Source organism: Pogona vitticeps, chromosome 1 (assembly GCF_051106095.1).
Source record: "Pogona vitticeps strain Pit_001003342236 chromosome 1, PviZW2.1, whole genome shotgun sequence".
In the NCBI taxonomy this organism is placed as follows: domain Eukaryota; kingdom Metazoa; phylum Chordata; class Lepidosauria; order Squamata; family Agamidae; genus Pogona; species Pogona vitticeps.
In genome coordinates, this window is record NC_135783.1 from 7,713,955 (window position 1) to 7,786,043 (window position 72,089).

Below are 72,089 nucleotides of genomic sequence, written 5' to 3' on the forward strand. Positions count from 1 at the left end.
ACATTGTTGGTGAATTGGGGGGTGGGGGGCGGGGGGAGGAAGTGTCTGGCAGCCTACTGCTGAGTCAACATGTTTTTACATCCCTGTCTTGTTCCTTGTTCAATCTGTATATTTCCATAACTGGATAGTGCTGTAGTAGATAATAATGTACTGATGAAGGTATGTGAAATTATTCAGGGCCACCCAAAGACAATTTGTGAAGTAGTGTGAAGCAGAAAATCCTGCAAGCACCTCTCCCCAATCCTGTCAGTAAAAATACAACAAGTAACCCTAAGTTACTAATAATTTCCTTACATTTCATGACATGAGGTAGTTGTCACACTCTGCATAACTACAGGCTTGACCCTGAGGCAGTGGTTGCTGAGGTCTCCAGGCTTAAAAGGAAGGTCCCTTCAAATTCCAGATGCAGGGAAGGGGGATCAGGAGACAGGCGTCTAGTTGTCTCTTTGCTCCCAGAGGCATCTGATGGGGCCACTGAGAGATCCAGGATGCTGGACTGAGATGGGCCCTTGGCCTAATCCAGCAGGGCTCCTCTTAGGTTCTTATGCGGTTTTACTATTTTCCCATGTGTGCAGATATGGGGAGAAAAATGTGTCTAATTTTCTATATTTTAGACACAGACTGGGTTTTAGCAAATTAAAGTTTTGTGTAGCACAACAGCAGTTTAAGGAAACTTATGAGAAGCATAATTCTCTTGAATAATTTAAATATAATATCTATGTACAGCAGGGGTGAGCAACGTCTGTTGCCCCTGGCCTCAATTTTTGCCGCAAAGTCTGTAAGTTGCAAAGTCCACCTCCTTCTTCTTCCCAAAGTGGCTAGAATTCTAATTCTGGTTTTCAAAAAGAGTTATTTTGTGTGTGTGTGTGTGCGCGCGTGCATGCTCAGTAATGCCAAAGGGCCCTGTAGATATTTTGTAAGGTAAATCCCTACACCTGGAAGAGCAGTTGTTCACATTCTTTTCACCAGGAATCTTCTGAAGTTTTAAATTTCTGGTCAAATTCCTTTGTGTGTTGCAGTAGAAGTACAGAGATCCACAGAGCAGATGTGACAGGGTTCGTCACTAGGGTATGACAGTTCCTTGATTTTTGATATGGGGGAAATGGAGAGGTCGAGTTCTTTGGAATAGAAATTTGATTATCAGTTTTAATGGATTTGTCAGCAACAACTTCTGCAGGTGTGCAAAGGTGGCCTCCAGTTAACAACAAACTGAGCTATCAGTCATTTCAGGAGCAGGAAAGGGGAGGGAAGCAATTTTTACTGGTGAGCTATAGGGCGAAATTGGAGGTAAAGGAAAGATGTGAGGTGTGTGTGTGTTTGTGTGTGCGTTTTTGGCACAAGCCCGTGGTGAGGGTAACAGCAGTGGTATGCCGAAAGAGATACAGTACAGTTATCCAGATGTCTTAATCATGTGAGAGGTAGTTGTGATAATAGGGAGTAGGGAGACCACTATGGAAGAAACCCTCATCAGATCCCACTGTCCTGGGCATTTATTTATTTATTTATTTATTTATTTATTTATTTATTTATTTATTTATTTATTTATTTATTTATTTATTTATTTATATATTTATTTATTTATTTATTTATTTATCATTAGGACATAGAACCGGTTGTTAATTTATTTGAATCCCACCACTGATGCTGGCCACAGAGACGGGTGAAATGTTAGGAAGAACAACCTTCAGAACACGAAAAACCCACAACAACCATTAGATCCCTGCCGTGAAAGCCTTTGGGAATATAACTATTGGATTATAGCATTTGGATTAAAGTAACTGGAAAAGAAAAATAAGGAACATGGTTGTTGAAATCTACTACTGACCCCCCTCCACCCCCGATCAAGGAGAAGATGCAGATGAAGAGACAAGATGTAGTAGTAATGGGGGATTTCAATTACCCTGATATTTCTTGGGAGGCAAATACTCACAAATATGGCCCTTCCAAGAATGTTATAATTTTCTCCTTCAAATGGTTGTGGGGTGGGGGACTAGAGAATTAGTTATTCTTGATATGATAGTAACCAATAGAGATGACTTGGATGAAATGACGGCAAGGGGAACTCTAGGGGATCATGTTCCACGTCATACATGTATATTTTGACACACAATCTCCATAATGTACACATTTTCATGTATTTCCTTAAAATTAATGAACATATTCTTGTACACCCTTTCCCCATCAATTAAAGCACTTTGTACACTTTTTTTAATGACACATAGCAAAAGACACCTGCAGTTTTGCTAATAGTCTTGCAGACTACAAATTGGACAAATTTGCACATTTTTAATTTAATGCAAATTTTGTATGAACCCCTGGTCAACAAGTCATTTAATTCCCACTGATTTCAATGTGTTGACTAGAAGGAGGATGAAGTCGGAGTACAGTGTGCGTTTGAATTCAGAAGGACCTGGTCCTGATTCTTGGCATCTCGCGTTGAAAAACCTTGGAGAGATTCGGCCAATATCAGAATGAAAAATACAGTACTGGGTAAGATAGACCAGTTGTCTGTAAGCTGTTGTTGACATTCTCCTGTCTTTGCATCAATACAGTCATTTTCTGTAACACCATTTGAATAAGGAAGCTCCATGCCAGAGAAGAATAGTTCCACTTTTTCTCTATGAAGAGCAGACAACAATCAATCCATTTATATTAGTCTCCAAGGTAAGGTTTAAAATTTACCTAGCTCGCAAGTTCAAGAAGAGGAAATACATTTGGATTTCTAGGAGGTTTGCCAAGACTAACATGAGGACCTGCGGGAATCAAAATAAAGCAGCCACAAGGAAAAATAACAACACCCAAGGCACCGTGCGATTTCAGAGGGGCCTAGAGAATTTTTTGGGTGGGCGGAGTGGGCAACATTACAAAATCAAGAATTCTTCAGCCGGTACAACTATGCGCTATGTCAGCAGGAACATTCTGACAGCTTTACTTCAAATGTTCATAGTTCTGGATGCTTGTAGGGGCTGAGACTCCCCTCTGCAATTTGATTAGAAAGGAAAGGCAGGATTTATAAAGTCTCTTCAGCTCCATCTGAAAGATACGCATGTCAGTAAATGCAGTTTTTAAAAATTAATTGAAAAATTATTCACCTTTTGAATGAGTCTGATTCCAAGTTTCTGTATAGTCATATATCCGATGGCACCAGCACAGATGGAATCATATCCTAAGGGAGGTGTATGTTTTATGGTGACACTATAAACCCGGGGTTCCCAACTTTGGGTCCCCAGATGTTCTTGGACTACACCTCCCAGAAGCTTACCTCACTAGCTGTGTTGGAATAGGTTTCTCCGAGTTGTAGTTCAAGAACATCTGGGGGGCCAAGTTCGGGAACCACTGCAATAAATTAATGATCTCCAAAGCATCATATCATAAAAATACCCCAAATAAGGTGATAAACAGAAGATAAGTAACTACGTTTTCAAGACTACAATGTAAAAAAGGGCCCTCCCTCGATTCCAGGAGTAAAAGAGTGTTAAGTGAAAACACGTTGACATTTTGAGGCCTACCATTTTTCCTTTGCTCACTTGTGGAATGTGTTTTCTAAGAACATCTGTGAAGTCTGAGATGGAATCTGCCTCTTCGGCTGAAAGATCATTTCCCAACCTCAACATGGACCTTGTGTGTACAGTCCTTTACCTGAGAGTTTATTTCCCCAAAAGGTTGGAATTTCATGGGCTCCTGGCTCAGGTAGCAGCTACATCCAAAGTTTGTCGACCTCAGAGGTGTCAAGAGAAGCTGCGCTTGCCAGGGAACACAAGAGGGAAAACACTGCTACCCTTCTGTCCTTTGTGAATGTTCTTTCCAAAACTAACTTCCCAGAGTAGACTTTGGTCTAGATGGGCAGGATAGAATTCCAATAAATAAATAAATAAATATTACACTGTTCTGACCAGAAGGATAGCCCTTCCCTTTGATCTTTACGCACTCTGGTCGCTGCAGTTTTGCAATTTGTTCTTTGTTCTCTCAAGGCAGACTTCCCTATTTCTGCCCTCAGAGTTTATAAGCATACGTTGAGCTATTGTGTGCTTTCAGTGACCTCTGATTGCTTAGTTTACTTGAATGATTGGTTGGTTGGTTGGTTGGTTGGTTGGTTGGTTGGTTGGTTGGTTGGTTGGTTGGTTGGTTGGTTGGTTGGTTGGTTGGTTGGTTGGTTGGTTGGTTGGTTGGTTGGTTGGTTGGTTGGTTGGTTGGTTGGTTGGTTGGTTGGTTGGTTGGTTGGTTGGTTGGCTGGTTGGTTTCGTTTGGTTTCGCTTGGTTTCGTTTGGTTTCATTTGGTTTCGTTTGGATTGATTTGATTTCTATACTGTCCATCTGGCAACCAGTTGGGCTGTTGACTAAGTATAGGAAGTCATGACCCCCCACTGTATCCAGCGGTCTTCAACATTTTTATTTATGAGTTGGATGACAAATGCTTGTCAAATTTGCACTGGTAAGCCTCATTGTGCCTTCCATGTCGAGTTCTACATTTGAAGAAGAATGCCAAAAAGCCAGAACAAATTGAGAGGAGGGCAACAAGGATGATCGGGGAGCTGGAAACCAAGACCCATGAGAAAAGACTGAAAGAACTGGGCCTGCTCAGCTTTGAGAAAAGAAGATGGAGGGGAGATATCATAGTGCTTTTCAGAGACTTGAAAGGTTGTCATACAGAGGAGGGGCAAGATCTATCCTTGATTATCCCAGAGTGCGGGACATGTAATAATGGGCTCGAGTTACAGAAAGCTAGATCTCAGCTATCAGGAAAAACTTCTTAACTGATAGAGCAGTACAACAATGGAGTCAGTTATCTTGAGGGGTGGTGAGTGCTCCAACAATGGAAGCATTCAAGAGACAATTGGACAACCATCTGTTAGACATCTTTGACTTTGATTGTTGCATTGAGCAGTGGGTAGACCTGGAAGGCCTTCTGGCCCCTTCCCCACTCCATTATTCTATGATTCTATGGATCCTTCATTCAACAGTACCTGGGCAGTTGCTGTTCTGTAGGTACAAAGGACTCCCATAAAGTATACTCAACAGAAGATAGGAAGCTGTCTCATGCTGAGTCAGATCTTTGATCCAACTCCTTGACCATTATTTAGAGCAAAGGCCCCCAGATTTTTCAGGGAGGTGATGACCAAGCCCTTCCTGGAATGGGCTTGATGATCTCCCATCATGGTAGCCAGGTTCAGCTCTGTCAGAGTAGATTTCTAGAATTGAAACAAGGAATGAACAAACAAATCTCAGCCTTCGGGCTAAGATCAAGTGGAGGTTTCTAAAATCACAGAAAGGACCTCAAGGCTCCCTGAGTGAAAACTCCCTGTGGAAGCGAAATCCACAGCTAAAGCTTCTATGACAGGTGATTGCCTAAACTTTGTTTAGAGACCTTCAGTGAAGGAGAGACACCCTCTGAGACTGTTTACTCCACTGTTGAGCAGCCCTCAGGGTCAGGAAATTCCCCTCATTGTTTAGGGAAGACTTCCTTGTTACATACAGCACTGATGTTACCTGTCTGTCATGGGTTGGAGGGAAAGTTCCATCCTATGGGGAGTGGAAGGCGGGACATCAGGAGGAGGGGCTGTACTGTATATATATGTGGAGCTTGTGTGAAGAAGCTGAAGGAGAAGCTGGGAAGAAGAAGCTGGTGTGGGAGTCTGTGTGTCAGACAGGGTACTACTGTGTGTCAGTCAGTACCAACCTGATAGGTTCAGGTGTCTGTATGGGTAGCCAGAACTGATAGGTTCAGGGTCTGTGCTTTATTGAAAGGTGTTCTGTGTGAACCAAACTGGTGTATGTATGATTGAGACTAAGCCACGTTACTGTATCTTATTCACTTGATCATTTTATTTTCCCTGTGTGTTATTTAAATAAACCTTATTCCTTTATTTGTTAAAAATCCATTCCTGGTCTGTGTGACTCCTTACAGGGAATGGTTGGTGGCAGCTTAGTGAAACTGTGGCATATCCCAGTAGGTCTGGGGTTGTCACGTTGATTGGTGTCCAGCGTGTGGGATACGACTGGTCCAGTTGTCCAGTGGTCCAGCAAAGCCTTGGCAAGTGTGCCCAGAGCAAGGGGGGTCTAGTCAGGGACAATCTGAGAGCGCGTAGGTAATCTTCTAGGCTTACCTCACGGGGAGGTACGCTAGTGGAAGAACGTGCCAACTCAGATTGGGGACTAGATTAGGGAGCTCTGAGGCAACCTGTTTTGGCGGGAAAAAGCTGAGGCAAAGCTGAGTGAAGTAGCAGTGATCTAGCCTGTCTGCTGAGAGGCCTAGCAGAGGGGGGTGGACTCTGGCTGGCAACAGTTGCAAGTTAGTGCTGAAAGAACAGCAGCAATCTATAGAAGGCTGGTTCTGAGGCAAAAGAAAAAAAAAGTGGTCGCTTTATTTTGAGGCTTGACTTTTGAAAGCAGCCTGTTCTGGGGGGGGATTATGCCCTTGACTCGAAGCCAAATGGCAGAAATGGGTGAAGTGAGGGAACCCCAGGTAGACCAAGGTTCTGAGAATGAATTTGGCTCAGTGCAGGATGAGAGCACGGGAGAACAGAACCCAGAACTCAAAAAAATGCTCATAGCCCAACAGCATGAACTGAGGATGAGGCAATTTGAAATGGAGGAAAGATTAGAGAGAGAAAAAATGGAGGAAAGGGAAAGAGAGAAACAAAGGCAATTTGAGTTAGAGAGAGAGAGAATGGAAAGAGCAGAAAGATTGGAGAGAGAGAAAATGGCGTTTGAGTTAAGAAAATTGGAACTGATGAATCAGAACAATAATAACAATAGAGATTCTGAGGTGGGCCAATTGTCTAAAACTGACCTGAAGAAATTCCCTGTGTACCACAAGGGAGATTGCCCTGAGGTGTTCTTTTCCCTCGTGGAAAGAGCGTTTGTGGACTTCTCAGTAAGGGAAACTGAGAAGATGACCATCATGCGATCTTTAATCAGTGGCAGCCTGGCAGAAGTCTATGCAGAGATGCCAGAGGAGCTGCTAAAAGATTTCGCTGAGTTTAAAAAACTGGTGTTTGCCAGACATGGGATAAATGCGGAACAGCTGAGGCAAAGATTCAGGTCACTCACCAAGAAACCAGAGCAGACTTTTACCCAAGTGGGGGCCCAACTGGTGAGGCTGCTAGAGAAATGGCTGTCGCAGGAGGTGACAGAGACCTACCAGCAGCTCAAAGACCTGATAGCGCTGGAACAGTTTTACTCAGTCCTGCATGGGGAACTGAAGTTCCAGGTGAGGGAAAGGAAACCTAGATCTGTGGCCGAAGCGGCCGAGATCGCAGATTTTATTTCCCAAATAAGAAAGCCCTTAGGTGAGGGGAAATCTGTAGGTAAACCTAAAGAAACCTACAGCAAGTACTCTCAGGGACCAGGGAGAAACCAGCAAGTGGGAGGGGCCCATGGTGAAGGGAAGCCCTCAGACACGAAACCAAGACCTCAGATTTTGGAGGGAAAACCAAAACCAGATGAGAAAGACTCCAAGTACAGCAGAAAATGTTATTTCTGTCAAGGAAAGGGCCATCTAATCTCAGAGTGTGAGAAATTAAAGCAGCTAAAAGGAAATGTGCCTCATGATTTGAGTGGAACCAAGCCAAAAGCTGTGTTCTGTGTCCAGACAGAGCAAAGCTCCTTGTCACTGAGGGAGCCTGTTGCCATGGCTACTCAATCTGGAACAGTGACATCTGCTGATCAGGCTGAGGAAAATGGTCCTCTTGTGGAGGTCAAGCGCTGCTTGCTAGTGAGAACAGATTCACAGTTGTTTGAAACAGCAGGGGTGGACGTAGGAATACTTGACCATCAGTATAGGGGGCTAAGGGATACTTGTTCCCAGGTGACCCTGTGCCATCCAGATATTATTCCTAGGGAGTATATAATCCCGAATGAGAGCCTAAAGGTGGCAGGGATTGAGGGACAGGTGATCTCGCTACCAGTAGCTGAGGTACCTGTGAACTTTCAAGGCTGGAGGGGAGTTTGGCGGCTAGCGATTTCATCGACTCTGCCAGCAGCCGTGCTCATGGGAAATGACCTGGCTGAACATGTGAAACGGGTGCTAGTGATTACACGCTCACAAGCCACCACGGGGACAGTTCAGGGGGGTACTGTCGAGCCCGAGACGGAAGCAGGTGGGGGGAGTTCCGAGGCTGTGGTGGAAACCTTGACCGCAGACAGCAGATTTGGCCAAGAGCAAAAGGCAGACGCCACTCTCCAAAAGTGTTTTGAACAGGTGACCGACACCCAGCTAACACCTGAAACCCCAGTGAGATTTCGAGAGAAAAAGGGAATTTTATATAGAGAGACCCTGAGGAATATCTCAAAAGGGGGAGATGGGATCAGAAGTCAGCTAGTGGTACCTGAAAAGTATCGCCCCATGATCTTACAAAGGGGGCACTCTGACATGTTTGCTGCGCACTTAGGGGTGAACAAAACACAGCAGAGAATCACACAGAATTTTTACTGGCCTGAAATAGGGAAGCAGATCAAGGAGTTCTGTAAACAATGTGATGTGTGTCAGAGGCAGGGAAATAACCGTGACAGGACCAAAGCAAAGTTGTGCCCTTTGCCTGTGATTGACACTCCGTTCAAATGTATAGGGATGGATATTGTGGGACCTTTGCCCAAGGCCACAAAGAGGGGGAACAGGTTCATTCTCACCATTGTGGACCATGCCACGAGGTACCCTGAAGCCATACCCTTGACTAACATTGAAACTAACACAGTGGCAGATGCCTTGGTGGGGTATATGTCCAGGATGGGATTTGCCTCAGAAATAATCACAGATTTGGGCGCATCGTTTACATCGAAGCTCATGAAACGGTTATGGCAAATCTGTGGAATTAAACACAAGGAAACCACTGCCTATCACCCCAAAAGTAATGGGTTAACGGAGAAGTTCAATGGGACTCTGATGCGCATGATTAGGGCTTACTTGGCAGAGAATCCAAACAATTGGGACCAGAAGCTGCAATCCCTTTTGTTTGCTTATCGGTCAGTGCCACAAGCCAGTACCGGGTTCAGTCCGTTTGAACTTTTGTTTGGGAGAAGGGTGAAAGGGCCACTTGATTTAATCAAACAAAATTGGGAGCAGATCACCCAGGATGACCCACAAGACGTTGTGACATATATAGACTCTTTAAGGAATGACCTAAAGAGAAACCTAGAGCTAGCAGCAGAGACCCTGCAAGCTCAAAAGGTCAGAAAGAAAGCTTGGGATGACCAGAACGCCAGGGAGGGGCACTTTAACCCAGGGGAGGAAGTGCTTTGGCCTAGGCTCTGCAAAGAGAACAAACTGCAGCTGGGTAGCCCAGAAATAAAATACTTGGGTCACATAGTAGGGGGAGGAGTGATCAAACCCCTAGAGGCCAAGATAGAAGCAGTTCGTGATTGGCCCAGACCCAACACCAAGAAAAAAGTCAAATCATTTCTTGGGTTGGTGGGCTACTACAGAAAGTTCATCCCGAGGTTTAGCGAGATAGCGACTCCGCTGACCGATCTGACGCGGAAGAAGACTGATGACCGCATCCCGTGGACCAGCGACTGTGAGGAGGCGTTCCAGAGGTTGAAGGAGGCCCTCATCAACTATCCAGTGCTGCGTGCTCCAGACTTAGACCGGGAGTTCATCATATACACCGATGCGTCTAACAGCGGGGTAGGAGCAGTTCTTTGCCAGGAGGATGAAAATGGTGACCAGCATCCAGTGTCCTACCTGAGTAGGAAACTCCAGAAAGGTGAGAGACATTTGGCAACCGTGGAAAAGGAGTGCCTGGCCATAGTCTACGCGATCCAGAAGGCCAAGCCTTACATCTGGGGAAGACATTTTGTTCTGTGCACTGACCATTCACCACTGCAATGGTTAAAGACAATGAAAACCCACAATAGTAAACTTATGAGGTGGGCTTTAAACTTGCAAGACTATGACTTTGAAGTGAAGGTGGTCAGAGGGTCAGTGAACTGTGTTGCTGACGCCTTGTCAAGAAGACCCGAAGAATGAAGATGGCGAAAGAAACATGGACTATGTTTATATTTTGGTGACCAAAGGTTAAATGTATCTGCTTATTAAACATGCTTGGTTTGTATGAATAAAGGTAACTTGATGTATTGTAAATGGTAAATGTTTAAATGCCTAATTGATATGTTTATCCTAGAGTAAGTATGGTATTGTATTGTATAACTGTTTTTGTATGTTTTGGATCCAGGTTGTTTTTTGGAGAAAAGCACTTTAGCTTTTCCCCTACAAAACAACTTATAAAGAGGGGAGGTGTTACATACAGCACTGATGTTACCTGTCTGTCATGGGTTGGAGGGAAAGTTCCATCCTATGGGGAGTGGAAGGCGGGACATCAGGAGGAGGGGCTGTACTGTATATATATGTGGAGCTTGTGTGAAGAAGCTGAAGGAGAAGCTGGGAAGAAGAAGCTGGTGTGGGAGTCTGTGTGTCAGACAGGGTACTACTGTGTGTCAGTCAGTACCAACCTGATAGGTTCAGGTGTCTGTATGGGTAGCCAGAACTGATAGGTTCAGGGTCTGTGCTTTATTGAAAGGTGTTCTGTGTGAACCAAACTGGTGTATGTATGATTGAGACTAAGCCACGTTACTGTATCTTATTCACTTGATCATTTTATTTTCCCTGTGTGTTATTTAAATAAACCTTATTCCTTTATTTGTTAAAAATCCATTCCTGGTCTGTGTGACTCCTTACAGGGAATGGTTGGTGGCAGCTTAGTGAAATTGTGGCATATCCCAGTAGGTCTGGGGTTGTCACATTCCTTTCTTGTAATTTGAATCCCTCAGCTGCTCCTCACAGGCCTTGATTTCCAAACCTTTTACGCTCCTGTTGACTCCCCTCTGGACATCTTCCCCCTTGTCCACATCCTTTTCAAACAATGGTTCCTAGAAATGGATGGAGTATTTGAGCCACGCTCTGCCCAAGTTAAAAAGAATGGTACTTTTAGTTCCCGGATCTGGACGTTGCATCTCTGTTGATGCAACCTAATCCTTGACAAGGGCATTTCTACTTGATAAATAAGGAAATTAAAGGGGGAATTCCCATAAGGAGTACAGGACACATGCTTCTAACATTGGGCACGTGGCAAAGAGGAGAGGACTGTCAAGAAGGGAGACTTTGGAAGTAGCATGTCTCGCAGTCCCTGTGTCCTGAAGATGCAAGGCCGTTTCTCCTCTTGGAGGAAGTGTACTGCACCAAAGTGGAACATGGGTCCTTGTGTCCTTTTCCCATCACCTCAACTGCCCATGGTAATTCCAAAGGGGAAAGTAACAGAGGATAAAGAGGCAACCCGGAGGCAACCCAGATGTTCCAGGAATGGAAGTAATATCCTTGGAGGAAAATATGAATTGTTGGGTAGGGTGGGTGGAATGAAAAAAAAAGAACATAAGTATAATGATAATCAAAAATTCATAGAGTTATAGTGTTCGAAAGAACCGTGTGGCGAATCGATAGGAGTAAGAATAAAACGCATTTACTTGCTTAAAATTACTAGATTCATACATAGCAACCAGCCAAACAAGTCAACAGCAAAAAACAAAACAACTGTCACCAACCAAAGAAAGAGTGTGATAAGAACACTCAGCAGACAGCAGACAGCTATCAACTATCAAATGGTTACATAATATTGTAGGAAGCAGCTTGTGAAAGGCCTGGCCAAAAAGGCATGCCTTTATTTGTTTTCTAAACTCCAGGAGGGTGGAGGGTGGAGGTACCTCTGCTAGTAGTGAATTCCACGATGAGGTGGCCACCACGGAGAAGGCCCAGTTCTTAGTTGTTGACTTCTGGGCCTCCCTCAGGCTGGCCGCCTGCAACGTCCTGGACCGGAAAGTGTGGGTGGGATGGGTGGTAGCTCTGAGGGAGAGGTACTCTGCCAGGAAGTGAGGTCCTAAACCATTCAGGGCTTTATATGTCAGCCTTGATTTCTTAAATTTGCAGCTATTGACAGGTCGGGGTTTGGGTTTGTATCCAACGCTATGCAACCCATCCCATCCCGCTTCTGAATTCAAAGAGAGCGCCACCTCTCTGAGGAGTGTTCTTTTCCCTCTCTTCCTTTGGGACCTCCCTCCCTGGTTCCCCCAGACTGTGCGTTCCCCTCTCGTCAGTAAAGAGCCTCTTTCTTAGCTGTGTGCACTCACAGAAGTTTCCAAAGCCTAAATTGGCATCACGTGCTAACATTACCAATGAAATCAGCTGCGTATTTACAGTAGTGGGAGAGGGTCCTTTATTTTTAACCAGTATGCCTACAATTGCTAGTACAGCCACACTTCTTCGGCACCAGGAACCATGTGGGGTGGAGAGAAATGTATTGTGGTGTGTGAAGGAGCCCATAGTTCATGAGGTAGAAAGAGGATCTGAGTCCAGAGGCCTTATGTCCACCAGGATGTTGAGGGAGGGGGTCTCGAAGTGGAATCTTCTCCTCCCAACCATCGACACCAATCATGCTCACCAATCCTATCAAAATCTGGTTGACGAGGTGTGGAGCCTCTAGTCCTCCAGCGGTCTTGGACTCCAGTTCCCATAATCGTTGACCCCAGGCTCAGCTGGATGGGACTGAGGGGAACTGAAGGCCAAAATATTTTTGTGGGGACTGAATTGACAACAAAGGTAAAGGTAAAGGTTCCCCTTGACAATTTTTGTCCAGTCGTGTTCGACTCTAGGGGGCGGTGCTCATCCCCGTTTCCAAGCCATAGAGCCAGCATTTTGTCCGAAGACAATCTTCCGTGGTCACATGGCCAGCGCGACTTAGACACGGAACGCTGTTACCTTCCCACCGAGGTGGTCCCTATTTATCTACTTGCATTTGCATGCTTTCGAACCGCTAGGTTGGCGGGAGCTGGGACAAGCAATGGGAGCTCACTCTGTCGCGTGGATTAGATCTTGCGAATTGACAACAAATAGCCCAAAAATAAGGACAAAGACCCCACTCATCTGGATGACATATTTAAGGTTAAAGAGATGCTTTAGCTCTGAGAGGAACTGGGAAGAACAAAAACATCTTTAAGGAACCCGTTTAATTCCAACATCCACATCCTTGATCTGTGGGCAGTTCCTTGGGGGTTGTGTGCAATCTTGTTGGCTGTAGAAAAAAAAATCAATATATTGGGCAAAGGATATCTAGTTTAAACAGATAGACTGTCCGAGATTACAGAACAGATAATGACCTTCCAGAAACTCAAAGGGGAAAATCTTTGTAGAGTGAAGTGGAAAAAAGTGGTTGTTAAACACCTCACAAGATCCTGCAGGGCATTTTACCAGGATGGCTGGGAAGAGGGACCCACAAGCCGGAATAGCTTGACACAAAGGTAGAGGTGAAAGGGGAGTCTCTCAAGAGGGCATTTTTACTGAAGGAAGAAAGTAACAGGGCTCAATCAGGGCTGAGGTTCCCCACTTCATATCCCCAGATGTTCACGGACGAGAAGTCCCAGAAGCCTTCACCCCTAGCTGCGCTTCCCAGGATTTCTGGGAGTTGCAGTTGAAGAACACCTGGGAATCCAAGGCTGGACCACTGATTAAGGGCATGCTTTCGTGGACTTAGAAAAATGCTCATGTGTTTCATGCAGTCTTCCCTAACCGGTTGCCCTCCAGATGTTTTTAACAACTCCCGTCGTTTTGTGCCCTGACATCCTGGAGGTCTGTTCGGCTACAGTCTCCCGCAGTGTCATTGGTTAGCTGGGCAGAGCTCTTCAACCAGGTGCCTCCTTGGATGTACAATTCCAATCATGCCCATCTAGACCACGTGTCCCAGGTTGGGACTATCCCAAGGGGCGGAACTACAGTTCCCAAAACCCCAGGCGAAAATGATCTCCCCTTCAGCTAGAAGGCCACTCCCTCAGGCTTTCCAATTCGGCTTGGGGTTCAAGGCACCTGGAGGTTACCTGGAGTAACAGGCACCGAAGGGCAGTGGTACTGCTTTCTGTCTGTTTGTGTTGGACCGTTATCTTGTGCCTCTTCCGTATCTTCCTTCCCAGGTGGGAGAAACCTACCTTGGCTTTCACATCATGTGCTCAATGGGGGAAACCCGCAAACCCAACTGTTCCAATCCCATCTCATTCCACACATATTCTTTCAATATATTCAATTATACCAGGGGAGACCCTTGCACTAGTTGGCCAAATGCAAGACCAAGCTGTGTTAATTGTAGTGGATACACTGGAGGTCAGACACTGACACACATAGTCTAAATTACAAATACAAATGTAAAATTAGGAATTGTTTTTACCATTTCATCAGATTTGTAGCACATCTTATGCAAGTGAGGAAGTCCATGATCAAATGGATTGTGGCACCAGCCAAGTCGGATGTCCAGGCACAACTAAGTTTAGAAGGGCAAAGTCAGGGTCTCCAGTGTCCCTATTTCTCAATTTGGAGCTTTCAATCAGACTTTGGATGAAAGAAGATGCATCAAGAGGGATATTAAAGGGTTTTCATCTGGAATTACCCTCTGTTAAAAAAAGAGGAGGAAAACTAGTGGCCACCTTAACTACTGGCCTGAAGGGCAGAGCTGGAAGGGGCCCCACGGATCATGGAGTCCAGTCCCTGTCACGGAGGCCCAGTGGGGGAATCGAACTCCCAACCTCTGGCTCCACAGCCAGATGCATGAACCCACCGAGCTATTAAAAGGATACTTAGGGTTTGGAAGCTGATCACCATCCGGCGTCTTTATCCAAGCAGCCCTAGCAGTTTAATGATTAATGCGAAAAAAGGGTGAAGGACAGCAAATAGAAGCAATCTGTGACAAATTTGTTACATCCAGGAATCCATTATTATGCAATCTTGATATTATTATACTTATAGGGGTCTGATCCCTCCCAGCAGCAACAGTGGATCCCAAACTGAACCAAAGATGAAGTTCCTTTATCTTCTGTGTGCCGTTCTCCTTCTCGGACTCCTGCAGGGCCCAGGTAAGCAGCAGGTATTCTTCATTGAGAACAGATATTCTTCGGTCCCTACTTGAGGGGCATCTTTGGTGGCCACCCTCACCTGGGGGAGGTACATAAGCCCCCCTGGGGTGCCCCTGGACCACTTGGAGGGGGCCGCAGACTGGAAACAATTCTCCACAGACTATCTTATAATGTTTATGATGCAACCTATACCATCCTTATTCAGGTTATATTTCGTTCACGTCCTGTTTCTGGCTGTAGCTAAAACCAAGTTTGAGAATGGCTGATCTGGGGAATCTTGTGGACAGATCAAGGTTGCATCCAGGGAGGGATTGATAAGTGGCTTGAACCTTAGAGCTCCAGCACAGGAGGCAACCAAAAGCTTCTTAATCTTTATCGGCTTTTGCTTAGGCAAAAAAAAAAAAAAATGACAACCCGACAACACCCTACAAGCAGCGTGTTGTGGTTTTGGCTACAGTTTTTGAACTCCCCAAAGAGTAGCCCGTTCTTTATATCTCCTTATGCAGTGAACCGGGAGGTCCCGGGTGCAGTAGAGGGTTGGCAATGAGAGACCCAGATGTGAATCCAGAGAGCTTTGTATAAGTGGCTATTTCTCACCCTGAGCTCTCTAAGGGCTGAGCTATAGGTTAGAAATAGCACACCATGAGAGAATTGCATAAATGCTGAAAGGGGGTGATTCTAATGGCAGGGGTGATTCTAATATACCTCCTGTATTTTGGAAATGAGCTTTTCAAGTATCTTAACTAATGAGAGCAATCCAAGGATAGGTTTCCCAGGACATAGTGGCAGTATGAACTATGAGGAGGTGCCATCAAGGATGCTAGTCCTTAGGAGGAAACATATAGATGTTTAAAAAGGAGACTTCTGATCTTCCTCTACTACTGAATTTACAACTTCTTTCACCCAAACCCTCCTTTCCCAGCTCAGTATATCAGATTTCACTTCATGTTTTACCCACAGGAGTCACTGAAGCCATCGACAGCTATGAAGAATGTGAAGGTCGTCGTGCTACTGCATGTTATTCCGTCGTCTGTCCTCGTGGGACCAAAACTATTGGGAGGTGCAGTTGGTACCAGAAATGCTGCCAAAGGTAAGATAAAAGGTGCAACTACCTTGGGGAGCTCAATCAGAATGATTTGGATTTGCCGCCATTTGATGGACAGCCTGCATGCCTTCTGAAATTGCTATCGATGTTCAAACAGGGACTGTGAATTGATTCGGACGTTCACCATTTATGTTGGTTATGATGCGAATCGCATTCCTGGCCACAGCCCCCTTTCCCTCCTTCCTTTCCCGTCTTGCCTCTGCAAATCCTTTAATCCTTTGCAGTCCAGAGAAGTCCCTTAGTCAGAGCAAGAGGGAAAGGCAGGCTAGGAGATACACCCAATGTTGCCTCTGTCCGGAAACCTGTGCAACGCAGTGAGACAGTGCTGAAGGTTTTGGGGTGTAGCAGCCGAAACCTCAACTGAACTGTCTCGGAAATCCCCCAATTATGGAATGAGTCCTCAATTCCTCAGCTAGGAATGAAGGCCAGGCAGGGTTGATGGATGTGTTAAGCGGATGCCAGGATGCAGAGAAGGAAAGAGATGTTGTCATTGTCCCCTGATGTGGTTCAGGAGGATCGAAAGAGGGGGAATGTGCCAATGGGAACAGACCAAATCTCCTTTGCAGACAAGCTAGACAGAGCTTCTCTGGGCATCTTCCCCACTCAAGCTTCAGACTATTATATTTCTGGGAAACGTTTATAGACCTGTAGAAAAACCCTACAGTAAGATATCATGGAAAGGCATTGCATTGTGGCAGAACACGGAACATGAAAAGTCTGAACAGTAATTTTGCAAAATACATTATGATTCATAACTCAAAATAATCACCACTTCCCGCCATCCATTCATCACTCCTTTCTCTTACTTTCCCATGTGGGGGTGATGGATTTCTGGTGATCGAAACTGGTATAAATGGTTTGGTGTTTTTTTAAAAAAAAATCCCACTCAACTTCTTCCAAAAAAAAAAAAAAAGCTCAGCGATGCCAGACCATTGAAATGTTTTCTTCCTTCCTTCCTTCCTGTTTTAAATTTTAGATAACATTTCCCTTTATTCACCTCATCATTGTGAGAATGCTGAGCTCTTCCCTTCTCCAAAACGGACAGCCTTTCTCAGAGAAGTCACCCTATCAATTTGCACCAACACTTAAAATAAAACATAGCAAAAACAAACGACTAAATATAAACCAAGCTTGCCTACAGGTGCCACAGTGTTTGCTTGGGTTTTGGTTTAATTAGACGCACATAGCCTGACAAGATAGTTGGAAGACTCAAAGATGGAGACTGTTATTAAATTATTAAGTCTCCCAGGTATGCCAATCTGAACCATCAACTCACTGGACCAATTCTGGCCCTGTAGCTGCTCTATCCCATTGCTCTACACAATTGTTTAGAGTAGACCAGGTCAACTAAGGTACTTGTGGTAGTCTGTATCCTTCCTTGTATAATTAGAGGAATCCAAGCAGGTTCTATAATGGTTTTCCTTCTATAATTACAGTGTCCTTGACAAGTGATTCCCCCCACTTGGAGATGCTGAGGAAGCTGAGCAGTGAACGCCTCTCCCCCTGCAACCACTTTCTCCTTTGTGCACATCCTCCAGAATCAGCTTTCATTAGACTCCAGAAATCTTTTTCCAGTGTCGTCAAACTCAGCAGTCACGATAACTTGTTTTCTGATGCTTTTTCCACTTTAGTACATAAATAATTTTGCAATGAATTTTTGTGTCTATGTCTTATTGCCCAGGTAGATGGAAAGTTCCCTGCAATTCACTCAGCAGTTTTCGAACTTAAATAAAATGTAGGCAACCCATCCTTCCTGGATGTTATTTTCTCCTATGCACTTGATACATAGGAATAAACAGATTAGGCATCCTTCAGTCTCGCGAGACTATGGTATGGAGGACTTGGAACAGCATCTAGTGCGGCTGAGAAGGCCAATTTGAGAGTGACAATCCCTTCCTCACGGAAGACAAATACAATCTGTCCCCTGTCTAGCTGCCTGGTGTTGCTGCTTTCAGGACTGCCTCTTTGCCTCAGCCTGCTGGACAATGGTCTCTTAAAATTGGGAGAGGCCGTGATGCACCGCCTGCCTCCAGGCTGAACGCTCAGATGTCAAGATTTCCCATCTGTTGAGATCCATTCCTAAGCCCTTCAGATCCCACTTGCAGATATCCTTGTATCATAGCCGTGGTCTCCCTCTGGTGTGCTTTCCCTGCACTCATTCTTCATGCAGGAAATCTTTTGGAATCCATCAGCCATTCTCACGACATGCCCAAGCCAATGTAGACTTCACTGTTTCAGTAATGTATATATGCTAAAAATTCCAGCTCATTCGAAGACTACTCTAATTAGAATTTTGTCCTGCCAAGTGATACCAAAAATGCATCAGAACATGTATGGAACGTGTTCAGCTTCCTCTCCTGCCGTGCACAAAGGGTCCAGGACTCACTGCAGTACAGGAGTGTGCTCGGGACACAGGCTCTATAGACTTGGATCTTGGTATATGCCATCAGCTTCTTATTAAGCCATATTCTCTTTGTGAGAGAACATGGTAGCTGCTTTGCCAATGCATTTATCCAGCTCGACGTCTAGAGAGAGTGTGTCACAGACAAAGTCATGAACAACTTCCAACCTCCAATTCTTGCGTGGAGATAGTGATAGAGGGAGGTGAGTCCACACCCTGGCCCATTACTTGTATTTTCAACAGTCTGATTGTTAGTCCAAAGTCTTGGCAGGCCTTGCTAAAATTATTCATGAGTTTTTCGAGTTCTTCAGCAGAGCAGGCAAGAATGGCTACATCATCGGTGAAGGAATAAGTAAATTATCTTATAATTCTGGATAGTATATAACTTGTAAGCAATACATTGAAGCAATACATTCAGATACACACATGAAAATTTAGAAATGGCCTTTGGTTTTCACTCTCAATCTAGAGAGATTAAAGAGCTTTCCATCTGATCTAGTCCAGAGATAGACACCTTCTGTTGCAGTTCCAAAGGCCTGCTTCAGCATGACTGCAAAAAAGATCCCAAACAGGGTCGGCATGAGAACACAGCCCTGTTTCACTCTGTTTAGGATGTCAAAGGGATCTGGTGTTGAGCCATCAAAAACTACAGTTCCTTTCGTTTCCTTATGAAAGGACATGATAAGGAGTTGAGGTGGACATCCAATCTTGGGAAGTATTTTAAAAAGGCCGTCCCTGCTGACCAAATCAAAGGCCTTTGTGAGATCTGTGAAGGCCACTGGCTGTTGTTGTTCCGTGCATTTCTCCTGCAACTGTCTGAAGGAGGATACCTTGTCGGTGGTGGATCTATTAGCTTGAAATCCACACTGTGATTCTGGATAGACTCTGTCTGCAGGCACCTGGAGCCTCTTCAGCACAACACGGGCAAGCACCTTCCCTACAACGCTGAAAAGAGAGATGCCACGGTAGTTCTTGCAGTTGCCCCTGTCTCCTTTGTTCTTATACAATGTGACGATGTTTGCATCCTTCATGTCCTGTGGTACTCCACTTTCCCTCCAGCAAAGACAAAAGGCTTCATACAAGCTTGGTGGTGATGATCTCTTTACAGCACTTCAGCACTTCAGCAGGGATGTTATCCTTCCCAGCTGCTTTGCCGGATGTGAGGGAATCCAAGGCCACTTTTATTTCTGCTAAAGTTGGTTCACTGTCCAGCTCTTCCAAGACAGGCAGGCACTCAATGTTATTTAATGCTCTTCAGTTGCTATTTTCTCTCTGGAATATAGCTCAGAGCAGTGCTGCACCCAGCGTTCCATGTGCTGTGCTCGGTCCTGGATGATCACGCCTGTAACAGACTTCAAGGGAGCAGATTTCTTGTATATTGGACCTAAACCCTGCTTGATACCGTCATACATTCCCTTGATGTTATCTGTGTCTGCTGCTATCTGTATGCTGCTAGAGCTCTCCTCTTATCCCCGATGGCTGGAATCAACTCCTCCGAATGGGCTTCGAACCAGTCGGCCATCTTTTTGGTCTTCTTGCCAAATGTGGACAAGGCGGTGTTATAAACAGCGTTCTTGAAATGTTTCCATCATTCAGGTGCATTTGCATCAGCTGGGCCTGGAAGGGTTTCTTCAAGCGCTTCAGCAAATTCCTCCACTTTTCTCTGATCGCAAGTCTTGCTGATGCCAATACGTGGTCTTGCTAATATCAATATGTGGTCAATCCTTGGTGGGGGGGGGTTTCAGAGCCAAAATGATCAGACAGCAGACACAAAGAAGCACCCTTGTGGGATGTACACCTTGGGACTAAACTGGTTTCCTAATAATGTATTTGTTGTTCTGTTTCTTCTCCTCACTAGAAGAACAAATATATTATCAAGAAACCAGTTTAATCCCAATGTGCACATCTCACAAAGGTGCTTCTTTGTGTCTCCTGTGTGATCTTTTTGGCTCTGAAAAAAATTGTGCAAATGAAACCTTGTAAATTAAACAGTGTCTGAGATTTCAGCAGGATCCCAAAGGGAAAATCCTTGGAGAGTGAAGCAGGAAAAGATCCTGCAACTTCCCCAGTTCAACCCAGGGCATATTGCCAGCATGAATGGGAAGAGGGACCCACAAGCTGGAAGAAATTGGGACAAAGGTAGAGGTGAAAGTGGAATCCCTCAGGAGAACATTTTTGCTAAAAGAGGAAATTAACAAAGTTCATCTAGGGCAGTACTTCCCTACCACGGGACCCCAGATGTTCTTGGACTAAAACTCCCAGAAGCCTTCACCACTAGGTGTGCTGGCCAGGATTTCTGGGAGTTTTAGTCCAAGAACATCTGGAAAGCACTAATCTAGGGCATTCTGGTGAGTACCTAGAAAGAAACCAACATGTCTAATGCAGTCTTCCCCAACCAGATGTCCTGTGTAGGTTTTGAACTATAATTCCCACCATTCCCAGACAGCAACACCTTCACTGGAAATGGAAAGTTTGCGTGTAAAGATTTTATGTATCATCTATATACCATAATGAAGATTTATGGAAACGACTGATTGCAATTCGGACTCACTTTCATCCATCAAGTCTAGTATTGTCTACTTTCAACAGAAGTGGATTTCCCAGGTATTCCATCACCTGCTTCCGTTTTGTTAGTTGGACAGGTTTATTTGATTAGCTGCAGCCACCATCAAAAAGTTCAAATAATATAAAATAATCAAATACATTGTTCAACTAAAAACCATCCAAAATAAATGGGCACAATTCATTCAATAAAACTTGATCATCATCACTACAAAACTTCTTCCATAAAAATGTTACCCTAAAGCAAAACAGGCTACCTTTTCAGGAATATATTATGTATTTTGTTTGTTTGTTTGTTTAGTCGTTCAGTCATGTCCGACTCTTCGTGACCCCATGGACCACAGCACGCCAGGCCTTCCTGTCTTCTACTGCCTCCCGGAGTTGGGTCAAATTGATGTTGGTCACTTTGGTGACATTGTCCAACCATCTCATCCTCTATTGTCCCCTTCTCCTCTTGCCTTCACACTTTCCCAACATCAGGGGCTTTTCCAGGGAGTCTTCTCTTCTCATGAGATGGCCAAAGTACTGGAGCCTAAGCTTCAGGATCTAGTGAGCACTCAGGGGTGATTTCCTTCAGAATGGATAGGTTTGATCTCCTTGCAGTCTAGGGGAGTCTCAAGAGTCTCCTCCAGCACCAAAATTCAAAAGCATCAATTCTAATCACTCCATAGAAAATTTATCATATTTATTTTATTTTATTTTATTTATTTTATTTATACCCCACCCATCTGGTCTAAAAGACCACCACCATATTTGCATCAGATCTATTAAAAGCGAGACTTAAATCTTTGAACAGAATTACTCAGGTCTTTATAAATTAGACAGACAAGTCAATAATGGATTAGGTCTTCATCTGCATCGGTTGAAACTCTCCTCCATGGCAATCCCCCCTCAACGTCTGCAGAACTCATAGACTTGCATTGTAAAGCTGTGAGAACATTTCTCCACTTAAACTTTGTTATACTAGTTAAATAATGCGGGTATTTGAATAGGTCACTTGACATCCACTTGTCAACTGCTAGAAGCCAGAAGGTTTTGCCGACTGGAACCCAGAAAGTTATCTATTCTTCTGTCTAAGCTCGTTATAAGGATGTGTCATTGGAGAAAGTTGGCAGAGGTAGCTTGAGCCCAACTCCATCAGCGTGACTTTATGGAAAGAAGCCTCCAGGAAGAAAGGGAACCACTGGATGGCCATGAAAGGACAGGAGCCAGTTGTAACATAGGTATCTAATATACTCCAGCATTTCTCATCCTCAATGTGTTGCATTTGCCCTTTTTTAATTTAAAAAAAAAAAACACCGAGGGGGCTTGATAACTGCATCTCGAACTGGCTCATTTTTTAAAAAAAATCTGGTCTGTGGCTGGAGGAAGGGGGAACTAAACCCTCCACCCCCACTGCCTGCCCCTTATCCCCAGCCCGCCACCCCCCGTCACCTCCCCACCTGGTCCTGCTCCCGTCTCCTCCTGCTCCTTTGCCGCAAATGGGCGATCCATTGCACTGGGGACCCAACCGGGCATAGTGCAGCACCGGATTGCCCATTTGCAGCCCCACAACCTGCACCCCTCGCCATTTCCCCCATCCCCTCCCTACCTGCTCTTGTGGTCTCCTCTTCCTATGTTAACGGATGATCTGGTGCTGTCGGACCCTGATCAGGCACCGCAGGACCCTGACCCGATACCGTGTGTCACTGAAACCGGTGGATAATTTCCAAGCCCTACAAGCAGATCCCTTATACTGCTGGGATCTGGCAAGGTCTACATTCCCATTGTTATGAGGTTAATGTGTTCGGCTTAAACTAAAGTGAACCTCATCTGGACTTGTGACCTACTTCAGAGTCATTGAGTTCTGTCTCTTTTCCCAGTAGGCGCTCTATGAAAGGGGGGGGGAGGATCTTACAAAGGTGTTAAGAGGAAAAAAACAGATAATCTTAAAATTAGGAATGATTGCATTATGATATTCCATGACTATTGCAATGAAACAATGGCATATAGAAGAAGAAAAATGTGAGTTATCACAGTTATTTTAATTGCTAAGGGCATCAAGTATATATGGGGTCAGCCCGTTCATATGAAAATCTATCACAATGGGAAATACTACAATGTTACATGAAATCCTATTTCGAAATACAGAAGTACCGGACAACACCAGTAATCATTATGTTGGACTACACAGGGAAGCCATTGAAATCCACAAACACCAGCAGAGCAAAACAACAACAAAAAAGAAGGAAGTCTAAAACTCAGCAAAGCCTGGCTCCCAGCACTGAAAAAAACAGCCTGCAAAAGGTCAATGAACTCTACCCAGACACAAGGACCAGCGATCAGTACACACAAAAAACTAACGACACCCATCAATCACAGTGACAGATCATTTCCCCCCCTTATCACAACAATACACCCATAACAAAGAACACCCTGATCACCATAATCACCCAATCTCTTGGAAAAGACAAAAAGGTGATCCCACAACTGCAAATACTCAATTATCCCACACACTACCAGAACACAGACAGAGTTCTAGGTCCTGTCCTCTGTCCTGGCCACAGAGACTGGAGAAACATTAGGAAGAAAAATCTCCAGAAAAAGGCCAAACAAATCGAAAAACCTACAACAACCGCTACAATGTTACTTCAGTGAGATCAGCCCTAGATTTTTCTGATGAATGTTGGACTTATAACCAAAGAAGAATGGAGTGAACAAATAACTCAGCTGGATGGCCAGGAGAAGCAGCCAGAGAAACAGACAGAGGAGGAGAGGAGACTGCAAGGGAAGAACAGTTTGAGTCAAAACATGGAGTGGAGGAAAAGCTATACAGATGACAAAATAAAACACATAACTAAATGGGAAGTCCTAGGGAAAGTTATAACAATGTTTAATAAGGGGAAATCCAGATTTAAAAAAAACAAGCAGATGAGAGTGATTCAGAGAATAAAGGAGAGAACCAGCAAGGGAAAAAGAACAAAATGTTGTGAAGGGAAATACCGGTAACGGGGATAACGATATATAGAAACTCTGTTGATAATGGTAGATAATACTCTGTTAAGACTTGTTTAATATAACATACAAGTTCTGGTTTGCATGATAGATAATACTTTTACAAAGCTTGATCGATATTGGTTGGAAAAGGGAAGTAGGCTCAAGAAGTGTGCCATTAGTATTAATGACAGAATTGTAAAAGTGAAGAGCAGGTATGGGGGAAGGATTGATGCTTTTGAATTGTGGTGCTGGAGGAGGCTCTTGAGAGTCCCCTGGACTGCAAGGAGAACAAACCTATCCATCCTGAAGGAAATCAACCCTGAGTGCTCACTGGAAGGACAGATCCTGAAGCTGAGGCTCCAAGACTTTGGCCATCTCATGAGAAGAGAAGACTCCCTGGAAAAGACCCTGATGTTGGGAAAGTATGCAGGCAAGAGGAGAAGGGGATGACAGAGCATGAGATGGCTGAACAGGGTCACAGAAGTGATCAACATGAATTTGACCCAACTCTGGGAGGCAGTGGAAGACAGGAGGGCCTGGCACGCTCTGGTCCATGGGGTGATAAAGAGTCAGACACGACTTAACGACTAAACAACAACAACAACATCCCCCCTCACGTCTTTCAGGGATGGCACCTTCAGAAGGGCCTCCTGGCCTGATATTAGAGGACAGGCAGGCTCGTATGAAAGAAGGTGGTCCTTTAGGTAACCAGGTCCTAAGCCATTTAGGGCTTTATATGTCAAAGTAAGCACTTTCAATTGGGGGCAACCCCAATTCAAAGGATGCTTCTCGATTGGAAGCTATTCATTCCCTGCCCTCTTCATTCAACCTGCCCTAGTAGTTTGACAGTTAATAATAAGTATAAAGTAAAGCAAATAGAAACTACTGATGACTTCTAAGAACCGCATATGCAATGTTTATATCCTTATAAAAAAAAACAGTGTGACCTCTCTGAGAAGCAGCAGTGGGTCCCAAACTGAACTGAAGATGAAGTTCCTTTATCTTCTGTGTGCCGTTCTTTTTCTTGGACTCCTGCAGGCGCCAGGTAAGCAGCTGCTCAGAGGAGAAGATAGTCAGGGGTTCCCAGGTGAGGGCGATCCGGGGTATCTTCTGAACAGGTCAATGTCACATCCAGGGAGGGATTGGTCAATGGCTTGAACTTTAGAGCCCCAGGACGGGAGGCAACCAAAAACCTCTCAACCTTTATCAGCTGGTGCTTTGGCAAAACAAATGACATCCTGACAACACCCTACAAGCAGGGTGTTGTGGTTTTGGCTACAGTTTTGGAACTCCCCGAAAAGTAGCCAGTTCTTGATATTTCCTTATGCAGTGAACCTGGAGGTCCCGGGTGCAGTAGAGGGTTTGATAGCAGGCTTCTTGGGTTGGCAATGAGAGACCCGGATGTGAATCCAGAGAGCTTTGGGTGAGTGGCCTTTTCTTACCCTAAGCTTTCTAGGGGCTGAGCTATATGTTAGAAATAACACGCCATGAGAGAATTTCTTGAATGCTGAAAGCGGGTGATTCTAATGGCAGGAGTGATTCTAATATACCTCCTGTATTTTGGAAATGAGCTTTTCAAGGATCTTAAATAATGAGAGTGATCTGAGGATAGGTTTCCCAGGACATAGTGGCAGTATGAACTATAAGGAGGTGCCGTCACAGATGCTAACCAGTCAGCCCTGATTTCAGCAGGGTGACCTGCTCCAGATGCCCTTTGACCTTAGAAGGAAACAGATAGATGTGTAAAAAGGAGACTTCCGATCTTCCTCTACTACTGAATTTACAGCTTCTTTCACCCAAACCCTGCTTTATCCAGCTTAGTATTTCAGATTTCACCTTATGTTTGACCCACAGGAGTCACTGAAGCCATCAAGAGCTATGCAGAATGTGAACGTCGTCGTGGTACTGCATGTTATTCTGTCGTCTGTCCTCGTGGGACCAAAACTGTTGGGAAGTGCAATTGGTACCAGAAATGCTGCCAAAGGTAAGATAAAGGGTGCACCTACCTTGGGGAGCTCAATGAGAACGATTTGGCTTTGCCACCATTTGAAACACAGCCTGCATGCCATCTGAAATTGCCAACGTTGTTCAAACGGGCTGTGAATTGATTTGGACGTTCACCATTTATGTTTGTTGTGATGCGAGTCGCATTCCTGGCCACAGGAATGCGACTCGCATCACAACAAACATAAATTTCCTTCCCGGTCTTGCCTCTGCTAATCCTTTAATTCTTTGCAGCCCATAGAGGTCCCTTAGCTGGATTGAGATGGAAAGGAGGACTAGGAGATACACCCAATGTTGCCTCTATCTAGAAACCTGCGCAGCACAGTGAGACACTACTGGAGGTTTTGGGGTGAAGCAACTGAAACCTCAACTGAATTGTCTTGGAAATCCCCCAATTATGGAAGGATTCCTCTACGACTAGCTAGGAATGAAGGCTAGGCAGAGTTGCTGGATGTGTTGACGGGATGCCAGGATGCAGAAAAGGGAAAAAATGTTGTCATTGTCCCCTGATCTGGTTCAGGAGGATCCAGAGAGGGAGAATGTGCCAATGGGAACAAACAAAGTCTCCTTTGCCAACAAGCTGGGCTTAGCTTCTCTGGCTCAGCCACCTATCTCCTCTGGGCATCTTCCCCACTCAAGCTTCAGACTATTATATTTCAGAAAAACGTTTATAGACCTGTAGAAAAACCCCACAGAAAGATATCATGGAAAGGTATTGCATTGTGGCAGAACATGGAACATGAAAAGTCTGAACAGTAATTTTGCAAAATACATTGTGGTTTATAACTCAAAATAATCACCACTTCCCACCATCCATTCATCACTCCTTTCTCTTACTTTCCCATGTGGGGATGATGGATTTCTGGTGATAGAAACTGGTATAAATGGTTTGCTTTTTAAAAAAAAAAAATCCCACCCATCTTCTTCATCTTCAAAAAAAGCTCAGCGAAGCCAGAGTATCGAAATGTTTCCTTCCTTCCTTCCTGTTTTGTTTTTTAGACAATATTTCCCTTTATTCACCTCATCATTGTGAGGATGGTGAGCTCTTCCCTTCTCCAAAACAGACAGCCTTTCTCAGAGAAGTCACCCTATCAATTTGCACCAACACTTAAAATAAAACATAGCAAAAACAAACAACTAAATATAACCCAAGCTTGCCTACAGGTGCCACAGTGTTTGCTTGGGTTTTGGTTTAGTTAGACGCACATAGCCTGACAAGATAGTTGGAAGACTCAAAGATGGAGACTGTTATTAAATTATTAAGTCTCCCAGGTATGCCGATCTGAACCATCAACTCACTGGACCAATTCTGGCCCTGTCGCTGCTCTATCCCATTGCTCTGCATCATTGTTTAGAGTAGACCCGGTCAACTAAGGTACTTGTGGTAGTCTGTATCCTTCCTTGTATAATTATAGGAATTCAAGCAGGTTCTATCACGGTTTTCCTTCTCTAATTACAGTGTCATTGGCAAGTGATTCCCCCCACTTGGAGATGCTGAGGAAGCTGAGCAGTGAACGCCTCTCCCCCTGCAACCACTTTCTCCTTTGTGCACATCTTCCGGAATCAGCATTCATCAAACTCCAGAAATCTTTTTTCCAGTGTCATCAAACTCGGCTGTCCTGATAACTTGCTTTCTGATCATATAATGCACATAAAGAATTTTTCAACGGATTTGTGTGTGTGTGCCTTATTTATATGCAATACTGGCCGGGCGGGTGGGAAGTTCCCTCCAGTTCACTCAGCAGTTTTAGAACTTAAAGGAAATGTAGGCAACCCATCCTTCCCAGAAGTTATTTACTCCTATGCATTTGATCAGTAGGAAAAATATAGTTTATCTTATAATTCTCGATATATACCTTGTAAGCAATCCTTTCAGATACACATATGAGAAGTGAGAAATGGCACCCAAAATCCTGTTGGGACAATCCACGTAAGGGTAATTGTGGAAGAGCTCTTTTTTCCCCCAGAAGAAGCTGCAGTCCAGCATATCACCCACTCCAGTTCTTAAAGCAAGGTTCCAGCAAAACTGTCCAATGCCCTTCCTAGAATAGTCAGACCGTACAACACAAAGTGCATAGGTTTAGAGGTGGGAGTTCCTGAAGTATTGAAAAGACAGCGCTCTATCACTGCACAAGGTTTCATTTCTTATCCCCTTTACCTGTGACTTAGCTTGCTTTTTTTTTATTGGTCACCAGGGGGCATATACAGGCTTCACCTGCAAGTCTGATTGCTCAGCCATAAAGCTCCGGGGATTCCCTGTCAGCTGCTAAGGAGGTGTGGCCTGTGTTGTCGGACTTGACCATCAGAGGCCCCTTTCATTGGCCAAAGGTTTCTCGACTTTCTAGCAGCAAACAGCCATAGGCCTGTTCTGCCGCTTGGAACTCTGGGGTGCCAGAAGGTCCCGTCTCGTCTCTGGTGCTATTGAGCCTCAACACAAAACCACCGCTTGTCGTATTTCTTGGCATTAGCAGCACTAAGCTGCTTTTCACTTCATGTGCAATATTTAAATAGGTCTTTTGGCCCCAATCCTGGACACAGGTTATCTCTGTGAAGCCAGAGATGTTGACCTTGGCAAGGCTTACGTCCAAATACAACTCTTTGAATTTGAGAGTCATGTTCTTCCTAAAAGGCCCTCCACAGCAGCATGAATGGAAACACCCACTAGTTACTAGCAAAATGTGGTTGATTACACTGATGAGTTGTGTTTCTTTCATAAAGCGTATGTATATGTGTGTGTGTGTGTGTGTGTGTGTGTGTGTGTGTGTGATCAACGGTACCTGTTAAAACAAGATTATCAGACCATGTACCTGCATCTTGCAATTCAGACAACATATCAATAGGTTCATTTGCAGCATGAAAATATTCAGCATGACATTGAAAAACCATTGCAGATCTATCTTTGTACAGTTTCAAACTATTGACATGGTAAAGAACAGGTTTCTTATTAGAATCCAACATTTTGACAAGATAATTGACATTTCCCAATTTTTGAACAATTTCACCTGGACCTTCCCAGACAACTTCTAACTTAGAAGGTCTGAGTGGGTTCAGAACAAGTACCAAATCACCCACAGAAAATTCTCTGTGTCTGGATCTCTTATCGTGGAAGAACTTCTGACTTGCTTGAGCGTCCAACAAATTGTCTCTGGCCAACTCCTGGACAGCCAAGAGTTTCTCTTGAAGTTTTCTAACAAAATCAGCAACTGGCACAGTACTACTTTTAACCACACCTTCCCAATCGGATTTCAGGAAGTCCAATGGTCCTTGCAGATTTCTTCCAAACACCACCTCACTTGGAGAAAAGCCACCTAGTGAAGAATGAGCTGAGCTACGGTAAGCAAACAAAGCAAAAGGCAAAAGCTCATCCCAAATGTTTCCATATTCTTGGGTCAAAGTTTTAATCATCCTAAGCAAAGTTTGTTGACCTCTTTCCACCATACCATGAGATTGAGGATGATGGGCCGTGCTAAAACTGATGGTTATTCCACTTATCTCGCAGATCTTACGCATAAGTTCACTTGTAAAGGCTCCTGCTTGATCACAAATTATTTTGGATGGTACTCCAATACGCGAGCACAAGTCCACGATGATTCTAGCTATGGTGGTAGCTGTCAGGTTGCTAATAGCGTAAGCCTCGATCCACCTACTGGCAGAACAGATGAAAGAAATGATGTATTTCTTCTTAGATTTAGTAGGAACAAAAGGTCCTAGCACATCCATTTGCAAACACTGGAACACTTGGTCAGGAATTTCCATAATCTGCATTTCGGCCTTTACCTTGTCAGTTTGATGGCCTGTGCGTTGGCAATAGTCACAAGAACTGACATAGTCCTTTACAGTTTTTGAAATACCAGGCCAGTAAAAATGTTGAGAAATCCTCTTTAGGGTTTTTTGTATTCCCTGGTGCCCACTACTCGGATGGTCATGAGCCATTTCTAGTATTCTCAGTCTATATTCAGTAGGCACGACTAACTGTTGAACAGGTTGGGCATCCAAGTTGGATTTGGGGAAATATTCTCTGTACAAAAGTCCATTTTCTCCCCACAGGAAACTAACTTGCTGATGCGCAGGACGTTCAGCATAGTTGTCTGCTTGTGACCTCAAAGAAGCTAGAGAGGGATCATTAAGTTGCTTCAGTCTAAAGTCCTCTGATCCCTTAGGTATCACCTCCTCCATTTTAGTTTCAGTTGTAGCTGCATTATCAGGTTCGGTCACAAGAGGCTGCTGTTGGGTAAGGTCTCCATCTGAGCTATCCTCAGTGGATTCCTGCTCCCGTTCAGGATTATGCATCTCCCTACTTTGAGAACGCGTAACTACCGACATTGAAGTTGCATTTTGACTCTGCATGTGATCCAAAAAAGCAAGATCATTTCCAAGAAGAAAATCAGGTTTTCCCTCATGGGTTAAAATATGTTTTGCACCTGACCAGGACTTATAGGAAATTTTTACATAAGCTAGAAGAATGAAATGCTGATCAGTCTCTATAGATCCATAAGTTTTTACTGGACACCTCAGGTTGTTCAAGATCAAGGTGGGGTCTAGAAAATGTTTGCTTATCGAAGAAATGTCGGCACCCGAGTCACGAAAAGCACTTAAAGCCATATCACCTCCAGGTGTGTGAAGAAAAACCACCTCAGAAAATGTGCGGGTTGCCCAGTCCCTTTGCGCAGTTGGTACTATGTGTGACAAACCCAGACCTACTGGGATCTGCCACACGTTAACTAAGCTGCCACCAACCATTCCCTATAATAAGTCACACAGACCAGGGATGGATTTTTAACAAATAAAAGAATAAGGTTTATTTAAATACAACACACAGGGAAAATAAAATGATCAGGTGAATAAGATAAAGTAACGTGGCTTATTCTCATTCATACATGCATACAGTCTGGTTCACACAGAACCCTTAACTTGAAGCACAGACCCTGAACCTATCAGTTCTGGCTAACCAACAGACACCTGAACCTATCAGGTTGGTACTCTGACACACAGTAGTACCCTGTCTGACACACAGACTCCCACACCAGCTTCTTCTTCCCAGCTGCTGCTTCGTCACATCCCAGCGTCTCCCTCCTTCACCACACACGCATCACATATATATACAGTACAGCCCCTCCTCCTGATGTCCCGCCTTCCACTCCCCATAGGATGGAACTTTCCCTCCAAACCCATGACAGACAGGTAACATCAGTGCTGTATGTAACACCTCCCCTCTTTATAAGTTGTTTTGTAGGGGGAAAGCTAAGGTGCTTTTTCCCAAAAAACAACCTGGATAAAACACACAACAACAGTTATACATACCATATCATACTTACTTATACTTACATTCTAAGTTAACCATAGCAATTAGGCATTTAAACATTTACCATATACATTACATCAATTTACCTTTATTCATACAAACCAAGTTCAAAAAAACAGGTACATTTAACTTTTTGTCATCAATATATATACATAGTCCATGTTTCTTTCGCCGTCTTCATTCTTCAGGTCTTCTTGACAAGGCGTCAGCAACACAGTTCACTGACCCTCTGACCACCTTCACTTCAAAGTCATAGTCCTGCAGATTTAAAGCCCACCTCATAAGTTTGCTATTGTGGGATTTCATTGTCTTTAACCATTGCAGTGGTGAATGGTCAGTGCACAGAACAAAATGTCTTCCCCAGATGTAAGGCTTGGCCTTCTGGATCGCGTAGACTATGGCCAAACACTCCTTCTCCACGGTTGCCAAATGTCTCTCACCTTTTTGAAGTTTCCTACTCAGGTAGGACACTGGATGCTGGTCACCATTCTCATCCTCCTGGCAAAGAACTGCTCCTACCCCGCTGTTAGACGCATCGGTGTAGATGATGAACTCCCGGTCGAAGTCTGGAGCACGCAGCACAGGATAGTTGATGAGCGCCTGCTTCAACCTCTGGAACGCCTCCTCACAGTCGCTGGTCCACGGGATGTGGTCATCAGCCTTCTTCCTCGTCAGATCGGTCAGCGGAGCCGCAATCTCGCTAAACCTCGGGATGAACTTTCTGTAGTAGCCCACCAACCCAAGAAATGATTTGACTTTTTTCTTGGTGGTGGGTCTGGGCCAATCACGAACTGCTTCTATTTTGGCCTCTAGGGGTTTTATCACTCCTCCCCCTACCATGTGACCCAAGTATTTTCTTTCTGGGCTACCCAGCTGCAGTTTGTTTTCTTTGCAGGGCCTGGGCCAAAGCACTTCCTCCCCTGGGTCAAAGCGCCTCTCCCCGGCTCTCTGGTCATCCCTAGCTTTCTTTCTGACCTTTTGAGCTGGCAGGGTCTCTGCTGCTAGCTCTAGGTTTCTCTTTAGGTCCTTCCTCAAAGAGTCTCTATCTGTCACAACGTCTTGTGGGTCATCCTGGGTGATCTGATCCCAATTTTGTTTGATCAAATCAAGGGGCCCTTTCACCCTTCTCCCAAATAAAAGTTCAAATGGACTGAACCCGGTACTGGCTTGTGGCACTGATCGATAAGCAAACAAAAGGGATTGCAGCTTCTGGTCCCAATTGTTTGGATTCTCTGCCAAGTAAGCCCTAATCATGCGCATTAGAGTCCCATTGAACTTCTCAGTTAACCCATTACTTTCAGGATGATAGGCAGTGGTTTCCTTGTGCTTAATTCCACAGATTTGCCATAAGCGTTTCATGAGCTTTGATGTGAACGATGCGCCCAAATCTGTGATTATTTCTGAGGCAAATCCCATCCTGGACATATACCCCACCAAAGCATCTGCCACTGTGTTAGTTTCAATGTTAGTCAAGGGTATGGCTTCAGGGTACCTTGTGGCATGGTCCACAATTGTGAGAATGAACCTGTTCCCCCTCTTTGTGGCCTTGGGCAAAGGTCCCACAATATCCACCCCTATGCATTTGAACGGAGTGTCAATCACAGGCAAAGGGCACAACTTTGCTTTGGTCCTATCGCGGCTATTCCCCTGCCTTTGACACACATCACATTGTTTACAGAACTCCCTGATCTGCTTCCCTATGTCAGGCCAGTAGAAATTCTGTGTGATTCTCTGCTGTGTTTTGTTCACCCCTAAGTGTGCAGCAAACATGTCAGAGTGCCCCCTTTGTAAGATCATGGGGCGATACTTTTCAGGTACCACTAGCTGACTTCTGATCCCATCTCCCCCTTTTGAGATATTCCTCAGGGTCTCTCTATATAAAATCCCCTTTTTCTCCAGAAATCTCACTGGGGTTTCAGGTGTTAGCTGGGCGTCAGTCACCTGTTCAAAACACTTTTGGAGAGTGGCGTCTGCCTTTTGCTCTTGTCCAAATCTGCTGTCTGTGGTTAAGGTTTCCACCACAGCTTCTGAACTCCCCTCTGCTTCCGTCTCTGGCTCATCATTAACCCCCTGAACTGTCCCCGTGGTGGCTTGTGAACGTGTAATCACTAGCACCCGTTTCACATGTTCAGCCAGGTCATTTCCCACGAGCACAGCTGCTGGCAGAGTCGATGAAATCGCTAGCCGCCAAACTCCCCTCCAGCCTTGAAAGTTCACCGGTACCTCCGCTACTGGCAGAGAGATTACCTGCCCCTCAATCCCTGCTACCTTTATGCTCTCATTCGGGATTATAAACTCCCTAGGAATAATATCTGGATGGCACAGGGTTACCTGAGAACAAGTGTCCCGCAGCCCCCGATACTGACGGCCAAGTATTCCTACGTCCACCCCTGCTGTCTCAACCAACTGAGAATCTGTTCTCACGAGCAAGCATCGCTTGACCTCCCCAAGAGGACCACCTTCCTCAGCCTGATCAGCAGATACAGCCGTTCCAGACTGAGCAGCCATGGCAACAGGCTCCCTCAGTGACAATGAGCCTTGCTCTCTCTGGACACAGAACACAGCTTTTGGCTTGGTTCCACTAGAATCCTGAGGCACAATTCCTTTTAGCTGCTTTAATTTCTCACACTCTGAGATTAGATGGCCCTTTCCCTGACAGAAATAACATTTTCTGGTGTATTTTGATTCTCTCTCATCTTGTTTTGGTTTTCCCTCCAAAATCTGAGGTCTTGGTTTCATGTCTGAGGGCTTCCCTTCACCATGGGCCCCTCCCCCTTGCTGGCTTTTCCCTGGTCCCTGAGAGTACTTGCTGTAGGGTTCTTTGGGTTTACCTACAGATTTCCCCTCACCCAAGGGCTTTCTTATTTGCGAAATAAAATCTGCGATCTCGGCTGCTTCTGCCACAGATTTTGGTTTCCTTTCCCTCACCTGGAATTTCAATTCCCCATGCAGGACTGAATAGAACTGTTCCAGTGCTATCAAGTCTTTAAGCTGCTCGTAGGTCTCTGTCCCCTCCTGAGATAGCCATTTCTCAAGCAGCCTCACCAATTGGGCCCCCACTTGGGTAAAAGTCTGCTCTGGCTTTTTGGTGATTGGCCTAAATCTTTGTCTCAACTGTTCCGCATTTATCCCATGTCTGGCAAACACCAGTTTTTTAAACTCTGCAAAATCTTTCATCAGTTCCTCAGGCATCTCGGCATAGACCTCAGCCAGGCTACCACTGATTAAAGATCGCATGATGGTCATCTTCTCAGTTTCCCTCACTGAGAAGTCCACAAACGCTCTTTCCACTAGGGAAAAGAACACCTCAGGACAATCTCCCTTGTGGTACACAGGGAATTTCTTCAGGTCAGCCTTAGACAATTGGCCTCCCTCAGAATCCCTATTGTTATTATTGTTCTGGTTCATCAGTTCCAATTTTCTTAATTCAAACGCCATTTTCTCTCTCTGCAATTCCAATTCCATTCTCTGTCTCTCTAATCTTTCTTCCTTTTCCATTCTCTCTCTCTCTAATCTTTCCTCCATTTCCCTCACCCTCAGTTCATGCTGTTGGGCTATGAGCAATTTTCTGAGCTCTGGGTTCTGTTCTCCCGTGCTGTCACCCTGCACTGAGCCAAATTCCTCCTCAGAACCTTGGTCAACCTGGGGGTCTTTCACTTCACCCATTTCTGCCATTTGGCTTCGAGTCAAGGGCATAATCCCCCCTCAGAACAGGCTGCTTTAAAAAGTCAAGCCTCAAAATAAAACGACCACTTTTTTTCTCTTTTGCCTCAGAACCAGCTTTCTATAGATTGCTGCTGTTCTTCAGCACTAATCTTGCAACAGTTGCGAGCCAGAGTCTACCCCCCTCTGCTAGGCCTCTCAGCAGGCAGGCTAAATCACTGCTACTTTACACAGTTTTGCCTCAGCTTTTTTCCCGCCAAAACAAGTTGCCTCAGAGCACCCTAATCTAGTCTTCCCACTTGGCACGTTCTTCCACTAGCGCACCTCCCCGTGAGGTACACCTAGAAGATTACCTACGCGCCTCAGATTGTCCCTGACTAGACCCCCCTTGCTCTGGGCACACTTGCCAAGGCTTTGCTGGACCGCTGGACAACTGGACCAGTCGTATCCCACACGCTGGACACCAATCAATGTGACAAACCCAGACCTACTGGGATCTGCCACACGTTAACTAAGCTGCCACCAACCATTCCCTATAATAAGTCACACAGACCAGGGATGGATTTTTAACAAATAAAAGAATAAGGTTTATTTAAATACAACACACAGGGAAAATAAAATGATCAGGTGAATAAGATAAAGTAACGTGGCTTATTCTCATTCATACATGCATACAGTCTGGTTCACACAGAACCCTTAACTTGAAGCACAGACCCTGAACCTATCAGTTCTGGCTAACCAACAGACACCTGAACCTATCAGGTTGGTACTCTGACACACAGTAGTACCCTGTCTGACACACAGACTCCCACACCAGCTTCTTCTTCCCAGCTGCTGCTTCGTCACATCCCAGCGTCTCCCTCCTTCACCACACACGCATCACATATATATACAGTACAGCCCCTCCTCCTGATGTCCCGCCTTCCACTCCCCATAGGATGGAACTTTCCCTCCAAACCCATGACAGACAGGTAACATCAGTGCTGTATGTAACACTATGCAATCAGGGTCCATAACAGAAAACCTCTCTCCTGATGCAGTCTCTTTTACAATTTCTGAGGAAATTGAAGCAATTTGTAAGTCCAAAACTCTAGGCACATATTGGTTTACTGCTGCCTGCATTCCACTGGCTTGCGAAGGGGTTACAGTTAGGTTAACTCCTTCCTGACTCTGTGAAGGCACAATGCTTGACTGCTGAGGCACAGAAACTGCATTACTGGCAGCTGGCACTTGCTGAGTTCCTGCTGGCACAGAACTTACATACGCCATCTTGGGTGTGCCTGCTTTAGATCTGCGTGGAGCTGGCACAGGTGTTTTTCTAGCTGGCTCCTTAACTTGGCTAGCTGGCACATTCAACCTTGGGCAATCTCGTCGCAGATGAGAGCCACCACATTCAAAACATTTAAGAGGTGTTTTACTCTGACTAGGAGCTAGGCTCCTGCGTTGCTCAAATGAACTTTGCCTGGGCTCTTGAGGAAAAGACTTTCTAAATTCAGGCTGACTCTGTCTCTTAGGCGCTACTGGTGCAGTCTTTGCCCTAACAGCAGGTTCATGCGTTTTAAAGGAGAGAATTTCATCAGTCTTTAAAGCAAGGGTTTGCAAGTCTTTGTATCCTCTCTCCAACAAAGTACTCCTTATTTCTGAAGGCACTAAATTAAGAAAATGCTCCATGTACAACACAGTTCTTAAATCCTCAAAAGTACTGGCGCCCAAGGAGCTCAACCACTGATCACCTAGATGTTCTATTTTGTCAGCTAGTGCAGAATAACACTCATTAGGCTGCTTTTTCAGTTTTCTAAAGTTCTGCCTCAGTATTTCCGAAGTGAAACCAAATTTTCTCTTTACCACCTCTTTAAAAGTAGGCCAGTCAGGGTCCTCATCAGATAATTTGGCTACCAAGTTGGCAAGTTGCCCAGAACACTGAGTACGCAGTAGCTTGAGGTGCCAGGCCTCCGGTATCTTAAGATCTCGACACGCTTGTTCAAATATCGATAAAAACGATAATATATCATCGCCATCATGGTAGTAAGGTAGATTGCTTCTATCAACACTGGCTATTGAGTTCTTAAACTCCTCTTTTTCCTTCAGCTCATTAACCAAACGCTCCACCTTTGCCTCTCTGTACTGCTTCAATAACTCATCAGCAATGTTCTGATTACGAATAGTTTGAGTGTGACAAGCAACAAAATCAGCAAACATCATTGTTAACTTATCCACTGGTGATAGACTCTTGTTAGGATCAGGGCCCTCAGCACCAGCTGCTGCTGCTGCTGCTCCTGCTGTCCCATCAGAAATGTTTCTGACTGGCACTCCCTTCCTTACTGGAGTGCTGGCACTCGCCATTTCCTCTCCCTGATCCATCTGTTGCAACTTAGTCCAAGTCTGATCTGAATCAGATCCAAGTAGATCCTGGACGTCCTGTGCTGGGAGTTTAGCCATTATATTTCCCTTTTGTAATTCCCTTCTCAGTTGTGAAGAACCATAAGTAATCCTTCGCTTAGCTCCACTTTGAGTCAAGACGTCGTGCTCAAGAGCCTCCAAAAGCTCTTGGTGCCAGGGCTTCGTATCTGTACTAACCAAAGGCAGCTTAGCAGATGCACCACCAATCTTAACTTTTCTCTGAGTCACAAACAGCTCTCCAGGCAACTCCAAAAATTCTTCTCCTGCTAAGTGTTGCTCCATACAAGCCGCAACTAACGCAAACGCCAAGCTGACCCAAAAGGAAAAATCTCTCCCTGCCCATGTAGCCGAAACTGTAGGGCGAGGTCAAAACCATAAAACACTCTGGCAGGAAACAGCCCTAAACTGGAGCTTCAGAAGGGCGACCGTTTACTTGCATGAAAATGCCCACTCATTAAACAGCCCAATTACATAACCAAAGCATTAGTTCTTACAGACTTGGCTTAAAGCTAAGTCTTTTCATTAAGACCCTTAGCTTAAAAGAAAAAACAATTTGGCTAATTTATAGCTCTTCAAAGTAAATAGCGTGGAAGAAACCCCTTTGCCAAAGCTTGGAAGTTTCATCTGTGAAAAGCACATGCATCGAGATGCTTGCTGCTTTCAACTTAAGCCAAAGTAAACACAATAAATCAAAGCCCGTGTTTCATGTCACCGCTGCCAACCATGTAAGCAGCCCCTTATCTCCAAGAAGATTTATGGGGATGCCGGAAATTGGGACGAGTACGAAATCCAGACAAACCTCTAACTGCTGAGCAGAGCCACTTAGATCTCAGCCAGGTTCTGTCTAAATTTTCTTCCTCAGAAAGCCAATCTCCTTATTAAGAAAGCAAGACACACAGACACATCCTTGAGCTATACTCAGAATAATCTGGCTCTGGAACTTAGGGTAGCAAACACGCGTGGCCAATTAGACATTCAGCCCGTCTGTGCAAGAACTAACACCTGCAGATTTAAATCATTACTGCTTTATTGAAAAGAATTGCTTTAGAAAAGATTTCAGTTGATAGTAAAATAGTTTAGTAGGTACATTTTCATTCAAGACCAACGGAACACTCCACTCCCCCCACTCCAGCTAAAAAAATAAAGAAATGAAACTATGCTAACTAATATAAAGGGTAACATAGTCCATCTCACGTGTCTTGAGTCTTCAAAGACTGATGCTAGATGAAAACCAGTCCATGGTAGGAAAAATAGTCCATTAAGGGGAAAAGCACGTGTCTGCCCCTTTCTCAGGCAAACTCCATCTTTTTCTTCTCTCTTCACTCTTCCTTCTTCTTCCCAGAATGCCTCCTGGGTCTTGTTGTCCCGCCTAACTTTCTCATGGAGCTTCAGTTGTTATCATTCTTTGTGGCAGAATTATTTTGACTACGAAAGTCTCTGCTCTCTACTCAGCTTAGCAACGAGATAACCAGAGAGCGAAGCTTCTCTGAAACAGCATGTAAAACTCTCCTACTACAGAACAGACTTTAAATCAAAATGGATGCTATTGGGACAATCTTAGGACTACATATCCCATTCTAATACACATAAAAACACAAATCATCACATCCTCAACAGCCCTGCACAGCTGCTGCAAACTCAACCCTGTGGGTTCTCTGATGGTGTCAATCCATCTCACATTTGGTTTTCCTCTTTTCCTGTTGCCTCCAGCTTTTCTGCAGAACCTGGAATGGGGAGGGATTAAATGATTGTGACGTTGTTCAGAGACCAGTTCCAAATCCCAGGGTTGGCAGCCCTCTCTTGCTTGTGCTACAGAAAAAGCTTTGTTACTGTTGCTTTGTGGTAAGAACTTTTTCTTCAGAAGGGGTCAGAGAATTTGAGAGTTATTCTCAAGTTCATCTTTGCTTTACATGTGTGTTATGTGCCATTCAAGATGACCCTAATGGGCCTTTCAAGGCAAGTGACATATTTAAAGATATTTGAGATATCTAAGGAGTGGCTTTACGTTTTACCAGTTCCACGCCCTCAGTGAGTTTCCACGCCTGAATGGGAATTCGAATGCAGGACTCTGGAGTCCCAGTCTGTCCCTCTCTGAATTGCATTACTTAATGTTAAGGGTTGTTGTGAAAGGCAGGATGTTATTATTTGCAAGCATATAAGCATGTCCTATTTTGTCTCTGTGAAAAATTTGATTTCTCTTGAAAAATTTCTCTGGAGAGAATTCTACTTCACTGTCATCATTAATACTACCAGCCTACAATTTCGTTACAAATGTGGTAGCTTTGGGGCATGAAATAGGAGCAGTCTAGAGGTAGCTTCCAGTAAACATTTATGGAAACAAGTCATTGATAATGTTAAACTGCAGTTAAGAGAACAAAAGCCAGAGGAACTTCGACAACCACATTGTTGGTGAATTGAGGGGTGGGGGGCGGGGGGAGGAAGTGTCTGGCAGCCTACTGCTGAGTCAACATGTTTTTACATCCCTGTCTTGTTCCTTGTTCAATCTGTATATTTCCATAACTAGATAGTGCTGTAGTAGATAATAATGTACTGATGAAGGTATGTGAAATTATTCAGGGCCACCCAAAGACAATTTGTGAAGTAGTGTGAAGCAGAAAATCCTGCAAGCACCTCTCCCCAATCCTGTCAGTAAAAATACAACAAGTAACCCTAAGTTACTAATAATTTCCTGCCATTTCATGACATGAGGTAGTTGTCACACTCTGCATAACTACAGGCTTGACCCTGAGGCAGTGGTTGCTGAGGTCTCCAGGCTTAAAAGGAAGGTCCCTTCAAATTCCAGATGCAGGGAAGGGGGATCAGGAGACAGGCGTCTAGTTGTCTCTTTGCTCCCAGAGGCATCTGATGGGGCCACTGAGAGATCCAGGATGCTGGACTGAGATGGGCCCTTGGCCTAATCCAGCAGGGCTCCTCTTAGGTTCTTATGCGGTTTTACTATTTTCCCATGTGTGCAGATATGGGGAGAAAAATGTGTCTAATTTTCTATATTTTAGACACAGACTGGGTTTTAGCAAATTAAAGTTTTGTGTAGCACAACAGCAGTTTAAGGAAACTTATGAGAAGCATAATTCTCTTGAATAATTTAAATATAATATCTATGTACAGCAGGGGTGAGCAACGTCTGTTGCCCCTGGCCTCAATTTTTGCCGCAAAGTCTGTAAGTTGCAAAGTCCACCTCCTTCTTCTTCCCAAAGTGGCTAGAATTCTAATTCTGGTTTTCAAAAAGAGTTATTTTGTGTGTGTGTGTGTGCGCGCGTGCATGCTCAGTAATGCCAAAGGGCCCTGTAGATATTTTGTAAGGTAAATCCCTACACCTGGAAGAGCAGTTGTTCACATTCTTTTCACCAGGAATCTTCTGAAGTTTTAAATTTCTGGTCAAATTCCTTTGTGTGTTGCAGTAGAAGTACAGAGATCCACAGAGCAGATGTGACAGGGTTCGTCACTAGGGTATGACAGTTCCTTGATTTTTGATATGGGGGGAAATGGAGAGGTCGAGTTCTTTGGAATAGAAATTTGATTATCAGCTTTAATGGATTTGTCAGCAACAACTTCTGCAGGTGTGCAAAGGTGGCCTCCAGTTAACAACAAACTGAGCTATCAGTCATTTCAGGAGCAGGAAAGGGGAGGGAAGCAATTTTTACTGGTGAGCTATAGGGCGAAATTGGAGGTAAAGGAAAGATGTGAGGTGTGTGTGTGTTTGTGTGTGCGTTTTTGGCACAAGCCCGTGGTGAGGGTAACAGCAGTGGTATGCCGAAAGAGATACAGTACAGTTATCCAGATGTCTTAATCATGTGAGAGGTAGTTGTGATAATAGGCAGTAGGGAGACCACTATGGAAGAAACCCTCATCAGATCCCACTGTCCTGGGCATTTATTTATTTATTTATTTATTTATTTATTTATTTATTTATTTATTTATTTATTTATTTATTTATTTATTTATTTATTTATTTATTTATCATTAGGACATAGAACCGGTTGTTAAATTATTTGAATCCCACCACTGATGCTGGCCACAGAGACGGGTGAAATGTTAGGAAGAACAACCTTCAGAACACGAAAAACCCACAACAACCATTAGATCCCTGCCGTGAAAGCCTTTGGGAATATAACTATTGGATTATAGCATTTGGATTAAAGTAACTGGAAAAGAAAAATAAGGAACATGGTTGTTGAAATCTACTACTGACCCCCCTCCACCCCCGATCAAGGAGAAGATGCAGATGAAGAGACAAGATGTAGTAGTAATGGGGGATTTCAATTACCCTGATATTTCTTGGGAGGCAAATACTCACAAATATGGCCCTTCCAAGAATGTTATAATTTTCTCCTTCAAATGGTTGTGGGGTGGGGGACTAGAGAATTTGTCGTGGTATGGTTAAACCGGCATTTGTTCCCTGAGATTCTGGAAAGACTTACTAAAAGAACAGCTGCAAGACATAACAGCTGTAGCTGATAAGAGACATTGTATATAAGGCAAAAATGCCAGTACTTGGTGTGGGTTAATGTTGGTGAAGAGTTACGTGTGTAGGAGTGTTCGTTTGCTGTTAACTGCTGTATATCTACTGTTATTTTCTACTACTACTGCTTATCATCTCAAGTAAAATACCTCTAAAGAAGGACTGACTTCGTTCATTGTGCTTCTTTCTGCTGGACATCTGCTAAATTCTTCAAACAAAACACAACAGGTTATGGGATCCAGCCTGCGCTTCTGAGAGCAGCAAAGCTTGAGAGCAGTGAGTAGCATTGAAGATAAAACAGCGACAGAGAATGTCGGACACAGATGAAGGACCAGGAATGTCTGGAGGAGCGGCAGCTATAACTCAACAGATAACTCCCTATCCTATATGTCGTTTAACTGAGACAAATTATGCAGCATGGTCTCATAAGATGCAACTGCTACTGAAAAGGGAGTCATTATGGTCCGTAGTAGAAGCAACACCCACCCCCTTGACTGGAGAAAATCTACAAAAGGATGAGAGGGCACAAGCTCATATTGGCTTGAGCGTGGACGATGAATTGCTTGTGCACATACGAGGCTTGAACACAGCTAAACAATGTTGGGATGCACTTAAAGAAATCTACACACGCCAGTCTGTGGCCTCGAAAATAAGCCTGTCCAGACGCTTATACAATACAAAATTGGAACCTGGAGGTGATTTACGAGCTCATCTTCGTCTCATGAAGAAAACGTTCAAAGATTTAGAGGACGTAGGAGTGAACATTCCAGAGCTACAGAAAGTACTAATTGTGCTAGGCTCATTAGATAGCAGCTGGGACGTATTTGCTCTGACCTTGGAGGCGATTCCGGAGAGCACATTAACTCTTCCATATATCACCAGCCGACTGCTGGAAGAGGAGGAGAAACGGCGAGAGCACACACAGGAAAGGAGGAGGGAAAGAACCCATCCATCTACAGCAAAGACAACAGAGAAGGAAGAGGCACCACACGTGTATGCAGCACGAAGATGCTACTGTTGTGGTTCAACATCTCACATTCAGCGCTACTGCAAGTCAAAAGAGTCAAGACGACGTGGGAAGACTGCAGGACGAGGCAAAGTAGCTGTGGTGAGAACACAAGATCCAGAGGAAGGACAATGGCTGATCGATAGTGGCGCCAGCTGTCACATTTGCTGTGACCCAACAAGGTACAAGAACTTGAAACCCTCCGAAAGGACTCAAGTAAGCTTAGCCAATGGAGCATCTGCAAAAGTTGAAGGGACTGGTAAAGTATATGTACCTGGGTTGCATGATGTAATATCTAACGTTTTATGTGTACCCTCACTCAAACAAAGCTTGTTAAGCGTATCATGCTTATTGCTAGAGGGATTCACAGTACAATTTAAAGGAAAAACATGCAATATTACAAAAGGGGACAAGTGTATAAAGGTGCCAATGAGCGATAATCTCTTTATCCTAGAAGCCACTCCTAAGGCTGAGGTGGCAAGAGCATTGTGCACAAACAAAGAAACCCATAAAGCATGTGCACATCTATGGCATAATCGCCTAGCTCACATAAATTACAAATATATACAAAAAACAGCTGAATTGGCTCGTGGTATAAACGTGCAAGAATGTAATAAATATGTGGATTGTCACACCTGTAAGCAAGTAAAATCACAAAAAGCCCCTGTAAACAAGAAGAGTGACAGACAATCACAAAAACCTTTTGAATTGGTTCATGCAGATATAGTAGGACCATTCAAAGCCACGGTGGGAGGAGCAAAATATTTTCTACTAATAGTTGATGATTACTCTCGATTTACATTCTGTTACCTACTGAAAGAAAAGAGGGAAGCATTTCAAAAATTTAGAGATTGGGTTCATATGATAGAGCGCAGATTCAACCACAAGGTGGCGCAATTACAAACAGATAGAGGGGGAGAATTCATGAGCAATGCCATGAAATCCTGGCTTGAAAAGACAGGAATCCAACATAGGACTACTAACCCGTACTCACCAGCTGAAAATTCAGTTGCAGAAAGAAAGGCAGGAGTACTACAGATCATGAAAGATGCTTTACTAAATCAATCAAAGCTAAGTCAAATATTCTGGGGGGAAGCACTACAATGTGCTACACATTTGGTTAATAGGGTATATAGTAGATCTGTAGATAACATTCCATATAACTTGCTGTATGGGAAGGCACCAGATCTATCCTATATCAGAAGTTTTGGTGCTTATGCTTTTGTACATCTGCCAAAATCCCAAAGAAAGAAGGGAGCCTCTAAAACTCAAAAACTTATATGTGTTGAATATTCACCTTTCACAAAAGGGTATAGATTTCTAACTAAAGATAAGCGAAATATAGTGATTTCCAGATCAGCTAATTTCTGTGAACAGGAACTATTACCCCAAAGAGAGGAGAATTATTTTCCTACTTCAGACATACCCCTCATATTGCAGGAAAGAGAAAATGAGTTGACAAAGCAACATATACCAGCAAAAACAGATAATGAGGATGAGGAGCATAAACCTTTAACTCCTTCCATAACTCCAAAAGCTATAAAACAAGAAACAACACCGCCTATAGAGCGCAGCCCTATAGTACAGAGAAGAGAACTTCCACCAAGAACAACAAGGGGAGTACCACCCCAAAGGTTCGTTGTAGGAGAAGCTGTAGCATATAATGTACAACTTGAACCCCAAAAATATGAGGACATTCTCGAATTACCAACAAGTGAAAGGAAAAAGTGGTTTGAAGCAATGCATCAAGAGATGCAAGCCATGAAAACACTCGGTGTCTTCACCACTTGTAATTTACCACCAGGAAAGCAAGCTATAGGTTGCAGGTGGGTATATAGGATCAAACCCCAGGAGGGAGCAGATCCCATATATAGGGCACGTTTAGTAGCAAAAGGATTCTCACAAAAGAAAGATATAGATTATGGGGAAATATTTTCACCTACGGTAGCAGCTCAGACCATTAGATATGTCTTAGCACTAGCAGCTCAAAGACAGTGGCATGTGCATCACTATGATGTACAGACAGCTTACCTGAATGCCACACTTGAAGAAACATTGTATATGGAACAAGCACCAGGTTTCGAGCTACCAGAAATAGGCATAGAGCAAAAGGTATACCAATTAAATCGCTCTATATACGGCCTAAAACAATCTGCTAGAAGATGGGCTCTACATCTAAAGGAAAAATTGGAAAGCTTGGGCTTTAAAGCCACAAAAGCTGATGCATGTTTATTCATAAAAGGTACAGGTACTAAACAAATAATAGTGATATGTTATGTTGATGACCTACTGATAATGAGTGCTGATATGAAGCAAATAGAACACACAGCAATAAACCTAAAGAAAGAATTTACTCTAAAAGCACTAGGACCAGTAAAGCAATACCTAGGAGTAGAAATAGAAATAATACCAAAGGGTTTTGCACTGCATCAAAATCAGAAAATTAAACAACTCCTAGAAACATGGAGGATGTCAGATTGTAAACCGGCTAGAACTCCTATGACTGTAGGAAGCCAAATTGCAGAAGAAAATACTGAACAATATCCTCATGTAGAACAATACAAATCATTGTTAGGAAGTTTGCAACACATAGCCTTATGGACAAGGCCTGACATATGTAATGCAATTAACATTCTAAGTAGATATTCAAATAATCCAAGCCACAAAAACTGGACAGATCTAAAGAGAGTGTTAAGATATCTAAAAGGCACAACAGATCTGAAACTTAACATTACACCAGTGGGTGAACTAACAATTAAATGTTATGTGGATAGTGACTGGGCAAATGATGCAGAAGATAGAAAGTCCACATCAGGTAATGCCATAATATTTGGAAACACTTTGGTAGATTGGTCAGTAAAGAAACAAGCATACCTAGCATTATCAACCTGCGAATCAGAATTTGCATCAATTTCACAACTATGTACAAGTCTGGTATGGATTAAACAACTGATGAAAGATTTGGGAATAGACCAAAATGATCCAATTACTGTATATGAAGATAATATGGCATGTATAAAATTAGCCAACTCTGAAAAGGTTAAAACAAGAAGCAAACATGTGGACATCAGATATCACAATGTGAGGCAAGCGGTACAAGAAGGGATAATTACCCTAAATTATTGCCCAACAGAAGAAAATCTGGCAGATATACTGACGAAGCCTCTGTCAGAACCAAAATTCATTAAAGGTGTACAAATGATGGGAATGAAATGAATATGTAATATATATATGCCTAACAAATATGTAAAATGTACACTGTATAAATGAAATGTATATGTACAGTATACAATAACCAAATGAAGGTCTGTATACATGTAAAATTAAACTGTAAAACAATATATATATAAATAAGAACCAGAAACTGAGAGACAAATGGGAGGAGTGTCGTGGTATGGTTAAACCGGCATTTGTTCCCTGAGATTCTGGAAAGACTTACTAAAAGAACAGCTGCAAGACATAACAGCTGTAGCTGATAAGAGACATTGTATATAAGGCAAAAATGCCAGTACTTGGTGTGGGTTAATGTTGGTGAAGAGTTACGTGTGTAGGAGTGTTCGTTTGCTGTTAACTGCTGTATATCTACTGTTATTTTCTACTACTACTGCTTATCATCTCAAGTAAAATACCTCTAAAGAAGGACTGACTTCGTTCATTGTGCTTCTTTCTGCTGGACATCTGCTAAATTCTTCAAACAAAACACAACAGAATTAGTTATTCTTGATATGATAGTAACCAATAGAGATGACTTGGATGAAATGACGGCAAGGGGAACTCTAGGGGATCATGTTCCACGTCATACATGTATATTTTGACACACAATCTCCATAATGTACACATTTTCATGTATTTCCTTAAAATTAATGAACATATTCTTGTACACCCTTTCCCCATCAATTAAAGCACTTTGTACACTTTTTTTAATGACACATAGCAAAAGACACCTGCAGTTTTGCTAATAGTCTTGCAGACTACAAATTGGACAAATTTGCACATTTTTAATTTAATGCAAATTTTGTATGAACCCCTGGTCAACAAGTCATTTAATTCCCACTGATTTCAATGTGTTGACTAGAAGGAGGATGAAGTCGGAGTACAGTGTGCGTTTGAATTCAGAAGGACCTGGTCCTGATTCTTGGCATCTCGCGTTGAAAAACCTTGGAGAGATTCGGCCAATATCAGAATGAACAATACAGTACTGGGTAAGATAGACCAGTTGTCTGTAAGCTGTTGTTGACATTCTCCTGTCTTTGCATCAATACAGTCATTTTCTGGAACACCATTTGAATAAGGAAGCTCCATGCCAGAGAAGAATAGTCCCACTTTTTCTCTATGAAGAGCAGACAACAATCAATCCATTTATATTAGTCTCCAAGGTAAGGTTTAAAATTTACCTAGCTCGCAAGTTCAAGAAGAGGAAATACATTTGGATTTCCAGGAGGTTTGCCAAGACTAACATGAGGACCTGCGGGAATCAAAATAAAGCAGCCACAAGGAAAAATAACAACACCCAAGGCACCGTGCGATTTCAGAGGGGCCTAGAGAATTTTTTGGGTGGGCGGAGTGGGCAACATTACAAAATCAAGAATTCTTCAGCCGGTACAACTATGCGCTATGTCAGCAGGAACATTCTGACAGCTTTACTTCAAATGTTCATAGTTCTGGATGCTTGTAGGGGCTGAGACTCCCCTCTGCAATTTGATTAGAAAGGAAAGGCAGGATTTATAAAGTCTCTTCAGCTCCATCTGAAAGATACGCACGTCAGTAAATGCAGTTTTTAAAAATTAATTGAAAAATTATTCACCTTTTGAATGAGTCTGATTCCAAGTTTCTGTATAGTCATATATCCGATGGCACCAGCACAGATGGAATCATATCCTAAGGGAGGTGTATGTTTTATGGTGACACTATAAACCCGGGGTTCCCAACTTTGGGTCCCCAGATGTTCTTGGACTACACCTCCCAGAAGCTTACCTCACTAGCTGTGTTGGCATAGGTTTCTCCGAGTTGTAGTTCAAGAACATCTGGGGGGCCAAGTTCGGGAACCACTGCAATAAATTAATGATCTCCAAAGCATCATATCATAAAAATACCCCAAATAAGGTGATAAACAGAAGATAAGTAACTACGTTTTCAAGACTACAATGTAAAAAAGGGCCCTCCCTCGATTCCAGGAGTAAAAGAGTGTTAAGTGAAAACACGTTGACATTTTGAGGCCTACCATTTTTCCTTTGCTCACTTGTGGAATGTGTTTTCTAAGAACATCTGTGAAGTCTGAGATGGAATCTGCCTCTTCGGCTGAAAGATCATTTCCCAACCTCAACATGGACCTTGTGTGTACAGTCCTTTACCTGAGAGTTTATTTCCCCAAAAGGTTGGAATTTCATGGGCTCCTGGCTCAGGTAGCAGCTACATCCAAAGTTTGTCGACCTCAGAGGTGTCAAGAGAAGCTGCGCTTGCCAGGGAACACAAGAGGGAAAACACTGCTACCCTTCTGTCCTTTGTGAATGTTCTTTCCAAAACTAACTTCCCAGAGTAGACTTTGGTCTAGATGGGCAGGATAGAAATCTAATAAATAAATAAATAAATATTACACTGTTCTGACCAGAAGGATAGCCCTTCCCTTTGATCTTTACGCACTCTGGTCGCTGCAGTTTTGCAATTTGTTCTTTGTTCTCTCAAGGCAGACTTCCCTATTTCTGCCCTCAGAGTTTATAAGCATACGTTGAGCTATTGTGTGCTTTCAGTGACCTCTGATTGCTTAGTTTACTTGAATGATTGGTTGGTTGGTTGGTTGGTTGGTTGGTTGGTTGGTTGGTTGGTTGGTTGGTTGGTTGGTTGGTTGGTTGGTTGGTTGGTTGGTTGGTTGGTTGGTTGGTTGGTTGGTTGGTTGGTTGGTTGGTTGGTTGGTTGGTTGGTTGGTTGGTTGGTTGATTGATTGGTTGGTTGGTTGGTTTCGTTTGGTTTCGCTTGGTTTCGTTTGGTTTCGTTTGGTTTCGTTTGGATTGATTTGATTTCTATACTGTCCATCTGGCAACCAGTTGGGCTGTTGACTAAGTATAGGAAGTCATGACCCCCCACTGTATCCAGCGGTCTTCAACATTTTTATTTATGAGTTGGATGACAAATGCTTGTCAAATTTGCACTGGTAAGTCTCATTGTGCCTTCCATGTCGAGTTCTACATTTGAAGAAGAATGCCAAAAAGCCAGAACAAATTGAGAGGAGGGCAACAAGGATGATCGGGGAGCTGGAAACCAAGACCCATGAGAAAAGACTGAAAGAACTGGGCCTGCTCAGCTTTGAGAAAAGAAGATGGAGGGGAGATATGATAGTGCTTTTCAGAGACTTGAAAGGTTGTCATACAGAGGAGGGGCAAGATCTATCCTTGATTATCCCAGAGTGCGGGACATGTAATAATGGGCTCGAGTTACAGAAAGCTAGATCTCAGCTATCAGGAAAAACTTCTTAACTGATAGAGCAGTACAACAATGGAGTCAGTTATCTTGAGGGGTGGTGAGTGCTCCAACAATGGAAGCATTCAAGAGACAATTGGACAACCATCTGTTAGACATCTTTGACTTTGATTGTTGCATTGAGCAGTGGGTAGACCTGGAAGGCCTTCTGGCCCCTTCCCCACTCCATTATTCTATGATTCTATGGATCCTTCATTCAACAGTACCTGGGCAGTTGCTGTTCTGTAGGTACAAAGGACTCCCATAAAGTATACTCAACAGAAGATAGGAAGCTGTCTCATGCTGAGTCAGATCTTTGATCCAACTCCTTGACCATTATTTAGAGCAAAGGCCCCCAGATTTTTCAGGGAGGTGATGACCAAGCCCTTCCTGGAATGGGCTTGATGATCTCCCATCATGGTAGCCAGGTTCAGCTCTGTCAGAGTAGATTTCTAGAATTGAAACAAGGAATGAACAAACAAATCTCAGCCTTCGGGCTGAGATCAAGTGGAGGTTTCTAAAATCACAGAAAGGACCTCAAGGCTCCCTGAGTGAAAACTCCCTGTGGAAGCGAAATCCAGAGCTAAAGCTTCTATGACAGGTGATTGCCTAAACTTTGTTTAGAGACCTTCAATGAAGGAGAGACACCCTCTGAGACTGTTTACTCCACTGTTAAGCAGCCCTTAAGGTCAGGAAATTCCCCTCATTGTTTAGGGAAGACTTCCTTTCCTGTAATTTGAATCCCTCAGCTGCTCCTCACAGGCCTTGATTTCCAAACCTTTTACACTCCTGTTGATTCCCCTCTGGACATCTTCCCCCTTGTCCACATCCTTTTCAAACAATGGTTCCCAGACATGGATGGAGTATTTGAGCCAAGCTCTGCCCAAGCTAAAAAGAATGGTACTTTTAGTTCCCGGATCTGGACGTTGCATCTCTGTTGATGCGACCTAATCCTTGACAAGGGCATTTCTACTTGATAAATAAGGAAATTAAAGGGGGAATTCCCAGAAGGAGTACAGGAAACATGCTTCTAACGTTGGGCACGTGGCAAAGAGGAGAGGACTGTCAAGAAGGGAGACTTTGGAAAGTAGCATGTCTCGCAGTCCCTGTGTCCTGAAGATGCAAGACTGCTTATCCTCTTGGAGGAAGTGTACTGCACCAAAGTGGAACATGGGTCCTTGTGTCCTTTTCCCATCACCTCCAACTGCCCATGGTAATTCCAAAGGGGAAAGTAACAGAGGATAAAGATGCAACCCGGAGGCAACCCAGATGTTCCAGGAATGGAAGGAATATCCTTGGAGGAAAATATGAATTGTTGGGTAGGGTGGGTGGAATGAAAAAAAAAGAACATAAGTATAATGAGAATCAAAAATTCATAGAGTTATAGAGTTCGAAAGAACCGTGTGGCGAATCGATAGGAGTAAGAATAAAACGCATTTACTTGCTTAAAATTACTAGATTCATACATAGCAACCAGCCAAACAAGTCAACAGCAAAAAACAAAACAACTGTCACCAACCAAAGAAAGAGTGTGATAAGAACACTCAGCAGACAGCAGACAGCTATCAACTATCAAATGCTTACATAATATTGTAGGAAGCAGCTTGTGAAAGGCCTGGCCAAAAAGGCATGCCTTTATTTGTTTTCTAAACTCCAGGAGGGTGGAGGGTGGAGGTACCTCTGCTAGTAGTGAATTCCACGATGAGGTGGCCACCACGGAGAAGGCCCAGTTCTTAGTTGTTGACTTCTGGGCCTCCCTCAGGCTGGCCGCCTGCAACGTCCTGGACCGGAAAGTGTGGGTGGGATGGGTGGTAGCTCTGAGGGAGAGATACTCTGCCAGGAAGTGAGGTCCTAAACCATTCAGAGATTTGTGTGTCAACCTTGATTTCTTAAATTTGCAGCCATTGACCGGTTGGGGTTGGGGTTTGTATCCCATCCCGCCCTTGAATTCAAGGAGAGCCCCACCTCTCTGAGGAGTGTTCTTTTCCCTCTCTTCCTTTGGGACCTCCCTCCCTGGTTCCTCCAGACTGTGTGTTCCCCTCTCGTCAGTAAATAGCCTCTTTCTTAGCTTTGTGCACTCACAGAAGTATCCCATGTTTCCAAAGCCTAAATTGGCATCACGTGCTAACATTACCAATGAAATCAGCTGCGTATTTACAGTAGTGGGAGAGGGTCCTTTATTTTTAACCAGTATGCCTACAATTGCTAGTACAGCCACACTTCTTCGGCACCAGGAACCATGTGGGGTGGGGAGAAATGTATTGTGGTGTGTGAAGGAGCCCATAGTTCATGAGGTAGAAAGAGGATCTGAGTCCAAAGGCCATATGTCCACCAGGATGTTGAGGGAGGGGGTCTCGAAGTGGAATCTTCTCCTCCCAACCATCGACACCAATCATGCTCACCAATCCTATCAAAATCTGGTTGACGGGGTGTGGAGCCTCTAGTCCTCCAGCGGTCTTGGACTCCAGTTCCCATAATCGTTGACCCCAGGCTCAGCTGGATGGGACTGATGGGAACTGAAGGCCAAAATATTTTTGTGGGGACTGAATTGACAACAAAGGTAAAGGTAAAGGTTCCCCTTGACAATTTTTGTCCAGTCATGTTCGACTCTAGGGGGCGATGCTCATCCCCGTTTCCAAGCCATAGAGCCAGCGTTTTGTCCGAAGACAATCTTCCGTGGTCACATGGCCAGCGCGACTTAGACACGGAACGCTGTTACCTTCCCACCGAGGTGGTCCCTATTTATCTACTTGCATTTGCATGCTTTCGAACCGCTAGGTTGGCGGGAGCTGGGACAAGCAATGGGAGCTCACTCTGTCGCGTGGATTAGATCTTGCGAATTGACAACAAATAGCCCAAAAATAAGGACAAAGACCCCACTCATCTGGATGACATATTTAAGGTTAAAGAGATGCTTTAGCTCTGAGAGGAACTGGGAAGAACAAAAACATCTTTAAGGAACCCGTTTAATTCCAACATCCACATCCTTGATCTGTGGGCAGTTCCTTGGGGGTTGTGTGCAATCTTGTTGGCTGTAGAAAAAAAAATCAATATATTGGGCAAAGGATATCTAGTTTAAACAGATAGACTGTCCGAGATTACAGAACAGATAATGACCTTCCAGAAACTCAAAGGGGAAAATCTTTGTAGAGTGAAGTGGAAAAAAGTGGTTGTTAAACACCTCACAAGATCAAGCAGGGCATTTTACCAGGATGGCTGGGAACAGGGACCCACAAGCCGGAATAGCTTGACACAAAGGTAGAGGTGAAAGGGGAGTCTCTCAAGAGGGCATTTTTACTGAAGGAAGAAAGTAACAGGGCTCAATCAGGGCTGAGGTTCCCCACTTCATATCCCCAGATGTTCACGGACGAGAAGTCCCAGAAGCCTTCACCCCTAGCTGCGCTTCCCAGGATTTCTGGGAGTTGCAGTTGAAGAACACCTGGGAATCCAAGGCTGGACCACTGATTAAGGGCATGCTTTCGTGGACTTAGAAAAATGCTCATGTGTTTCATGCAGTCTTCCCTAACCGGTTGCCCTCCAGATGTTTTTAACAACTCCCGTCGTTTTGTGCCCTGACATCCTGGAGGTCTGTTCGGCTACAGTCTCCCGCAGTGTCATTGGTTAGCTGGGCAGAGCTCTTCAACCAGGTGCCTCCTTGGATGTACAATTCCAATCATGCCCATCTAGACCACGTGTCCCAGGTTGGGACTATCCCAAGGGGCGGAACTACAGTTCCCAAAACCCCAGGCGAAAATGATCTCCCCTTCGGCTAGAAGGCCACTCCCTCAGGTTTTCCAATTCGGCTTGGAGTTCAAGGCACCTGGAGGTTACCTGGAGTAACAGGCACCGAAGGGCAGTGGTACTGCTTTCTGTCTGTTTGTGTTGGACCGTTATCTTGTGCCTCTTCCGTATCTTCCTTCCCAGGTGGGAGAAACCTACCTTTGCTTTCACATCATGTGCTCAATGGGGGGAACGTGCAAACCCAACTGTTCCAATCCCATCTCATTCCACACATATTCTTTCAATATATTCAATTATACCAGGGGAGACCCTTGCACTAGTTGGCCAAATGCAAGACCAAGCTGTGTTAATTGTAGTGGATACACTGGAGGTCAGACACTGACACACATAGTCTAAATTACAAATACAAATGTAAAATTAGGAATTGTTTTTACCATTTCATCAGATTTGTAGCACATCTTATGCAAGTGAGGAAGTCCATGATCAAATGGATTGTGGCACCAGCCAAGTCGGATGTCCAGGCACAACTAAGTTTAGAAGGGCAAAGTCAGGGTCTCCAGTGTCCCTATTTCTCAATTTGGAGCTTTCAATCAGACTTTGGATGAAAGAAGATGCATCAAGAGGGATATTAAAGGGTTTTCATCTGGAACATTACCCTCTGTTAAAAAAAGAGGAGGAAAACTAGTGGCCACCTTAACTACTGGCCTGAAGGGCAGAGCTGGAAGGGGCCCCACGGATCATGGAGTCCAGTCCCTGTCACGGAGGCCCAGTGGGGGAATCGAACTCCCAACCTCTGGCTCCACAGCCAGATGCATGAACCCACCGAGCTATTAAAAGGATACTTAGGGTTTGGAAGCTGATCACCATCCGGCGTCTTTATCCAAGCAGCCCTAGTAGTTTAATGATTAATGCGAAAAAAGGGTGAAGGACAGCAAATAGAAGCAATCTGTGACAAATCTGTTACATCCAGGAATCCATTATTATGCAATCTTGATATTATTATACTTATAGGGGTCTGATCCCTCCCAGCAGCAACAGTGGATCCCAAACTGAACCAAAGATGAAGTTCCTTTATCTTCTGTGTGCCGTTCTCCTTCTCGGACTCCTGCAGGGCCCAGGTAAGCAGCAGGTATTCTTCATTGAGAACAGATATTCTTCGGTCCCTACTTGAGGGGCATCTTTGGTGGCCACCCTCACCTGGGGGAGGTACATAAGCCCCCCTGGGGTGCCCCTGGACCACTTGGAGGGGGCCGCAGACTGGAAACAATTCTCCACAGACTATCTTATAAGGTTCATGATGCAACCTATACCATCCTTATTCAGGTTATATTTCGTTCACGTCCTGTTTCTGGCTGTAGCTAAAACCAAGTTTGAGAATGGCTGATCTGGGGAATCTTGTGGACAGATCAAGGTTGCATCCAGGGAGGGATTGATAAGTGGCTTGAACCTTAGATCTCCAGCGCAGGAGGCAACCAAAAGCTTCTTAATCTTTATCGGCTTTTGCTTAGGCAAAAAAAAAAAAAAATGACAACCCGACAACACCCTACAAGCAGCGTGTTGTGGTTTTGGCTACAGTTTTTGAACTCCCCAAAGAGTAGCCCGTTCTTTATATCTCCTTATGCAGTGAACCGGGAGGTCCCGGGTGCAGTAGAGGGTTGACTGCAGGCTTCTTGGGTTGGCAATGAGAGACCCAGATGTGAATCCGGAGAGCTTTGGATAAGTGGCTATTTCTCACCCTGAGCTCTCTAAGGGCTGAGCTATAGGTTAGAAATAGCACACCATGAGAGAATTGCATAAATGCTGAAAGGGGTGATTCTAATGGCAGGGGTGATTCTAATATACCTCCTGTATTTTGGAAATGAGCTTTTCAAGTATCTTAAATAATTAGAGCAATCCAAGGATAGGTTTCCCAGGACATAGTGGCAGTATGAACTATGAGGAGGTGCCATCAAGGATGCTAGTCCTTAGGAGGAAACATATAGATGTTTAAAAAGGAGACTTCTGATCTTCCTCTACTACTGAATTTACAGCTTCTTTCACCCAAACCCTCCTTTCCCAGCTCAGTATATCAGATTTCACCTCAGGTCTTACCCACAGGAGTCACTGAAGCTGTCAACAGCTATGCAGAATGTGAAGGTCATCGTGGTGCTGCATGTTATTCCATCGTCTGTCCTCCTGGGACCAGAATTATTGGGAGGTGCAATTGGTACCAGAAATGCTGCCAAAGGTAAGATAAAAGGTGCAACTACCTTGGGGAGCTCAATCAGAATGATTTCGATTTGCCGCCATTTGATGGACAGCCTGCATGCCTTCTGAAATTGCTATCAGTGTTCAAACAGGGGCTGTGAATTGATTCGTACGTTCACCATTTATGTTGGTTATGATGCGAATCGCATTCCTGGCCACAGCCCCCTTTCCCTCCTTCCTTTCCCGTCTTGCCTCTGCAAATCCTTTAATCCTTTGCAGTCCAGAGAAGTCCCTTAGCCAGAGCAAGAGGGAAAGGCAGGCTAGGAGATACACCCAATGTTGCCTCTGTCCGGAAACCTGTGCAACACAGTGAGACAGTGCTGAAGGTTTTGGGGTGAAGCAGCCGAAACCTCAACTGAACTGTCTCGGAAATCCCCCAATTATGGAATGAGTCCTCAATTCCTCAGCTAGGAATGAAGGCCAGGCAGGGTTGCTGGATGTGTTAAGCGGATGCCAGGATGCAGAGAAGGAAAGAGATGTTTTCATTGTCCCCTGATGTGGTTCAGGAGGATCGAAAGAGGGGGAATGTGCCAATGGGAACAGACCAAGTCTCCTTTGCAGACAAGCTAGACAGAGCTTCTCTGGGCATCTTCCCCACTCAAGCTTCAGACTATTATATTTCTGGGAAACGTTTATAGACCTGTAGAAAAACCCTACAGTAAGATATCATGGAAAGGCATTGCATTGTGGCAGAACACGGAACATGAAAAGTCTGAACAGTAATTTTGCAAAATACATTATGATTCATAACTCAAAATAATCACCACTTCCCGCCATCCATTCATCACTCCTTTCTCTTACTTTCCCATGTGCGGGTGATGGATTTCTGGTGATCGAAACTGGTATAAATGGTTTGTTTAAAAAAAAAAAAATCCCACCCAACTTCTTCCAAAAAAAAAAAAACAGCTCAGCGATGCCAGAGCATTGAAATGTTTTCTTCCTTCCTTCCTTCCTGTTTTAAATTTTAGATAACATTTCCCTTTATTCACCTCATCATTGTGAGGATGCTGAGCTCTTCCCTTCTCCAAAACAGACAGCCTTTGTCAGAGAAGTCACCCTATCAATTTGCACCAACACTTAAAATAAAACATAGCAAAAACAAACAACTAAATATAAACCAAGCTTGCCTACAGGTGCCACAGTGTTTGCTTGGGTTTTGGTTTAATTAGACGCACATAGCCTGACAAGATAGTTGGAAGACTCAAAGATGGAAACTGTTATTAAATTATTAAGTCTCCCAGGTATGCCAATCTGAACCATCAACTCACTGGACCAATTCTGGCCCTGTAGCTGCTCTATCCCATTGCTCTACACAATTGTTTAGAGTAGACCAGGTCAACTAAGGTACTTGTGGTAGTCTGTATCCTTCCTTGTATAATTAGAGGAATCCAAGCAGGTTCTATAATGGTTTTCCTTCTATAATTACAGTGTCCTTGACAAGTGATTCCCCCCACTTGGAGATGCTGAGGAAGCTGAGCAGTGAACAGCCTCTCCACCTGCAACCACTTTCTCCTTTGTGCACATCTTCCGGAATCAGCTTTCATTAGACTCCAGAAATCTTTTTCCAGTGTCGTCAAACTCAGCAGTCACGATAACTTGTTTTCTGATGCTTTTTCCACTTTAGTACATAAATAATTTTGCAATGAATTTTTGTGTCTATGTCTTATTGCCCAGGTAGATGGAAAGTTCCCTGCAATTCACTCAGCAGTTTTCGAACTTAAATAAAATGTAGGCAACCCATCCTTCCTGGATGTTATTTTCTCCTATGCACTTGATACATAGGAATAAACAGATTAGGCATCCTTCAGTCTCGCGAGACTATGGTATGGAGGACTTGGAACAGCATCTAGTGCGGCTGAGAAGGCCAATTTGAGAGTGACAATCCCTTCCTCACGGAAGACAAATACAATCTGTCCCCTGTCTAGCTGCCTGGTGTTGCTGCTTTCAGGACTGCCTCTTTGCCTCAGCCTGCTGGACAATGGTCTCTTAAAATTGGGAGAGGCCGTGATGCACCGCCTGCCTCCAGGCTGAACGCTCAGATGTCAAGATTTCCCATCTGTTGAGATCCATTCCTAAGCCCTTCAGATCCCACTTGCAGATATCCTTGTATCATAGCCGTGGTCTCCCTCTGGTGTGCTTTCCCTGCACTCATTCTTCATGCAGGAAATCTTTTGGAATCCATCAGCCATTCTCACGACATGCCCAAGCCAATGTAGACTTCACTGTTTCAGTAATGTATATATGCTAAAAATTCCAGCTCATTCGAAGACTACTCTAATTAGAATTTTGTCCTGCCAAGTGATACCAAAAATGCATCAGAACATGTATGGAACGTGTTCAGCTTCCTCTCCTGCCGGCACAAAAGGTCCAGGACTCACTGCAGTACAGGAGTGTGCTCAGGACACAGGCTCTATAGACTTGGATCTTGGTATATGCCATCAGCTTCTTATTAAGCCATATTCTCTTTGTGAGAGAACATGGTAGCTGCTTTGCCAATGCATTTATCCAGCTCGACGTCTAGAGAGAGTGTGTCACAGACAAAGTCATGAACAACCTCCAACCTCCAATTCTTGCGTGGAGATAGTGATAGAGGGAGGTGAGTCCACACCCTGGCCCATTACTTGTATTTTCAACAGTCTGATTGTTAGTCCAAAGTCTTGGCAGGCCTTGCTAAAATTATTCATGAGTTTTTCGAGTTCTTCAGCAGAGCAGGCAAGAATGGCTACATCATCGGTGAAGGAATAAGTAAATTATCTTATAATTCTGGATAGTATATAACTTGTAAGCAATACATTGAAGCAATACATTCAGATACACACATGAAAATTTAGAAATGGCCTTTGGTTTTCACTCTCAATCTAGAGAGATTAAAGAGCTTTCCATCTGATCTAGTCCAGAGATAGACACCTTCTGTTGCAGTTCCAAAGGCCTGCTTCAGCATGACTGCAAAAAAGATCCCAAACAGGGTCGGCATGAGAACACAGCCCTGTTTCACTCTGTTTAGGATGTCAAAGGGATCTGGTGTTGAGCCATCAAAAACTACAGTTCCTTTCGTTTCCTTATGAAAGGACATGATAAGGAGTTGAGGTGGACATCCAATCTTGGGAAGTATTTTAAAAAGGCCGTCCCTGCTGACCAAGTCAAAGGCCTTTGTGAGATCTGTGAAGGCCACTGGCTGTTGTTGTTCCATGCATTTCTCCTGCAACTGTCTGAAGGAGGATACCTTGTCGGTGGTGGATCTATTAGCTTGAAATCCACACTGTGATTCTGGATAGACTCTGTCTGCAGGCACCTGGAGCCTCTTCAGCACAACACGGGCAAGCACCTTCCCTACAACGCTGAAAAGAGAGATGCCACGGTAGTTCTTGCAGTTGCCCCTGTCTCCTTTGTTCTTATACAATGTGACGATGTTTGCATCCTTCATGTCCTGTGGTACTCCACTTTCCCTCCAGCAAAGACAAAAGGCTTCATACAGCTTGGTGGTGATGATCTCTTTACAGCACTTCAGCACTTCAGCAGGGATGTTATCCTTCCCAGCTGCTTTGCCGGATGTGAGGGAATCCAAGGCCGCTTTTATTTCTGCTAAAGTTGGTTCACTGTCCAGCTCTTCCAAGACAGGCAGGCACTCAATGTTATTTAATGCTCTTCAGTTGCTATTTTCTCTCTGGAATATAGCTCAGAGCAGTGCTGCACCCAGCGTTCCATGTGCTGTGCTCGGTCCTGGATGATCACGCCTGTAACAGACTTCAAGGGAGCAGATTTCTTGTATATTGGACCTAAACCCTGCTTGATACCGTCATACATTCCCTTGATGTCTGCTGCTATCTGTATGCTGCTAGAGCTCTCCTCTTATCCCCGATGGCTGGAATCAACTCCTCTGAATGGGCTTCGAACCAGTCGGCCATCTTTTTGGTCTTCTTGCCAAATGTGGACAAGGCGGTGTTATAAACAGCGTTCTTGAAATGTTTCCATCATTCAGGTGCATTTGCATCAGCTGGGCCTGGAAGGGTTTCTTCAAGCGCTTCAGCAAATTCCTCCACTTTTCTCTGATCGCGAGTCTTGCTGATGCCAATACGTGGTCTTGCTGATATCAGTATGTGGTCAATCCTTGGGGGGGGGGGGTGTCCAGAGCCAAAATGATTAGACAGCAGACACAAAGAAGCACCCTTGTGGGATGTACACCTTGGGACTAAACTGGTTTCCTAATAATATATTTGTTGTTCTGTTTCTTCTTCTCCTCACTAGAAGAACAAATATATTATTAAGAAACCAGTTTAATCCCAATGTGCACATCTCACAAAGGTGCTTCTTTGTGTCTGCTGTCTGATCTTTCTGGCTCTGAAAAAAACTGTCAATATTTTGTGCAAATGAAATCTCGTCAATTAAACAGTGTCTGAGATTTCAGCAGGATCCCAAAGGGAAAATCCTTGGAGAGTGAAGCAGGAAAAGATCCTGCAACTTCCCCAATTCAACCCAGGGCTTATTGTCAGCCTGAATGGGAAGAGGGACCCACAAGCTGGAAGAAATTGGCATAAAGGTAGAGGTGAACGTGGAATCTCTCAAGAGAATAGTTTTTCTAAAAGAGGAAATTAATGAAGTTCATCTAGGGCAGTAGTTCCCAATCACGGGACCCCAGATGTTCTTGGACTAAAACTCCCAGAAGCCTTCACCACTAGGTGTGCTGGCCAGGATTTCTGGGAGTTTTAGTCCAAGAACATCTGTAAAGCACTAATCTAGAGCATTCTGGTGAGTACCTAAAGAGAAACCCACATGTTTAATGCAGTCTTGCCCAACCAGATGTCCTGTGTAGGTTTTGAACTACAATTCCCACCATTCCCAGACAGCAACACCTTCACTGGAAATGGAAAGTTTGCGTGTAAAGATTTTATGTATCATCTATATACCATAATGAAGATTTATGGAAACGACTGATTGCAATTCGGACTCACTTTCATCCATCAAGTCTAGTATTGTCTACTTTCAACAGAAGTGGATTTCCCAGGTATTCCATCACCTGCGTCCGTTTTGTTAGTTGGACAGGTTTATTTGATTAGCTGCAGCCACCATCAAAAAGTTCAAATAATATAAAATAATCAAATACATTGTTCAACTAAAAACCATCCAAAATAAATGGGCACAATTCATTCAATAAAACTTGATCATCATCACTACAAAACTTCTTCCATAAAAATGTTACCCTAAAGCAAAACAGGCTACCTTTTCAGGAATATATTATGTATTTTGTTTGTTTGTTTGTTTAGTCGTTCAGTCATGTCCGACTCTTCGTGACCCCATGGACCACAGCACGCCAGGCCTTCCTGTCTTCTACTGCCTACCAGAGTTGGGTCAAATTGATGTTGGTCACTTTGGTGACATTGTCCAACCATCTCATCCTCTATTGTCCCCTTCTCCTCTTGCCTTCACACTTTCCCAACATCAGGGGCTTTTCCAGGGAGTCTTCTCTTCTCATGAGATAGCCAAAGTCTTGGAGCCTCAGCTTCAGGATCTAGTGAGCACTCAGGGGTGATTTCCTTCAGAATGGATAGGTTTGATCTCCTTGCAGTCTAGGGGAGTCTCAAGAGTCTCCTTCAGCACCAAAATTCAAAAGCATCAATTCTTATCACTCCATAGAAAATTTATCATATTTATTTTATTTTATTTTATTTATTTTATTTATACCCCACCCATCTGGTCTAAAAGACCACCACCATATTTGCATCAGATCTATTAAAAGCGAGACTTAAATCTTTGAACAGAATTACTCAAGTCTTTATAAATTAGACAGACAAGTCAATAATGGATTAGGTCTTCATCTGCATCGGTTGAAACTCTCCTCCATGGCAATCCCCCCTCAACGTCTGCAGAACTCATAGACTTGCATTGTAAAGCTGTGAGAACATTTCTCCACTTAAACTTTGTTATACTAGTTAAATAATGCGGGTATTTGAATAGGTCACTTGACATCCACTTGTCAACTGCTAGAAGCCAGAAGGTTTTGCCGACTGGAACCCAGAAAGTTATCTATTCTTCTGTCTAAGCTCGTTATAAGGATGTGTCATTGGAGAAAGTTGGCAAAGGTACCTTGAGCCCAACTCCATCAGCGTGACTTTCTGGAAAGAAGCCTCCAGGAAGAAAGGGAACCACTGGATGGCCATGAAAGGACAGGAGCCAGTTGTAACATAGGTGTCTAATATACTCCAGCATTTCTCATCCTCAATGTGTTGCATTGGCCCTTTGTTAATTAAAAAAAAAAAAACACCGAGGGGGCTTGATAACTGCATCTCGAACTGGCTCATTTTTAAAAAAAATCTGGTCTGTGGCTGGAGGAAGGGGGAACTAAACCCTCCACCCCCACTGCCTGCCCCTTATCCCCAGCCCGCCACCCCCCGTCACCTCCCCACCTGGTCCTGCTCCCGTCTCCTCCTGCTCCTTTGCCGCAAATGGGCTATCCATTGCACTGGGGACCCAACCGGGCATAGTGCAGCACCGGATTGCCCATTTGCAGCCCCACAACCTGCACCCCTCGCCATTTCCCCCATCCCCTCCCTACCTGCTCTTGTGGTCTCCTCTTCCTATGTTAACGGATGATCTGGTGCTGTCGGACCCTGATCAGGCACCGCAGGACCCTGACCCGATACCGTGTGTCACTGAAACCGGTGGATAATTTCCAAGCCCTAGAAGGAGATCCCTTATACTGCTGGGATCTGGCAAGGTCTACATTCCCATTGTTATGAGGTTAATGTGTTTGGCTTAAACTAAAGTGAACCTCATCTGGACTAGTGACCTACTTCAGAGTCATTGAGTTCTGTCTCTTTTCCCGGTAGGCGCTCTATGAAAGGGGGGGGGAGGATCTTACAAAGATGTTAATCTTAAATTAGGAATGATTGCATTATGATTTTTCATGACTATTGCAATGAAACAATGGCATATAGAAGAAGAAAAATGTGACTTATCGCAGTTATTTTAATTGCAAAGGGCATCAAGTAGAATAAAAGAATGAAGGAGAGAACCAGCAAGGGAAAAAGAACAAAATGTTGTGAAGGGAAATACCGGTAACGGGGATAACGAAATATAGAAACTCTGTTGATAATGGTAGATAATAGTCTGTTAAGACTTGTTTAATATAACATACAAGTTCTGGTTTGCATGATAGATAATACTTTTACAAAACTTGGTCGATATTGTTTGGAAAAGGGAAGTAGGCTCAAGAAGTGTGCCATTAGTATTAATGACAGAATTGTAAAAATGAAGAGCAGGTATGGGGGAAGAATTCATGCTTTTGAATTGTGGTGCTGGGGGAGACTCTTGAGAGTCCCCTGGACTGCAAGGAGAACAAACCTATCCATTCTGAAGAAAACCAACCCTGAGTGCTCACTGGAAGGACGGATACTGAAGCTGAGGCTCCAATATTTTGGCCGTCTCATGAGAAGAGAAGACTCCCTGGAAAAGCCCCTGATGTTGGGAAAGTGTGAAGGCAAGAGGAGAAAGGGACGACAGAGGACGAGATGGTTGGACAGTGTTATCGAAGCAACCAACATGAATTTGACCCAACTCCGGGAGGCAGTGGAAGACAGGAGGGCCTGGCGTGCTCTGCTCCATGGGGTGACAAAGAGTCGGACATGACTTAACAACTAAACAACAACAACAACATCCCCCCTCACGTCTTTCAGGGATGGCACCTTCAGAAGGGCCGCCTGGCCTGATCTTAGAGGACAGGCAGGCTCATATGGAAGAAGGCAGTCCTTTAGGTAACCAGGTCCTAAGCTGTTTAGGGCTTTATATATCAAAGTAAGCACTTCCAATTGGGCCCAAGCCCAATTCAAAGGATGCTTCTCGATTGGAAGCTATTCATTCCCTGCCCTCTTCATCCAACCTGCCCTAGTAGTTTAACAGTTAATAATAAGTATACAGTAAAGCAAATAGAAACTACCGATGACATTGAAGAACCGCATATGATGCAATCTTTATATCCTTATAAAAAGAACAGTGTGATCTCTCTGAGAAGCAGCAGTGGGTCCCAAACTGAACTGAAGATGAAGTTCCTTTATCTTCTGTGTGCCCTTCTTTTTCTTGGACTCCTGCAGGCGCCAGGTAAGCAGCTGCTCAGAGGAGAAGATAGTCAGGGCTTCCCAGGTGAGGGCGATCCGGGGCATCTTGTGAACAGATCAATGTCGCATCCAGGCAGAGATCGGTCAATGGCTTGAACCTTAGAGCTCCAGGACGGGAGGCAACCAAAAACCTCTCAACCTTTGTCAGCTGGTGCTTTGGCAAAACAAATGACATCCTGACAACACCCTACAAGCAGGGTGTTCTGTTTCTGCCTATAGGTTGAGAACATCCCCAAAGAACAGCCAGTTCTTGATATTTCCTTGTACAGTGAACCTGGAGATCCAGGATGTGATATAGGTGGAACAACTTGGGTTGGAAATGGAGACACCCAGGTCTGCAGAAGGAATTGCTCTCTGGTATCTTCCTCTGGGTTTTTTTTTTAATTTTTTTTCAATTTATTTATTTATTTATTTATTTATTTATTTATTTATTTATTTATTTATTTATTTATTTATTTATTTATTTATTTATTTATTTATTTATTTATTTTATTTTATTTTATTTTATTTTATTTTATTTTATTTTATTTTATTTACAAGATTTTTTAGCCGCGCCATTACCAGTGATCTCGGAGCGGCGTGCAACAATATTAAAACTTTAAAAACATTGAAACCATTAAAAACAGGCAATATTATAATAATATCCTATATTAAAAACAATCATTAAAACATTAATCTTAATAAATCCTGCTGCTCATATGGCCAGCTAAAGAATACTATTTAATTAAAATGCTGGCTAAACAGAAAGGTCTTTGTCTGGCGCTGAAAAGCCAAAAGTGTCGGAGCCAGGTGGCTCTCTATAGGGAGGGAGGTTCCAAAGTTGGGGGGGGCAACAGCCGAGAAGGCCCTGTTTCAACATGCCATTCCCCCTCACCTCTTTCAATAATTCAAGTATGGAAAATTTGCAGGGCAGGATGTACCTGCAAAGACAAGTCAGGAGCACACACAATGTTTTGACGACTCATTAAAAAGCTAAACCAAAATATCCGGAGCCTCATTCACGAGAATTTCTCCAAAATTCCTCTTCTACTGGAGAAAATTTCAGGACAAAGCACACTGGTGCTGTCATGGACGCTAGCCAGTCAGCACTGCTGCCACCAGGGTGACCTGCTCAAGATGCACTTTGACCCTAGAAGGGGAAAAAAAGATAGATATGTAAGAAGGTGACTTTCGATCTTCCCCCTCTATAGATATTACACCTTCATCCAAACTCTCATTTTCCCACTTAATATATTTTGCCCACAGGAATCACTCAAGCGGTCACAGGCTATGGAGAGTGTAACAGTCGTCGTGCTTCTGGCTGTTTTCTTTTCATCTGTCCTCGTGGCACCAAAACTATTGGGAGATGCAGTTGGGCGCGGAAATGTTGCCAAAGGTAAGATTAAGAGTGCAACTGTACTGAAGAGATAAATTGAAATGATACAATTTTGCTGAGATTATTTGCTGTTTTACATCTGAAATCACAATCAGTGGTCACACAGGGGAGTTGATTTGGGAGTTGACCATTCATGTTGGTTGTGATGCAAAGTCACATTCCCATCCACAGCCACCTTTCCCTCCTGGTCCTGCCTTTGCTAATTCTTTAATTCTTTGCAACTCAGAGGAGTACCTTACCCAGAGCAAGAGGAAAAGGATGGCTAGGAGATTCACCCAAGAGCCAAGGAAAATCTTAGCTCTGTTGGGACATCTGTGCAGTGCAGTGAGACAGTGCTCAAGAAACTGCAACTGATATCTTTGGATCCTTAATCGTGTTTCAGAAATTGTCCAGAAATCTTATATGTGCAGCTACGAAAGAGCCACAGGAGGAGTTGCTAGATGAATTGGCTCCATGTCACGATAATAGGAGGCGAATAAAATCACAAGCCCCCCAAATTTGTCTTCAGAGGACCCGGAGAGGGGGTGTGTGCCAGCTGAAGCCTCCAACTACAACATTTCTGGAAAAGGTTTCTATAGAAAAATGACATGAAAAGGTACCTCACCGTCTCAGAATCCACGACATCAAAAGTCTGAATAGTAATTTTGTAGAATCCATCATGATTCACAACTCAGAATGACTTCATTATGAGATCTCCACATCCCACCATTTGATGGTTTACTTCTAGGGAGAAGCAAAGTTTAAACTAGCTTATGTTCTGAGCGATCAGTAATTCCTGACACATTGACTTCATTCAGACAGACTTGGAGAAGGTCCAGATTGAAGTGGAAATGGGCAGATTTGCTTCTGGTGCGAAGCAAAGCGAATTTCAAAAACGGCCCCGATCTGGACCTGAAGTCCAATCAGAAGGGGCACAAGTTGCTTCTGCTTTTTAAAAGATACACAGAGAGAGACATACCTGTACGTATTTTAAAGAGGACTCGTATGTAAACTGCTGCTGCTAGCTGTTCATAGTGGAGGATTCAATGTGGCAACATGGGAGAAGGGGCTTAAGATTTCCACCCATCCCTTCTTGCGAATCCAGAGCAGGGCCCCTACAATTCACAATTTGGAGGTGGGTGCGCTTTGGGTCCCTTCCCAAAGGAAACAGCAGGCTGTAGGGCCTGGTCCAGACCGAGCCTATAACAGGAGGCTCTAAAGAGTTAAATCCCCACTATTCCCCTCAGGAACATGAACAGGCTCAAGGGACCCGCGCCTGTTACTTCCTTTAACACACACACACAGACACACACACACACACATTTGCACAACTGCCAACATGATGAGCAAATGTGCTTGACCAGAGAGCAAATGTGCGTTACTCGCTCTTGATATCCCCCTCCTCTCCCAGGCAATAATCTGAAGGCAAGACCACTGGCCTGCCTCACAGGGCTGTGATGAAGGAACTGCCACTGCAAGTTTTAAAAACATTCATGCTCCCTCAAAAAATAAAGGGGGGAGGGTTCCGTGTTGTCAGAATGTGGAAATAGGATTCCTTCCTTCCTTTTATTTTTTAATTTTTAGACTACATTTCCCATCATTCGCTTAGCCGAGTGAGGATACTGAATTCTTCCCTCCTCCAAAACACACCTCCTTTATTCAGAGAGGTAGCCCTATCCGTCGGCGCCAACACGTAGAACGAAACATAGGAAAAACAAAAAAAATAAATGCCACCTGAGCTTCCCCATGGGTACCACAATGCCTGCTTGGGTTGTGGTTCAGTTAGACACACATAGCCCGGAAACCTACTTCCAAAACTCAAAGACTGAAAGGTTGTTGTTATTTAGTCGTTAAGTCGTGTCCGACTCTTTGTGACCCCATGGAGCAGAGCACGCCAGGCCCTCCTGTCTTCCACTGCCTCCCAAAGTTGGGTCAAATTCACCTTGGTAGCTTCGATGACCCTGTCCAACCATCTCATCCTTGGTCGTCCCCTCCTCCTCTTGCCTTCACACTTTCCTAACATCAGGGGCTTTTCCAAGGAGTCTTCTCTTCTCATGAGATGGCCAAAGGATTGGAGCCTCACCTTTAGGATCTGTCCTTCCAGTGAGCACTCAGGGTTGATTTCCTTCAGAACGCATAGGTTTGTTCTCTTTGCAGTCCAGGGGACGCTCAAGAGCCTCCTCCAGCACCACAATTCAAAGGCATCAATTCTTCGACTGAAAGATGGAAACTGACAAAAATCCCACCTCTGTAGTCCTTCTCCACCCATTGTCATGGGACTCATTAACAGTCGTTAACAATGGTCTTTCTGGTGTGTGCAGTCCTGATCTTTCTGGGGATGGACAGAAGCGGAGCAGGATAAATAGGAAACTGATATCTAAGGCCTCCACCCCTGTTGAGGGAGGGATTTTCTATATGGCCTCCCTTGACAATGGGTTGAAGAGGACTGCAGAGGTGAGATTATCCCTCACCCCCTCCCCATTGTCCATCTCTAATGAATCTATTCAGACCAGGGGGAAGTGAAACCAACAGGAAGGATCTATCAGGGGTCTCCTAACAGCTCTCCTCAGACTGAAGAAGCTACTTGGATGAGTAGCAAAATGTTTCAAATTAATAAGGAAGAAGCCCGGTTGCCATGACCGAGTTAACTAACGTGCTTTGATCATTCTTGCTGCTCTATACCCTTCCTTCTATAGTTAGAGAAATCTAAGCAAGTTCTATTGTTTATTTCCTTATATAACCACAGCCTCCTTGGCAAGTGATGGCACCACCGGCTACCTGAAGAAGAAAAAGATGAAGCTGATCCATGAATGGCCTCTCCTCCTACAACCATTTTCTTCTCTCTCTTATATCCTCCAGAATTCATCAGGCTCCTAAACAGTGACGTTTGGAAAATTTGCTTTCTGATCCACTTTTGCATATAAAGAAACTTGCATTGAAAAAAATGAAAAAAATGTGTCTTATTTACATGCAAGTATACACAGATGAGTAGGAAGTTCCATGCAGTTCAGCCAGTCTTTTAAAAATGCCTTCGGCTGGTGTCTAAATGGTATCAAGGTAGGGGGCAGAGGAGCACCCGGGGGAAGCCATGCCAAAGGTGGGGAGATACACCTAAAAAGGGGATAACTGCCCACCCTCCCTCCAAAGGGGATGTTCCAGAGCTTCAGATGTTGACTTTATCTGGGACTAGACTGACAGGCACAAGAGAAGATTGTCCATGAAAGGTGCTCAAAAGCTATATCCCTGTTCAGTTTCCATTTGACAACAAAGCGCAGAAACATTTTGCAGCTCTCTTATCTGTCTTCATTTGCAAAGAAAATTGGAAATAAATTTCCACCCAGCTTGAGCATTTGGGCTGAAAACAACAGAATGAAATCTCAACGGAGATAAGCGCAAGGTTCTGCACCTAGGAAAAACAAACCAAATACACACAGGATATGGGATTCTTCTCTACATGTTGAAAGGATCTTGGAATTGTCAAAGAGCACACGTTGGATGTGAGCCAACAAGGCTATGCGGCTGCAAAAAAAAGGCAAACGCCATTCTAGGCTGCATTAACAAAAGTAATATCTCCAGATCCCACAAGGTGCTAGTTCCCCTCTATTCAGCACTGGTTAGGCCTCATCTTGAGTATTGTGTCCAGTTCTGGATACCACACTTTAAGAAGGATGCCAACAAACTGGAACAAGTTCAGAGAAACGCAACAAGGCGGAGCAAAGGGCTGGAACCCAAGCCCTATGAGGAAAAACTGAAAGAACTGGGCATGTTTAGTCTTGAGAAAATAAGACTAAGGGGAGATACAATAGTACTTTTCAAAGATTGCAAAGGCTGTCATACAGAGAAAGGGCAGGATCTGCTCTCAGTCATCCCAGGGTGTAGGACACGGAACAATGGGCTCAAGTTACAGGAAGCCATATTTAGACTGAATATCAGGAAGAACCTTCTTAACTGTTAGAGTAGTACAACAGAATATACCAGATGAGTGGGATATAAATAAATAAATAAATAAATAAATAAATAAATAAATAAATAAATAAATAAATAAATAAATAAATAAATAAATAACGGGGCCAATGACCTCGGGAGGTGGTGAGCGTTCCAATGTTGGAGACACTCAAGTTAAAATTGGACAACCATCTGTCAGATCTGCTTTGTTTCAGATTCCTGCACTAAGTAGGAGATTAAACTCAATGACTTAAAAGCCCCTTCCAAGCCCATAATCTATGATTCTATGATATTGATAAGAATTTTCAGGTTTTGCATCATTCTTTGGTTTCCCTTTTTGTATTTTTACAAATGTTCCTAAGGTGCCTTATAGGAATAGAGCAGTCAAGAATTCTATACCTGTATTTTTATCTCCTGTGGCTTAACATAAGTGTTAACAACATGCAGCATGGCCATTTACTAAGCCATTGATGACGACCTGGAAACAGTGGAAGCCGGTGTTCATTATGAGTTGCTGGGGTGCAAGCTGATGGTCAAACTGTACAATAAAACTTACCACATATTTAGAAGAGGTGCTCCTTCAAAGGAAGAAAAACATTGCTTTGCCTCACCTACATATTTTGCACTCAGTGTGCTTTGTTTTGTGATTGACTACAAACTTACAAATGATGTTCTAATCACCAATCACAAAACAAAGGAACCATCTCTGATGAACTCCTGCGAGGGGGTGATTAATTGCAGGGAGCATGTGTTGCTCCTAAATCTCATGGGATCCCCAAACACCCCCTGTTTCCCCTATGGTAGAAAGGTTCCAGCCTCTGAAACATCTGGATGGCTCCCAGTTCTGCCCCTTCTTCATTTCTCTGTGTTCTCTCATCCGGCATTGTCCAAGGCTACCAGAGAGGGTGACCATGATCCAAAATCAGCCCTCTCGTTTCCAGAAAAGCTTTCTTGTCTTACGCAGCTTCTCTCACAAACCAGGGACCTGTTCAACTAGATGGCAAAGAGGATTCTGTGTAGAAAAAGACATCAATGAGGACATCAGTTCCTGTCCGTTAAAGCCAGTGGCTTTTGCATAATGCGCATGCTTTCCTGGCAGCCCTTGCAAAACCAAACAAAAATTGGTGCAAGACCAAAGGCTTCAATCCTTGCTGCCATAACATAGTGCCCCCCTCTGGTTCAGGACATTCTGACACGGTGTGGCTGTTTCTTAACACATCTGGATCCTGCTGTTGAGAGCCCAGTTTTGCCCTTCAAAATTGAACGGACTGTGCCCTCGGATGACCCCGATCCCGTTTGTGCCCTAGATCTAAAAAGATCTACCAATCCAAATCCTCAGAACGCCTGTTTTATTTCATGCATTATAATCAACAAGCCCAGTGTTGCAAAAAAAAACAACACATTTTTGTCTTACTCACCTAGAGTTGAATGACTACGTTCCCTCGGAAACTGCATTTGAGGCAAGTATGTCTGTGGTTTTCCTCCTTTCTCCTTTAGCACTCGGGAGAACAGAGAAAATACCTCTTTGTGACCGCATGCAATAATTCATTTCCTCAACACGCTACTGAACGTTCAGTTTGCACCACGCCAGCTTTTAGCAGACAAGGGGTGTCTTGAAGACCATTTCCTGCACGTCTGCTTTCAAAGAGAGAGAACGGCCATCTTTGGAAAGATCCGAGACCTCCCATCACTGCTACTCTTAGCTGACCCCCTTCTTGATTATGAAGCTCCTTCGTCGTTTCTTTTCTGCTCTCCTCTTGATCGTAACTCTGGTTTCTCCAGGTAAGAAAATAAGAGAAATGGGACAACAGCTAACCAAGCTTAATCCAGGCTCCAGAGAGAGAGAGAGAGAGGTAAATTCATTGAGTTCTCATGGCTCAATGAGGATTAAAAGCATGAGTTTCCATAGCTCAGTGGGCAACAGAACTTGGGATTCCTACATCCCAGTCCAAGACTCTAACCACTATACTGTACTGTCTCCACTTCTTTCTGTTTCTGAGCAAACCACTAAAGAATGGAAAGGGAAATAATCGCTAGTTGCATCAAACCAACTATCTATTCTGGTATAAACTGAACTATGATAATGACCAGGGGCTGTGTTCAAAAGGTATCATATTTTGCTTAAGAAAGGGGTAAGCATTTTGTTCCTAAGAAATAGACTTGGAAATAACCCACGCAGCAAATTTCTTTTGAGCAGGGTCCACCCAGAGGCCACACTCTGATCTGGAATGTCAGCGTCACGAAGGGCTGTGTCTCCATGGCCATTGCCCATCTCCTTGGCATGTCATTGGAACCTGTAATATTGCAGAGCACTGGTGCTGCAGAAGGTGAGCCAGAGTTCCAAGGGAAAAAATGTAAACATGATTTCTTTTTTCTCCATATTGCTCCTGGGGATCAGAGAGAGTTTTCCTGGGTAGATTTCCTGGGCTAGAGGGTGGCCAGTAGTTGAATGTCAATTTGTGCATAGTTACAGAGGTATTTATTTGGTTGGTTGGTTGGTTGGTTGGTTGGTTGGTTGGTTGGTTGGTTGGTTGGTTGGTTGGTTGGTTGGTTGGTTGGTTGGTTGGTTGGTTGGTTGGTTAAAATATGTATACCCCACCTTTCTCTTTAAAAAGACCCAAGGTGGCTTACATTATTTAAAAGATGATATTGGAAAGCTAACAGCAGTAAGTTTACAAATATTCAAAAAGAATCAAACCAGTACTATATTAAAAAGGGCAATTAAAATACTAAAAACACAATTAAAAGCAACAGAGCACAGCATTCCATACAATAACCGCTCTCCAACAATCAACCCCTTAGGAAAGGCCTTCCTTGAATAGAAAGCTCTTTGCCTGGTTGCAGAAGGACAGGAAAGATAGGGCCAGGCTGGCTTCTAGTGGGAGGGAGTTCCAAAGTCTGGAAGCAGCCACAGAGAAGGCCCTCTCCTGTGTCCCCACCAAAGACACCTGTGAGGATGATGGGACTGAGAAAAAGGCCTCTCCTAATAATCTTAAAGCTCTGGGAGGTTCATGGGGGAGTTGCAGTCTTTTAGATTGCTTTTTAGATAGGTGCTACATGTTTTTCACATCTCTGAAGATCTTATATGTATTTGTCAAAGAACGTGAAAATGTTACTGATTTGGAAGTAAGTAAGTACTGTATTTTTCCATGTATAAGACTATATTTTGTCTAAAATCTTTAGACTAAAATTGAGGGTTGTCTTATACACGGAAGTAAGCTGAGGAGAGAACAAAAACAAGCTGGGATCCCTTTCCCCCTACACTTGCTAAGCCCCACTAACTTTCTTCATTTTGGATTAGAAAAGTCTTATACATGGAAAAATACGGTATTTACGGTTGTTAACGCAATCTTACATAATACTAAGAGATATAATACAGTGGTGCCTCACTTAGCGAGTGCACCGTATAGCGATGTTTCCGTATAGCGATCCCTTTTTCGGGATCGCTATACGGAAACATAC

General features: G+C 43.9%; 1 protein-coding gene and 5 long non-coding RNA genes across 6 annotated transcripts in view; 5 read left to right on the forward strand and 1 right to left on the reverse strand.

The window, feature by feature from the left end:
• The first annotated feature begins 14,745 nt into the window (after positions 1–14,745).
• On the forward strand, positions 14,746–17,639 carry LOC140703337 (uncharacterized). Its single transcript, XR_012082777.2, has 3 exons — positions 14,746–14,880; positions 15,841–15,970; positions 17,422–17,639. It is a non-coding gene; the product is annotated as an uncharacterized LOC140703337 (long non-coding RNA).
• Positions 17,640–22,453: 4,814 nt separating this feature from the next.
• Positions 22,454–27,599, forward strand: LOC144584885 (uncharacterized). The gene is made up of 3 exons (XR_013539366.1): positions 22,454–24,969; positions 25,779–25,908; positions 27,388–27,599. It is a non-coding gene; the product is annotated as an uncharacterized LOC144584885 (long non-coding RNA).
• A 26,355-nt stretch (positions 27,600–53,954) lies between these two features.
• On the forward strand, positions 53,955–56,867 carry LOC110071509 (uncharacterized). The gene is made up of 3 exons (XR_002299223.3): positions 53,955–54,091; positions 55,071–55,200; positions 56,649–56,867. It is a non-coding gene; the product is annotated as an uncharacterized LOC110071509 (long non-coding RNA).
• A 5,617-nt stretch (positions 56,868–62,484) lies between these two features.
• The window catches only part of LOC144584879 (uncharacterized), an 11,917-nt gene continuing 2,312 nt past the window's right edge, over positions 62,485–72,089 (forward strand). Inside the window, exons 1-2 of the mRNA XM_078382085.1 lie at positions 62,485–63,311; positions 70,825–70,954. Coding sequence (XP_078238211.1) covers positions 63,047–63,311; positions 70,825–70,954 — 395 coding nt within the window. The 5' untranslated portion in view covers positions 62,485–63,046. The remainder of the gene's footprint in view (positions 63,312–70,824; positions 70,955–72,089) is intronic.
• On the reverse strand, positions 63,165–66,589 carry LOC144584907 (uncharacterized). Its single transcript, XR_013539387.1, has 2 exons — positions 65,308–66,589; positions 63,165–64,457 (listed from the first exon to the last, which is right to left on the reverse strand). It is a non-coding gene; the product is annotated as an uncharacterized LOC144584907 (long non-coding RNA).
• LOC140703359 (uncharacterized) lies at positions 63,647–67,592 on the forward strand. The gene is made up of 3 exons (XR_013539372.1): positions 63,647–63,661; positions 64,574–64,703; positions 67,429–67,592. It is a non-coding gene; the product is annotated as an uncharacterized LOC140703359 (long non-coding RNA).